This window comes from Rutidosis leptorrhynchoides, chromosome 9 (genome assembly GCF_046630445.1).
Source record: "Rutidosis leptorrhynchoides isolate AG116_Rl617_1_P2 chromosome 9, CSIRO_AGI_Rlap_v1, whole genome shotgun sequence".
In the NCBI taxonomy this organism is placed as follows: domain Eukaryota; kingdom Viridiplantae; phylum Streptophyta; class Magnoliopsida; order Asterales; family Asteraceae; genus Rutidosis; species Rutidosis leptorrhynchoides.
In genome coordinates, this window is record NC_092341.1 from 35,607,772 (window position 1) to 35,679,860 (window position 72,089).

The 72,089-nt window shown below is 36.6% G+C and overlaps 4 protein-coding genes across 4 annotated transcripts; 1 reads left to right on the forward strand and 3 right to left on the reverse strand.

Moving 5' to 3' along the window:
- Positions 1-20,175: 20,175 nt before the first annotated feature.
- LOC139867939 (F-box/kelch-repeat protein At3g06240-like) lies at positions 20,176-21,210 on the forward strand. The gene has a single exon (XM_071856282.1). It carries the CDS (start codon positions 20,176-20,178, stop codon positions 21,208-21,210), a length of 1,035 nt encoding a protein of 344 aa, XP_071712383.1.
- Positions 21,211-29,128: 7,918 nt separating this feature from the next.
- LOC139867940 (F-box/LRR-repeat protein At3g03360-like) lies at positions 29,129-33,137 on the reverse strand. The gene is made up of 4 exons (XM_071856283.1): positions 33,111-33,137; positions 29,358-30,903; positions 29,254-29,264; positions 29,129-29,149 (listed from the first exon to the last, which is right to left on the reverse strand). Exons 1-4 carry the CDS (start codon positions 33,135-33,137, stop codon positions 29,129-29,131), a joined length of 1,605 nt encoding a protein of 534 aa, XP_071712384.1.
- Positions 33,138-40,245: 7,108 nt separating this feature from the next.
- Positions 40,246-41,820, reverse strand: LOC139867942 (putative F-box/LRR-repeat protein At5g02930). The gene is made up of 2 exons (XM_071856284.1): positions 41,633-41,820; positions 40,246-40,735 (listed from the first exon to the last, which is right to left on the reverse strand). Exons 1-2 carry the CDS (start codon positions 41,818-41,820, stop codon positions 40,246-40,248), a joined length of 678 nt encoding a protein of 225 aa, XP_071712385.1.
- Positions 41,821-58,695: 16,875 nt separating this feature from the next.
- LOC139867943 (F-box/LRR-repeat protein At3g03360-like) lies at positions 58,696-61,974 on the reverse strand. Its single transcript, XM_071856285.1, has 4 exons — positions 61,831-61,974; positions 58,929-60,474; positions 58,825-58,835; positions 58,696-58,716 (listed from the first exon to the last, which is right to left on the reverse strand). The coding sequence occupies exons 1-4, from the start codon at positions 61,972-61,974 to the stop codon at positions 58,696-58,698; spliced, it is 1,722 nt and encodes a 573-aa protein (XP_071712386.1).
- Between the last annotated feature and the right edge of the window lie 10,115 nt (positions 61,975-72,089).

The following is a 72,089-nucleotide window of genomic DNA, read 5'->3' on the forward strand; positions in this document are numbered from 1 at the left end:
CGATTTAAAGGGTCCTGGCTACCTGCTACATCTTTTGGCTATTCGAAACGTGAGCAAAATCAGAGAAAGTGTTGTTTATAGGATACGGATACGATGTCGAAGTTCAGTCCAATGAGGTTTGATGTTGAGAAATTTGATGGGAGGATCAATTTTGGCTTATGGCGGGTTCAAGTCAAGGATGTGTTGATTCAGTCTGGTTTACACAAGGCTTTGAAGGGTAAACCCACCCTTGTTCCCGGCAGTGATTCTAGCAAGAAGTTCGACGAAGAAGAATGGGATGATATGGATTTGAGGGCGGCAAGTGCGATTCGTTTGTGTCTTGCAAAGAACGTGCTTGCAAATGTGCACGGGTTATCAACGGCAAATGAGCTTTGGGTTAAACTAGAGCAGTTGTACCAGGGCAAGGGCATCTCAAATCGGTTGTGTCTTAAAGAACAATTTCATACTCTGCGTATGGATGGGGGTTCAAATATTTCAGATCATCTAAGTATTCTTAACGGTATTGTTTCAGAACTGGAGGCTATTGGAGTTAAAACGGATGATGAAGATAAAGCTTTGAGGTTGATATTATCTTTATCATCGTCTTATGAACACATGAAACCTATTTTGATGTATGGGAAGAAAACTCTGAAGTTTGAAGACGTTACTAGCAAGCTCCTATCCGAGGAGAAAAGACTGGAAGGTAACGGGGTCTCGTCATCAGGAGATACGATAGTGTTGTGTTCGGATAGGCAGAAGAGAAACTCTAGAAAGAATCTGACATGCTGGAAGTGCGGGAAGACTGGGCATGTAAGGGTTAATTGTCCCGGTGGAGCTAATCCGGCAAATGGCTCCAAAGACGCTAACATTGTCTCCGTTGTTACGGAGAGTGACGAATTCCTCTGAAGTCACGTCATCCTCATGGTGTGTCCGCGCCACCGTGGAAAGGGATGTTCGTTAGCGGTTCCACAATTACACATGGGCATTGGTTTGGCGTTGATGCAGGCTGTGTGGTGGAAACTGATGTTGTAGCTGATGGGACTTTCGGGAAAGCCAAACAGGGAAGTTGCACCATAAAGTTTCAGCTGGTTGTTCAACAACATGTGCCGAGGTGAAATGCTTGGAAAGTGATATTCTAAGTGCTATACTCTTAATGGTGGAGTATGATAATTCTTGTTAAGAGTTATGATTGTCAGTGATGACAATGATTGTCGGTTTAGACAATGTTCGATGAAGATGCAAGTTTTGTCTCTTGGGAGATAATGTCAACGGCATGAAGATGAGGATCTTGAAGTTGTCGTCGAGGAAGCGTCTACATCGGTTATCCTTGCAATGTGGAAGCATGGTTATCTTCTTCTATCCAAAAGGTGGAGATTTGTTGGTTTATTTTGGCTAGTAGAAGATATGTTTATCCCACATTGGTGGGAGGAAGATGTGAGGGGTGAGTGACTTGGTTATATAAGAGGGGCTAAGTCGTCATTCCAAATTGCACCAATCAATACACTTTAAGTATTTGATTATTTCTTTCTTTCTTACCCTTTTTGAGAGTTGTATTAGTTAAATATTTTGGAGAGTGTAGTTGGCTTAAGAGAGTCGTCTATATCATTGTAACAATTTGTGATATAATGTATTTCTCTCTTTGGGGGCCGGTGGTTTTTCTCCTGTTTTGGAGTTTTCACGTTAAATCTTGTGTTGTGTATTGTTCTTATTTCTTTACTATTATTGTTGGGCTGGGTGGTGGGAATTAGTGAGGCCGTAATTTCCCAACATAGAATGCTGGATACTGCAACAGCAACAATAAAACTAGAATTATACTAAAATTATTAAAAATAAATAATAAATGGAGATGGTAGCTTCTATAGGGAACACCAAGTTAGTTTGAAGTTACCACAATAGTAGTCGAGAGAAGCTATTCCGTCAGGTGAACTTATCCATATACTTGTTAGTGTTATCCATTTTCCATCAACACGATTTTGTATTTCCACATTTTTGAGGCCTAGCCCGTACCCCTTTCTGAATCTCAGTCCCATCATCTCCCTTGCAATTAGCTTCAAAGGTCCCCTGATTCCTGGATGAGTCATCATTAAGTAATTGGGACGCATAATACAAAAAAGTGCCTCGAGAAATAGTCGTGGGCTTTCCCATAAGCCTTTATGTGAATAAGTTTCAAACGTTATTCGTTCAACATTCATAGCCGGAATTTGGATCTGTCTCCTCATATCCTCTATTCCATAGTTGAACGGCAATATAGAAACAGAATTACAAGCACTTATTTTAATTTTAAACTTGTTTGATAATTTGAGTAATTCCCTTGTCTTAAGAAAGAACGATTGATCTATTTGATTGAATAACTCCAATGTTAGCTCAATTTGGCCGGAAGCGGTAGATGGAAACAAGAGACCAGGCATTGAATTGCCTTTGTAATGGATCTTATCTAATTTTGGGGCATAAACTTTTATGTCGATTTTCATGGCATAATGCAACGGATATATGTTCAGTCTCTTCAAAGAAATGGATGTAATATCCAACACATTCGGCTTGCAAGAGCTAATGATAAGGCTCAAACTGTCAAGAAAAGGGAACTTTGATATAATGTTGGAATATGCATCATCAATGATTTCAACATTTACGACTAATTCTCTCACACTTTCTAACGAATCCGATAGAAGGTTATTCCTATCGGGCAATAACGTGAGCTTAAATATGTGAAGACATGGGACATCATAAATTTCTGGAGTAGAATCTCGTTTTCCTCGGGTAATTTCCAGTTCACGAAGATAATGGAGGTTTTTTACCTTGATTTTGCTCAACCCTTCACATTTTGAAAGGTTAATCTTTTTAAGTAAGATACAAGTAGACAATAACTTAGCAAGTGTCTCGTCACTTAACGTTACATCGATCAACTCTAATACTCGTAAGTTGACACACTTTATAACCACATTATTTCTCATAAAAAGGGAATGCCAAAATAAGAAATGGGGGTCAGCTTTTACACTAACAGTATCTAAGTTTTCACCCAAGAATAGCTCATCTGGCAAGGTAAAGCTCTTTTAGACTGCTTCTAGAAGCTACTGCATGAATCCATTTATTAACAAAAGGAAGTGATTCCTGGTTTATGATTCGGAAGTGAAGATCAAAACTCGTGATTGATATGTTGTGCATGCGATACCTTTGTAAAGTGTGGTTGATCAAATCGATGTACGTTTTTAGTTGTTGTTTGCTTAAAAGCTTTTTTGGTGGATGAAACCTAAGGGTAGTGGTGGTAGACCAAGCGTGTAGCCATGACTTTGACATCACACACATACGAGCAGCTTCTTTGACGGGCAACAACGTCTGAATACGGTGGATCAAATCCACCGGAATATCTTCTAACTGTGGTCCGTGGATTCTCTCCACTTCCTTCATCTGCTGAAGAAAAATAAAAAAAATCAGTAGCTAATTCAAAGCAGCAGATTTCTTGTTAAGCAAAAAATAAATAAAAGCGATATCTAAGACTTATTCCTAATAAAAATAGTAACCCTAGAATCAAATACAAATTGATGCTAAAAAATTAGTTGTTTCAGCAGCCAAACTAGGACGTTAAATTTTGGGTTTATAATTTAAACACCTTACCTCACAGTTTTAAGGGATTTACCTTAAAATCAATACACCAATTATAGAGTCTGCAACGTCGTTAGTCGTTACTCCTGTTAAACCCTAGTTCTGTCGAATTTGTTATAGAGATTAGATCGTGGTTTTTTTCTCGAGAAAATATATTATTTAAATAGTTCCCTTGTTATCACTTTATTTGTTCATTTCGTCCCTTCCATTTTATAAGTAACTGAACAATTAGTCCCAACCACATCCTTAACCCGAAGGAATGTTAGCTGTTCATCAAGTTGCACTCACGTGAATAGCAAGTGCTTATAACCCTTTAATATCTGTACTTGATCTTCCTTTTTAAATTGCAATCGACGATTCCTTTTGTCAACCTTACCCTAGAATTACAGTTCAGAACCCTAAACACCATTCTCTCATTCTCTCTTGATGTTTTCTCACTCCTCACTCTGTCTCTCATTCTCTCTCCTTAGTCAGTGATAATTTATAATTGCCATTTTAAATGATAAAAAATTTCTATGTGTTAAATTTAAGAAAAATTATAAAAAAAGTGATGGAAATGGACACAAATGTCAAAATTCAAAGTCTTGAAATCCAAGTATCCAACTAAACTACTTCCTTCATTTCAATTATATTGTCCATTATTTCTTTCGGGCTATCGCAACTTCAAATTAATTGTTCACTTTTATAAATAGATAAGAGTTATAAGGTAAGTTCTTTTATCGTCTTACTTATGCATATAAAACAAACATGTTTGTAAAAAATAAGGATAAAACCGTGAAGTAAACAAAAAGCAAATTTATAACAATAACTTTTCTAAAACTTTTCTAAAACTGCAGGGAAAGGCTACCGAAATACGTTTGAGACTGTAGAGGCAGCAGCCATTAATATTGCCTATGATGACGCCACTCTCTAAGATTCAAAGGTAGCAAAGTGTTGAAATATTAATGTTTTTCTAGATTAATCTAGAATTTACTAATATTTACTAGTATTAGATATTTACTAGTAATAGATATTCAGAAATGTATTAACTAGAAGTTGGTAGAAGATACATATAGTGGATATTTGAAGAAGATATTATCTAAGAACTAGTTAGAAGGTTAGTTAGTAAAAAATTAGAAATTGCTAGATAGTTCTAGCCAACATATATGATGCCTATAAATAGGCTTGTGATGTTGTGAAATGAGATGTACAAAAAAAAAAAAAACAACACAATTCAATAGCAATAAAGAATCACTTCTTTCTAAACAACAAGTCTTCAACATTTATAAAAATCCCCTCATAACATAAACATCCATCACTATAAATATCTAAATTAAAACTAATAACTTAATCTAAATACACTACAATTCTAACAAGTGGTATCAAGAGCCGTATTGGGCGTTTGTTCGAGTACACCATGACTACCGTTGGTGCATATAATATTCCTATCCCCGTCTTTGATGGCGACAACTATGACTTTTGGAGTATCCGAATGAAGACATATTTCCAAGCACAAAGCTTGTGGGATATGTTTGAAGTCGGGTTTACAACTCCAAAAGACGTCAAAACTCTGTCCGCGGAAGAACAAGAAAAATACAACAAAAATGTTGTAAGAAATGTTGCCGCTCTAGGCTATATTCAACAAGCCTTGACACCGTCTATCTTTCCACGAATCATGGGAGCTACAACAGCCAAAGAGGCATGGAAAATCCTTCAAGAAGAATTTCAAGGAAATGTCAAGGTAAGAGCTGTCAAACTACTAACTCTGAGAAGGGATTTTAAAAATTTAAATATGAAGGAAACTGAGACCGTTAAAGACTACTATTCTAGAATTAAAGAAATAGTAAATCAAATGAGAGCCTATGGAGATAATATAACTGATAAAAGGATCGTAGAAAAAATACTCATCAGCATGACAGAAAAATTCGATCATGTCATTACCGCTATTGAAGAGTCAAAAGACATCGAGACTCTGTCAGTAACGGAATTAGTTGGCTCTTTAGAAGCATACGAGGCTAGACTGAGTCGACGCAGTGAAAACTCACTTGAAAGTGCGTTTCAGTCTAAACTCAAAATAAGGTCTCAAAAATCTAATAATGGGGGGAAAAGAAATCTTGAAGAAAATTCTAGAAGAGGAGATAAACCCAGAACCGGGTTCGATCAGAGAAGAAAAAGCTACCCTCCATGTGGTATCTGCAAAAAGACAAACCACTTGGAGAAAGAATGAATTCACAAAGGAAAGCCACAATGCAATAACTGTAAATGCAATAACTGCAAAAGATTTGGGCATCTAGAAAAAGATTGCCGTTTAAAACAAAACCATCGAGCCAACTTCACAGAAGAAAGTGCGGAGATACCGGAGAACAAAAATCAGCTATTCTATGCTTGCCATGTCGCAAATAAACAGAGGGATGATACTTGGTTGATCGACAGTGGGTGCAGCAACCACATGACAGGAGATGAGAAGCTATTTCATAGTATCAACACGTCAGTAAAATCCCGCGTCAAACTAGGGAATGGAGAACTTGTTGATACCAAAGGCAAAGGTACTATTACTGTTCAAACTAATAACGTCACTCGATCTACTAATGACATTCTTCTAGTACCAAGCCTAGCAAGTAACTTGCTAAGTGTTGGCCAAATGATGGAGCATGGTTACTCTTTACTGTTCGGAGATAATTCATGCGTTATCCGTGACAAGAAAAATAACTACAAATTAATAGCCGAGGTTCCAATGGAGAATCATAAATTTTCGCTTCGTTGGTAGTATATCAGAGACACAGCCATGAAAGTCCAAGTCGAAGAATCATGGCTATGGCATCGAAGATTTGGCCACTTTAACTTTCACGCACTAAAAATCCTTCAACAAAAGAATATGATGAGAGACTTGCCGAACATAGAAGAGATCACTAACACGTGTGAAAGCTGTATGATGGGCAAGCAACATCGAAAACCTTTCCCTCGGGACAAAGCTTGGAGAGCGAAAGGTATACTAGAGCTGGTGCACACTGACGTATGTCGACCAATGAGGACCCCGTCTTTTAACCAAAACAGGTACTTCATCCTCTTCATCGATGATTATTCTAGAATGACGTGGGTGTATTTCATGCGTGAAAAATCTGAAGTATTTACGATATTCAAGAAGTTTAAGAACTTCGTCGAAAAGAGTAGTGACCATTATATAAAAACACTAAGGAGTGATAGAGGAAAAGAATATACCTCTACACAGTTTAATAAATTCTGTGAAGATGAAGGACTTAAACGCCAACTCACTGTTGGTTTGTAACGACCCGACTTCGTTATACCGAAATACGACCCAAAAATTTTTTTTTGTTCAATACATCTGGACGGCGTCCAGCCCTTTGGGACGGCGTCCCAATGAACTGCCAGGTTCTGATCCCGGGTTCCAATTTACACAAGCAAAAATTCCGCTTCCCGACACTTTTAAACGTAACCCTTTTTACAGCATGTCAATATAGATTAAACTAAGAGATTTCCACAATAAAATTGAGTTTTACAACTTCGGGCCCACATCGGCCGTTTTACGAGTTTCGTTCAAAATACAAGTTTCGACCGTGCGAGTTTAATTTCCAAACTACACTAGAGCATGGTGTTTGGGGTTAAACTACCCACATCTTGGCCAAACTTCAAAAGCTAATCATCACAAATGCGCCCCTATCAAAACAAAGCGGGAGGCCACTAATCCAACCGAACACCCTTACCCTTGTCCACGCCGGAACCTAAAAAGAGTAAACAACGAGAGGGTAAGCTAAAGCTTAGTGAATGCAATAATTATACATATACATATATAATATACCTACTTGCATACACTTACATACACCGTATAATCGCTAGCAATAACAATTAGCATACAAACTCCGAGTATAAGCTAGTAACCTCCAAATACCGCAACTAGCGTAATCAATAGCATATTCACCGAAATAATATATTATGCTATACAACGACACATACACAAACTATATGGTTAACCATACACTCGTCATGGTGCTACCGGCTCCGTGGTTCACACCATACGTAATGCTATGACGCTACCGGCTCCGTGGTTCACGTCACTACGCATTCGAGTCATACTCTTTTATAGTGCTACCGGCTCCGTGGTTCACACTTCGTTGTTACCGGCTCCGTGGTTCACACCTCATTTTATAGTGCTACCGGCTCCGTGGTTCACACTTAGATGCTACCGGCTCCGTGGTTCACATCTCAACACATGTACCATGATGCTACCGGCTCCGTGGTTCACATCATAGTACACTCGCACACACTATGGCACTCCCAGCTCTGTGGGTCATACCATAGCATACAAATAAATACACCATATACATACATGTATAATTACTCCACTCACCTTATCGGTTTGGTGACGATTTTATACGTCCACAAGCTTCAAAGCAAGGTACCTAATATAATAAGTACTCAATTAACACACAAGCTAGTTGGACTTAATACCAACAACCCACACATGTGCATTTAATGACTTAATGCATTAAACCACCCATTTACTCCAAAACCATCCATTTAAGGTCAAGACCATCACGAACCACTAAAAGCTAGTGATTAAGGTTCAACAACCCTAACTATTACACAATTAGGTTATTTCACACCCATCTTTCCCAACTAGGTCAATTATTACCCATTTGACCATTTTAAGGTCAACACACCCATTTCGGGTCATCCACAAACCCATATAACACCCATTTACTTAATAACTAGGTGTGCTACTAATTAACTAACCAATTATGACTCCTAAGTCCATTTATCATTTCAAAACCCTAGGTTAGTCATCCTTAGGTCCTCATAACTCAATCTTACCCGAAAACCCCCAAAACACAGACAATCGGGTTTTATGTTCATCAACAACCCAAACCCTAACCCTTATCACTAGACAAGTAAAGAAATTAGGTTTAGGACTTACCACAACAATCACTACGTAGCTAGTGACTAGATGAACAACTTTAAAACTCAAGCTTAAACTTGAAACGAGCTTCTTCCTCCTTGGATTGAGCTTTCTCTCACAAGAATCTCTCTCTCTCTCTCTCTCTCTCTCTCTCTCTCTAACTTAAAGTGGAAGATAATAAGGTGGGTGAAAATGGTGTAATGGCACCCACCAAACTGATCTTGGGACCTTTAATTCGTCCCTCATGTGAAATTACCAAAATACCCATTTCAAATATCTAAAAACAATACAGCTGGCCCGCCAGTTAATCTGGACGGCGTCCAGATTACTGGACGACGTCCAGCCCTTCACAACAGGACGGCGTCCCACACTTTTGGATGGCGTCCCAACCTTATGGGAGAACATGGTCTTACAACTCTCCCCTACTTGAACCGGATTGCGACCTCGCAATCCAAGCCGCATGACAAGCAGGAAGATACACCAAAACAAACTCTTCGGGCTCCCAAGTAAACTCGGAACCCTTACTACGACGCCATTGGACTTTAAAAGTCCTCACTTTTTGTTACGCAACATTTTAACTTTTTCCTCAAGAATTGCCATTGGCTCCTCAACATACTCTAATTTGTTGTTTAAGGAAATCTCGTCCAACGGTACCCACGCCGTGTCATCCGCAAGACACTTGCGGAGATGAGAAACATGAAATGTATTATGGATCCCCGCAAGCTCTTCGGGTAACTCCAAACGATACGCAACTTCACCAACTCGAGCTAAAATTTTAAATGGCCCAATAAACGGAGGAGCTAACTTTCCCCATTTTCGAAATCGAATGACACCTTTCCATGGCAAAACTTTAAGCATCACCATGTCACCTTCTTGAAACTCAATCGGTCACCTTCGTTTGTCGGCATACGCCTTTTGCCTATCTTGAGCCTTTTTCAAATGTGCTCGAATCGTATCAATCTTTCTATTCGTCTCTAAAACCAAATCGGTACTCCCGATTTCTCTTTGTCCCACTTCACCCCAACAAATCGGGGTTCGACATCTATGCCCGTAAAGCATCTCGTAAGGTGGCATCCCGATACTAGTATGATAACTATTATTGTACGAGAATTCCACCAACGGTAAGTGCTCATCCCAGCTACACCGAAATCAATAATACACGCCCGCAACATATCCTCCAAAGTTTGATTCGTACGTTCGGTTTGACCGTCCGTTTGAGGATGATACGCCGTGCTCAATTTCAATTGTGTACCCATATCTTCATGAAACTTTTCCCAAAACCGAGATGTGAAACGAGTATCCCGATCCGAAATAATAGATATAGGAACCCCGTGTCTCAATATCACCTCCTTGATAAACAACTTAGCCAAGGTCTCCGACGATATTGCTTCCCAAATGGGAAGAAACAAAGCACTTTTCGTCAATCGATCAACTACTACCCAAATCGAGTCAAATTGGGTTCTCGCCGTCTTTGGTAACTTTGTGATGAAATCCATGGTAATGTGCTTCCATTTCCATTTCAGAATTTCTAACGGTTGTTGTGACGATCGCTCCAAATCCATATGGACGAACACGTCATTCATCGATTTCATTGCGAGGTATTTGACCTCTATATGATACGTTTTGTAAACATTGCATTCTTTTTAAAAGGCACACCATAAATGAATATTTAAATCAAAGGTTTTCGACATCTGATGATTTCTACATATAGACAATCACCGTAAATAATAGTTTACAATAGTACTTCCATTGACAATGCAGTCAAAATAAGATACATGGTGATGATTTGGTGAATGCAACATTTCCTTAATAAATATGCCATGTAAGACTCCATGTACATAGCTTGTCTAACATATAAGCAAACAGCGAAAGACTTCTAGGAACCTGAGAATAAACATGCTAACAAGTGTCAACACAAAGGTTGGTGAGTTCATAGTTTTAGTGTTTCGCATAATCTGTATATAAAGGTGGATCACAAGATTTCAGTTGTTTCATCCAAAAACGTTTATCAAAATATTCTACAAGATTGAGCACCCTGGTAACTAAACTTAACGTATATATAATTTGTACCCTTTGTATAATCATCTTAATAATACACGCAAACCAACGTGTACGCTTCTCAAATAGCATACGTCCGTTAAAAGGCTAGCGCTCTAGCTCGGACGGGGATATCAAGCCCTATGGATCCATATACTACTACTCGCGCCCACCAGTTCTTATAACTGGCAGTTACTAGTTACCAAAGCTAAGGGATTTTCGGTTCAAACTCAGTGTAGAATTTAGTATGTACTTGTATCCATTGCGTTTAAAATAAAGTGCATGTATTCTCAGTCCAAAAATATAGATTGCAAAACCAATTAAAAAGGGAGCAAATGAAACTCACCTTAGCCACATATAAAGTCGTTCACCAAAATGTGATCGAAACTCGAATTACCAAATAATCATAGATCTCAACCTAGAGAACATATGTTGGTCAATAATTGTTTATCAAGCTAGGTCAGGTCATAGTGTATCACAATCCTAATTCTCGAGATCGACATACAATAGTTATCAAAAGTTATTTCAAAAAGTCAATCTGACTCCATACAATAGTTGAATGATCATGGCAATCGAATCATTTTAATATTTCACATAGTTTTTCAATTCTTGTAAAATTAAACTATAGTTTTTATAAGGCTTTAAAATATGATAAAACAATCAGTTTTGACAATTGTTCAACAAAACGAGACGTGCCTTATATAAGATTTCAGTTACTCGGCTGGTAATATTTAAAAATCCATTTTATCAATCTCGTAAACAAGTTGTTTAAATCTTAATTGCAGATTCAAAAGCAATTTCAATTAACGTCAATCATAATTCAGTTGATCATATCTCTTAATCCGTTCATCGAAACTATTCGATATCTAAATGAAAAGTTATTGATTTTTCGCCAGCTTTTCAAAAACATGTATATCATATACCTTTTACCAGTAATATATGTATTTAATTCGTGATTCATTATAACTGTTTAACGACGAAATTTAGCATACAAGCATGTATAAATATATATACTCGAGCACTGGACATGGATACACAATTAATATATAAAAGATAAAATATGAGTGCTTACGTATCAATATTGAGATTCAATATTGTAGGAAAGTACGTAAACGTAACGGAGATGATAAACACTAGGTTTGACTTTACAAGCATAATCCAAAAATCATACCCATAACCTCCATAGCTATAACCCATAATTTTCTTAGCTCTATCCCGCTCAAAAAACCATTTTGAAAGTGACACGCTCATGACCTCGTCGTAGTATTTTATGTATAATACTACGAATAATAATAATAATACTAATACTAATATTAGTAAGATTAATAATAATCTTTAATTTAATAATATTAGTAAATAAATAAAATAAATAAAATAAATAATACGGAGTAATATCTATAGATAGATAGATAAGAAACAAATGAATCAGAAATCAGAAAACAGACCGAGTTTAAATAGATGTGGCCTGTCTAGACTTCCCATGTGATCGCATGGGTCTGAGGCACAATGTGAAATGTCCCGTTCTTATTGATTAAAAACGTTCCATATTAATTGATTTCGTTGCGAGGTTTTGACCTCTATATGATACGTTTTTCAAAGACTGCATTCATTTTTAAAACAAACCATAACCTTTATTTCATAGATAAAGGTTTTAAAAAGCTTTACGTAGATTATCAAATAATGATAATCTAAAATATCCTGTTTACACACGACCATTACATAATGGTTTACAATACAAATATGTTACAACAAAATAAGTTTCTTGAATGCAGTTTTTACACAATATCATACAAGCATGGACTCCAAATCTTGTCCTTATTTAAGTATGCGACAGCGGAAGCTCTTAATAATCACCTGAGAATAAACATGCTTAAAACGTCAACAAAAATGTTGGTGAGTTATAGGTTTAACCTATATATATCAAATCATAATAATAGACCACAAGATTTCATATTTCAATACACATCCCATACATAGAGATAAAAATCATTCATATGGTGAACACCTGGTAACCGACATTAACAAGATGCATATATAAGAATATCCCCATCATTCCGGGACACCCTTCGGATATGATATAAATTTCGAAGTACTAAAGCATCCAGTACTTTGGAAGGGGTTTGTTAGGCCCAATAGATCTATCTTTAGGGTTCGCGTCAATTAGGGTGTCTGTTCCCTAATTCTTAGATTACCAGACATAATAAAAAGGGGCATATTCGATTTCGATAATTCAACCATAGAATGTAGTTTCACGTACTTGTGTCTATTTTGTAAATCATTTATAAAACCTGCATGTATTCTCATCCCAAAAATATTAGATTTTGAAAGTGGGACTATAACTCACTTTCACATATTTTTACTTCGTCGGGAAGTAAGACTTGGCCACTGGTTGATTCACGAACCTATAACAATATATACATATATATCAAAGTATGTTCAAAATATATTTACAACACTTTTAATATATTTTGATGTTTTAAGTTTATTAAGTCAGCTGTCCTCGTTAGTAACCTACAACTAGTTGTCCACAGTTAGATGTACAGAAATAAATCGATAAATATTATCTTGAATCAATCCACGACCCAGTGTATACGTATCTCAGTATTGATCACAACTCAAACTATATATATTTTGGAATCAACCTCAATCCTGTATAGCTAACTCCAATATTCACATATAGAGTGTCTATGGTTGTTCCGAAATATATATAGATGTGTTGACATGATAGGTCGAAACATTGTATACATGTCTATGGTATCTCAAGATTAAATAATATACAATACAAGTTGATTAAGTTATGGTTGGAATAGATTTGTTACCAATTTTCACGTAGCTAAAATGAGAAAAATTATCCAATCTTGTTTTACCCATAACTTTTTCATTTTAAATCCGTTTTGAGTGAATCAAATTGCTATAGTTTCATATTGAACTCTATTTTATGAATCTAAACAGAAAAAGTATAGGTTTATAGTCGGAAAAATAAGTTACAAGTCGTTTTCGTAAAAGTAGTCATTTCAGTCGAAAGAACGACGTCTAGATGACCATTTTAGAAAACATACTTCCACTTTGAGTTTAACCATAATTTTTGGATATAGTTTCATGTTCATAATAAAAATCATTTTCCCAGAATAACAACTTTTAAATCAAAGTTTATCATAGTTTTTAATTAACTAACCCAAAATAGCCCGCGGTGTTACTACGACGGCGTAAATCCGGTTTTACGGTGTTTTTCGTGTTTTCAGGTTTTAAATCATTAAGTTAGCATATCATATAGATATAGAACATGTGTTTAGTTGATTTTAAAAGTCAAGTTAGAAGGATTAACTTTTGTTTGCGAACAAGTTTAGAATTAACTAAACTATGTTCTAGTGATTACAAGTTTAAACCTTCGAATAAGATAGCTTTATATGTATGAATCGAATGATGTTATGAACATCATTATTATCTTAAGTTCCTTGGATAAACCTACTGGAAAAGAGAAAAATGGATCTAGCTTCAACGGATCCTTGGATGGCTCGAAGTTCTTGAAGCAGAATCATGACACGAAAACAAGTTCAAGTAAGATCATCACTTGAAATAAGATTGTTATAGTTATAGAAATTGAACCAAAGTTTGAATATGATTATTACCTTGTATTAGAATGATAACCTACTGTAAGAAACAAAGATTTTTTGAGGTTGGATGATCACCTTACAAGATTGGAAGTGAGCTAGCAAACTTGAAAGTATTCTTGATTTTATGTAACTAGAACTTGTAGAATTTATGAAGAACACTTAGAACTTGAAGATAGAACTTGAGAGAGATAATTAGATGAAGAAAATTGAAGAATGAAAGTGTTTGTAGGTGTTTTTGGTCGTTGGTGTATGGATTAGATATAAAGGATATGTAATTTTGTTTTCATGTAAATAAGTCATGAATGATTACTCATATTTTTGTAATTTTATGAGATATTTCATGCTAGTTGCCAAATGATGGTTCCCACATGTGTTAGGTAACTCACATGGGCTGCTAAGAGCTGATCATTGGAGTGTATATACCAATAGTACATACATCTAAAAGCTGTGTATTGTACGAGTACGAATACGGGAGTCAAGCAGTAACGGTTGGGAGCTCCCTTACAAACTTCACTACGCCATAACACCATCACACACTTGCCCACAAAAACACTCAATGAGTCGGTCAAAAAGGCTAACATGGAATCGTATGTAGAAACGCCGCTCTAAAGTATCCCTCATATCAAACATTTTGAATCAGTCAAAACGAATCCGTCATCGTTCCAATTAAATCTGTTTTAAATCCTTATCTTACAATGAAGATATCATGTAATGTCATACTATTGGAATACTCAATATTTTTTATGTGGCGATTTGCAGACTTAGGGTTTCCTATTTATCAAAAACTGGGGCTTCACTACTTATCTAAATAGTTTTAATATTTTATATTTAGCTGGGTATTGTTAAAAGATTATACAAGCTATTTAATTAGTTTACTCATTTGGTGTTTTCTAATATTGAGATATGATATTTAATTAGTTTACTCATTTGGTGTTTTCTAATATTGAGATATGATATGATATATGATATATTCATGGAGCGTTAGAGTAATACATAGGGCTTGTTTACTTTTGACTTTTTGAGGATTAATGGTTTGAGAATATTATTCGGTAAGCACATGACCTTGTTTACTTTTGACTTAATTTTTTAACTTATCTTACCCCACAGCTGTCTGAATAATGTAGAAAAGGGGTGTTGTCCCCATGTAGCTACTTCATTTCCACATCTATCCTTCTTTCTCTCTGCTAATTTTTCTATGCACAAAAGATCTACTAAAAACCCTATTGCAATCGAAGCTCCTAACTGTAATTTTTCCACTAATTCTCCATCAAACACCAATCTCACATCTCCACTCAAAGGTCAGGTTCTTTTTTCGAAAAATTTTTGATTTGGGGTTTTTTTTGTTAGAGCATTTGATGTGGGTGTAATGAGATTTTCTAGGTTTTATATTTGGGGTTTTCAAATCGAAGGTGAATCTCTAGTCCCTAGCATGATAAGATATGAAGATAAGAAGGATATTACAAAAGCTAAAGATAAGAAAAATAGGAAATTGATGCATACGAGTAGATAAGCGTATGTACAAATCGATATATACGAGATTAAAAGTGAAGATATTTGTATCTATATTTGTGTTTATATGTAGAAAATGGATTGTATATGAATACCTGAGAACATGTACACATCGAATAATTAATATATTGCGTTTGTAATTGTGTTTTTTATTTTATTCAAGTTAGATATGTTTTCATGTTTATGAAGAACAAAAAGTGATAATTAGTTAACCATTCACTATTTATTTGGTCCATGTATGTATCAGGAGTAACATATACGGAGTAATTTATTTATTTATATTCATTGTAAGGTTAAAATTGTCATTTTGTCATTCAGACTATTGATTCAGCATAAAAAGTAAACAGCTATATAATTTCTCTACTTACTCCATATGACTAATTGTTATCCATTCTGCCGTACATATCCATACAGGACTTAATGAAAATAAAAGTAAACAGACCCTAAATCTTGTTGTCAATATGTATGTATACAGCTTCTAAAATTTTTAACAGAGGATAATTTAATTTAATGAGATAAATAATACTATTAGTTAAATTATCAATACTGTTTTTTTACAGCTTCTAAAATCTTATAATGTACACTAGGTTAAGACTAAATAATCGTTGTTCTATTATTCAGAAAGTAGATCGTGTTAGAGTATGGAGACATTTATACAAAACGAGAAAGACAAAACTATTGCGTCTTGTATTGTGATAATCAAAGTGCGGTTCATCTTGGGAAGAATCCGGTGTTTCATAGTCGAACGAAACACATCAAGATAAGGTATCATTTTATTCGACAACATATAAATGATGGTACTTTATTCTTGGAGAAAATCCTTGGTACGAAGAATCCTGCCGATATGTTTACTAAGGTGGTTACAACGGAGAAATTGAGGTTTTGCATTACCTCAATTGGTCTTCTCATGAATTGATGAGAGAAGACCCCAACTAGAGATGTGAATGGTGTTACAAGTTTAACAAGTAGTATTGAAGACCTTTTATCGAAAGTCTACTCATCAGAAGTATGTGTTGAGCGTGCGTGTCCCAAATGGTATTTGGCGGTAATCGAAGGTGGTTTAATGTTCTTGGTTAATTCATTGATATGATTGGAGTTTTGTTCAAAGTCTCCAAGTGGGAGATTTGTTAGAGTATGGAGACATTTATACAAAACGAGAAAAAAAAAAATGTTTCAATACTTGCACGGATTTTGCAGATTTCGGTGCGCGTGAAACAGAGAAAAACAGATCAAAAACAGAGCAAGTTGATTGTGCGCGGTGATGGTGCGCGGCGCGCTCCCTGCGCGCACTAGAGAAGTTTTGATCAGAAGGCTTGCTCGAAGTTTGGGAGTGTGCACGGCGAGCACGTGGGAGTGTGCACGGCGCGCACGATGTCTGGCAGCAAGTGGGCAACTTGCACACATGGGATCCGATCTTGATTGATTCTCCTTTCACTTTAGGTGCTTAGTGGGTTGCTTTGCACCACTAATTGTGGCTGTGATCATGTCATTAGTGGGTGTAAAGCATGGCTAGTTGGTTTATCTTTCATGATTACTAGCACACTTGAAGATCAAGTTGTAGTTTGGTTGGTTTCTTGTTTGCTCTATATATAGAGCTCATTCATAGTCATTGTAACACACCACTCTCAAATATTCAGTAAATAAACGATCTCTAGTTGGTCCGTGGACTAAAGCAATCACAACGATTGCATATAACCACGTTATATCTTGTGTCGATTTACTTTTTCGTATTTATATTCTTTCGTTCATTAAGTGGGTGAGTGATCTTGAAGAATCACTTGCGTTGTTTGGGTCCTAATATCCTAACATAATATCCTAACAGATCGTCATATGGTATTGCCACTCTACGTTTCGATTGATTTTAGTAATCTGAGAGATTAGTAACTTACGGATGAATTAAACATTTGCTTTAGGGTTTATCAGTACGCCAACAAAATCAATATTCAGTAATCTCAGAGGCGAAGAAACCAAAATCGATATTTCAATTACGAATCAATTGGAGTCACTCTAAGGTTTGATGGAATACGCTATCTGAAGATCGATTTTGCAATCCTTGATTTTTACAACATTGGACATTGTACACTATACAAGAAGGTATATAAATAGTTATATAATTATACATTTACGTGATTATTGTTATTTAGAGTTTTCCTTCATGTGGTTAATTCTTGCCGATCATCAATTTGTATCCGTATGTATTATATGCTATCTGATGATTATTGTTATGTAATTATACGTTGGAGTCATCGTTGTGATTATTGTTATCAGATGATTTGCTATCTTCTTAGTCATACAAGCGTCAAATCATCAATTTGTATGATAATTGGAAGATAACGACCATTAAAAATCCATATGTGCTTCTTCTCTGTTTTCTACATACAAAAAATTCCACAAGTTTCCTAATTTTATAATCGGAAAATAAAAGTTATTTGATGATTACTTTTGAGAAATGGGTATGAATAGCCCATTGACATCAATAGTATTTGAGTAATGTCCTCCCTTTCACATTGAATTGAACGAGTCATTGAGTTGTTGAGTTAGTCATGTGACTGATTATTAGCTACTGATTTCATGGTCTACAGTTCTAGAATTTTGAAATGTGGTTTTTATAGGATTGAAACTCCTCATTACTTAAGTCTGTTGTCGACTTCAAGTCAAGATCTTTACTACATCATGCTTTATTGTGTGCTTCCCCAATATATATTGGATTATATTAATTCATTTTTTCAGTTTAATTAACTAGTAAAAGTGCTTAATTTGCAGGTTGATTAAAAAATATAGGTGATTGATTTGAGGGATTATGCTTTAGTATTTTCCAGATATGATGTTCGTAGAGAAGGTATTTTTTTTCCAACTTTAATCTTTCATCAGGTTGCTTTTGTTTGGTCATGATGGATGAGGTTAAATGTTTGGTAATAGTAACTTGTATATGATGTTAGTTCTCCAGTAAATGTGCAACCATAAAATTTCTTTGGAAATTACTCTGTGTCTCAATCTTCCTCTGATTGTTTTCAAGAAGTTTCTAAATTTGGTTTTTTTTTTTTTTTTGCCTCAAAAACATAAAAATTATGTTTCTAAAATAATGAAGTCCCAATGATTTCATTATTGATAGGGCTTAATGAAATGATACTATAGACACATCTGACATGGTCCTTCATTTACACTTGCATGAAAGTTTTGCATATTGAATCTACTAGACTACTATACGTGAAGAAGTCAAGAAAGTAATATGGGTGGGTCATGCACTTCAACTAATGAAACAAAATGGTTTTTTTTTTTTCGAAAAGCAAGAAAATGATTAAATAATAAAAAAAACTAGCCAGAAGCTAGCAAATACAACGATAAACAATCGACACGACTAACATCAACCCATAACACTAAACAAGGGCCACGAAACAAAACGACACTTCCAACAACAAAAAAAACACACCATACAACCAACGAAGACAAACTCAAAAATTAGATATTGCATCCGTTTCTTTGAATTGACTGATTGTATATTTGGCTTTTGGCGTCCAAATCAACATAAAAGTATATGCTCCAAAATTAGACAACATCCATTACAAAGGCAATTTAGTCCCTGCTCTATTGTTTCCATCAATCGCTCCCAGCCAAATTGAACTAACATTGGAGTTATTCAATCACATTGGTCAATCATTCTTTCTTAAGATAAGGGAAGTACTCAATTTGTCAAAAACGTTTAAGGTTAAAATAATTGATGATAATTCTGTTTTTATAGTTCCATTCGACTATGAAATAGAGGATATGAGAAGAAGGATCCAAGTTCCGGCTATGAATGTTGAACGACTAATGTTTATAAGTTATTCCGATAAAGGCTTGTGGAAGAGCCCGCGACTACTTCTTGAGGCATTTTTTTGTATTATGCATCCCAATTACTTAACAGTGAGTCATCCGGGAATCAGGGGACCCCTTAAGCTAATTGCAAGGGAGATTATGGGACTGAAATTCAGAAAGTGGTACGGGCCGGACCTCAAAAATGTTGAAATACAAAATCGCATTGATGGAAAATGGATAACCGTCACATAACGGATTAGCTTGTCTCGACTACTATTGTGGTGAATTCAAACTAACTTGGTCTTCTCTATAGAAGCTACCATGCATCTCCAGTTCTTTTTTAATTTTTATAATTTTTAGCATTGTTGTTACTGTTGCATAGTATCCAGCATTCTATAGAAGTTAAATTTTTTTTTTTCTTTTTCTTTTTGTACTTTCTACTTATTAATATTCATATTCATATTTATATTTATATTTATTATTGAGTGATCGTGAAGAAATACCTATTCATTCTCAGATCCTATTATATGTGCTACTTCCTATAAATTCAGATCCGAAATTTGAGTAGAAGGTTTCAGTTTCTCATGTGTACGTTTATATATTCGTTAATTAATTATATATATATATATATATATATATATATATATATATATATATATATATATATATATATATATATATATATATATATATATCCTTCCGTGTTTCATATATAGCTAGCTAGCTAGCTGGATACAAACTAACAAAATGCACGATGACATTCTTAATAATATTCTTGCTCGACTTCCCGGTAAGTCTTTACTTCGGTTTAGATGCGTATCACAACATTGGAATCGTTTAATTTCAGATCCTTCTTTTATGGAATCGAGATCACGTCGAATGATTCTTCTCAAACACCCAACGCCTTTTGTCGTTATAGACGAAAAGGAAGCTCCTTCCCTAAAGAAAATTCCTTCTCCTTTTGAAGAAATTATTAGTGAGTATACAAGAGTCTCTATTGTTGGAACGCTCAAAGGCATAGTCATTTTAGTTGTTACTGATTTGTGCTTCCATTGTCATATGTATTTATACAATCCGTTAACCCGTGCATCCAAGTTACTAGATGTTATGGATCCACCCTCTTCAAAATTTAGACCTTTCTATACTTTTGGATTTGGATATGGTGCAACGACAAACGACTTGAAGATTTTTAGATTTGGAGATCTTGACGATCCCTCGTGGATTACTTGTGATGTCTTTGATATTAAAAGTAGTTCGTGGCGGGGCACTTCACCAAAGTACCGGCTCAAGAGAAATACTCACTTATGGGGTGAGGGTATATTTCTAAATGACTGTTTATATTGGTTTATTTCTGTTATCGATTTTGGGATCTTAGCTCTCGATATTAAGGAGATGGTGTTTTCGAATATAAATTTACCTAGTGGGAAAGATGCTACTAAGTTGTACTATTCATGTGCAGATGATGATGATCAGTATGTTGGCGTAATTTTGGGTTCACTAAATGGATGCCTTTGCATGATAGACAAGAAGACGGATATTGGATTCGAGTTGTGGATGATGAAAGAAGAACAAGGAGTCAAGATTAATAATCCATGGTCGAAAGCACATACCTTTACATTCGGTTTGGAATATAACTACTATTTCGACAATTTCCACCCTATGTGTATTTTGGCTAATGGAAAAATTCTTTTGACTGATGGCTCAAACCAGTTATCTTTGATAAGTCAAATGATTCATTTGAAAGAGTATCAAATACTCTCACAAATCATAACGATTCGATAAGATTGGTCGTGATTATAGAATTCATGAGATTACGCTCAGTTGAGTATGTAGAAAGCTTGCTTTCACCATTAGATCTTTTTGCTGTTTAACATCTCTACATTCTCTTTGAGAGTAGTTGCAGATTTTGTTTTCAATTAATTGGCAATTTCGTAGTTCGTATATATATTCTTCGATCTAGAGATTTAAATATGAATTCATGTTCATATTTAGGCTGATATATAAGTATTATCTTACTAAAAAAATTGATGACAATAACAATGAATAATGAATAATGAATAATGAATAATGAATGGAGGATTGGATTTTAAAGATGAATAGTATTATTTAGGGTTTTGGGTTTATGGACTAAACCTAAAACACTAAACTCTAAACTATAAACTATAAGCCCTAAACTATAAGTCCTAAACTATAATTCGAGCTAAATTTTGAAAAAAAAAAACACTTCACATAAGATGAAAAAAAAAACGATGAGAAAAAATTCTAATTAAAACATTAATTGTTATCATTTATTTCTTCGAGCTAAAATCTTTATAAAAAAAATAAAATTTATCTCCCCCCATTTCCCCCCAAAAAAAGTGATTCCCTTATATATATATATATATATATATATATATATATATATATATATATATATATATATATATATATATATATATATATATATATATATATATATATAGTTTCTATTAACATTCTAAAAATGATGATGGCATTATTAGGCTAACTCATTTGTTATGAAAAAATTAAAAGAAAAAGAAAAAAATTTAAGACCTTAAGGTAATGTCATTAATCTAATAATGACTAATTAAATTAAATCTACTTATTTATTTATTTCATGTTTTTAGGGAAAAAAATTCACTCTCATTAGTTATTAATTATTATTATTATTATAATATTATTCAAATTCAAATTTGGGTTCTCTTTATGAGATTAATCACGTTATATATGTATACGAAATACACGTCTCAATAAAAGGTTCTAATTTAAGCTTTTATGACAAGAAAAATAGTAATTGTGATAAAAATTGGAAGTTGATGGTGAGAGAATAAATGTACTTCATTTATTCCGATAAAGTTAAGTACTTCAATGTGTTTGAAAAAAACAACGAGAGGTTTCTTAGTCGGAATCCGTCGGGTCATTAAACTAAATGACTTTAGCATTTAAATTCACTTAATACCTAAAATATACCATTAAACTGTTTAGTTTAAACAAATCCGTGATTCCACTGGTCCTTTTACTAGTGTATATATATATATATATATATATATATATATATATATATATATATATATATATATATATATATATATATATAATCAAGAGGGAAACACTTTTTTGGGGGAAGTGGGGGGAAATAATTTTTTTTTTCGTTTTAAAAAAAAAAAATTCAGGCATCAAGATCACATGAAAATATGAACATTTAAAAAAGACACTTTGTGATGAATGTTATTATTTTGGCGGTACAACGCTCGAAGAAAAAAAATGAAAACATTCAATGCATTGAATGTTTTGATTCTAAGTATTTTTAAGGGGTTATAAATTAGGGTTTAGAAATTAAGGGGTTAAAAATTAGGGTTTAGCTATTATGGTTTAGAAATTAGGGTTTTGGGTTTATAAATTAGGATTTAGGGTTTAGATTGAATATATTTTAACACGAACGGTTTAGGGTTTATGGTTTAGGGTTTAAGGTTTTGGGTTTAGGGACTAAACCCAAAACACTAAACTCTAAACCCTAAACTCTAAATCTTGCTAAATTTCGAAAAAAACACTTCACATAAAATGAAAACAAAACGATGCAAATAAACCCAGAATCAAAACATTCAATGTATTGAATGTTTTTATTTTTTTCTTCGAGCGTTTTACCGCCAAAATAATAATATTCGTCACAAAGTGTCTTTTTAAAATGTTCATATTTTTACTTAATTTTGATGTCTGAAAAAAAAAATTCGAAAAAAACCAAAATTTAAAAAAAAAAAATTACTTCCCCCCACTTCCCCCTAAAAAAAGTGCTCTCATCTTGATTATGACCATATATATATATATATATATATATATATATATATATATATATATATATATATATATATATATATATATATATATATATATATTACAAATCCAACTACTTAATGTTATAAATTGAAACCGAATTTGGTTGAGTAGACTGGTTTAACCGGTCGGTGATCTAATAAAACCGTAAACCAAACTGGGTTTCACGGTTTGGTGATTTCGAAATTGGCGACTGGACCGTCAATATTCAAAATTGGACCGAACTAATAAAATCAATACGATTCGGCCAGTTTTTACGGTTTGACGATTTTATGAACACGTCTACGGAGAATATTAGAATTATAATATTAAAATTAAATTGAGATGTGGGATATAAAATGGGAGGTGATTCTCACACACCATTTTTTCATCTATGTATATATTTTACTCATAAACTTACAATTATACCCTTAGATTAATATAGGAAGTTAAATTTATATTATTATTATTATAAGTATAATTTAAGGTATAATATGTACTTAAATTGTGTGTGATGATCACCCTATAAAATTAAACTAATGTGCGTTTGTCTCTTAGGGTTTTATTTTAGATCCAAACAAACTTGAAATGGCAGCTCGTGTTCTCTTCACTGCAAACCGAAGTCTAATTTCCCGTATCTCAACCACCATCACACCTTCCTCCATCCTCCCACTCATCCCTGTCGCCGCCAGTTTACATCAGGCAGCACCTGTTGTCAACAACATTCGTGTTTTACAGTACCAGAACGGATCTTTGGTAATGTCCGCGGACTCTACAAGGACAGCTTATTTTTAAATTTCGAAATGGTTATTTTTTGTACAAGAGTATTGTGTGTGTATGTGCGTGTCTTTTTTGGTGTGTATGTTTATGTGCATATTGGGCTGTTTTTCAAGTTTCTTGTAAATTTTAGTGAGATGTTACTATGTGATTGATTTTTGTTTCGGTTATTAGTTATGATGAAGCAAGAATGAAAATCTATTCAGTCTCGACTAGAGGTTATTATGCTTTTGGAGCACGCATGTCTTCAGATGACTCTCTCAAGCTACAAGGTAATTAGCTAAATGTTTTTCTTTCGAATTTGGTTGTTTGAAATTTTAGATAATCATATTTTGTTTTTCTCTATTGTTTTTTGTTAGCAATACCTAGTGTTCGCCGGGTGCTACCGGATTCATATGTGGACGTAGAGAACAAAGACTATGGAGGTACCACTTACCGTTTTTTATTTTATTAGCCCTTTTTGTGAGGTTTTGTCTGAAGCGTACACTTACAAACGGTTAAATGTATTTATATGCAATAGATATATACTAGTGATTGTATGTTCCTAACCATCTCCATTTAGCTGAGTGGTTACCGTTTTTCTGGGTGTCCGTGAGCTCTCGAGTTCGAGTCTCATTTAGAAATTTCATAATGCAACTTGCTTTGTAGTTGGTTATGGAGTCCTCCGGAGGTAAGCATGGCCTATGGCAGAGTTCATCGGGAGCTTCCGGAGGGTCTACACTCATAGCCTGTTCTATGGTAGTTTTTCGCTGGAACATCCTTAACACGTGGAACGGATATGATCGGGTGGTGGGAACTCCTCCCAATCAGTGACTCCAATCTCGTTTTAAAAACAAAAGTGATTGCATGTTGCTTTCTATATTGTGGGTATAATGATTAATTAAGAAGACTCATTGTTTGTGTGTTGTATGGGGCAGGGGAACCATTTATTGATGGGAAGGCTGTTCCTTATGATGCTAAGTACCATGAGGAGTTTGATAGAAATAATGCTATCGCTCGAGCCAAGACGATGAATAGGAACAGATCTTTGGTAATGTCCTCGCACTCTATCCGGTCGAAACCTTCACCAAAGAAAAAGATTTGGCTTGATGGCTGTGATTTTGAACATTGGCTTGTTGTCGTTAAAAAACCTGAAGGTTCACCTACTCGAGATGAAATTATTGATTCGTTTATCAATACTTTAGCAAAAGTTGTTGGAAGGTAGTATTATTTTCGGGTTTAATTATATTTGGTTCAGTAATTATGACATTAATTTTTTTTTTTTTTTTTTTTTTTTTTTTTTTTTTTTTTTTTATGTATTGTACGTTTCATTTAATTTTATGTGAGTAAGAAATCTGTTAATTAGTGTAAAGCTGAAATTTTGGAATGTGATTATTGTTGAATAATACTTTCTTCGGTCTGAAGATGATTTTATGCAGTATATTAAAGGTCAGCTTATTTTTAAGCTTCCAAAAGACTAAGTTTTGTGATTTTATTAATTAGTTATGATGAAGCAACGATGAAAATCTATTCAGTTTTGACTAGAGGTCGTTATTATGGTTTTGGAGCAAGTGTGTCTTCAGATGACTCTCTCAAGCTACGAGGTAATTAGCTACAGATATTTTTCTTTCGAATTTGGTTGTTTGAAATTTAGATAATCATATCTTGTTTTTCTCTATTGCTTTTTGTTAGGGATACCTGGTGTTCTTCGGGTGCTACCTGATTCATATATGGACGTAGAGAACAAAGACTATGGAGGTACCACTTGCTGTTTATTTTTTTTTATTAGCTCTTTTTGTGATGTTTTGTGTGAAGTGTACAGTTACAAGTAGGGTTGCAAACGAGCCGAGCCGAGCCGAGCTCGAGCTCGGCTCGTTTGGAATTCACAGAGCTCAAGCTCGGCTCGGTTCGAGCCTAATATCTTAAGTTGGAGCTCGTCTCGTTTGATCGTTTGATATTATAGAAGCTCGAGCTCGGCTCGAATTCAACTAGTTTATTACGTAATGTTTTTTATTAATAGTTTTTTTATTTAATTATATTACATATATGTTTTTGTATATTTTTTATAAGATTTAATATTAGTATTTTAACTATATAAAAATTATAACAATTATTATGAATTTATCTTATACATTATATACTATATTTTATTACTATAAAAATAGTAATTTTGTGTGTATATATAAAAAACTCGTTTAGGCTCGCGAGCCAGCTCGAGATATGAAACTCGAGCTCGCACTAGTTTACTGATCGAGCTTCAAAATATGTTCAAGCTCGGGCTCGAGCTCGAGCTCGTTTAGGCTCAGCTCGAATCGAGTTTTTAACTAGTCGAGTTCGGGTAGCTCGAGAGTAGTTTGGCTCATTTATACCGCTAGTTAGAAGCTACAGAGTATTAATTAAATTCCTTTTTTTTAAGTGAATATATACTAGTGATTGTATGTTGCTTCTTATCTTAGTGGTATCATAATTAAATAAAAAGACTTTTTTTTTTGTGTTTCATGTGGCAGGGGAACCATTTATTAATGGGAAGGCTGCTCCTTATCATCCTAAGTACCATAAGCCAAGAAGATAAATACGAACTGATTTGAAGGAATACAACTGCTCAAGCCCCATGTCTGTTACCAAATGGACCAGCCATGAGTTAGCTCAGTTTTATAATAGCTGGTTTAGGCGGTTTATGCTTGTTAATAAAAAATGCTTCCGGTGACAATAGCTTAATGATTTAAATTAAAATAGATATATAGATACAAGTATGCTACAATGTTTTTGTCCACCAATTGTGATTAACTGCACTTGTGATGGACTTTTAAACTGAATATTGTAGAATGTATCCTGGTACACATTAGTTATCCAAATTTGACAGGTATATTTTCAGGTAATTGTTTGACGGAAAGCTTTTTGGGTAATTGCACGACTACCAAGATAAACTCGGTGGCTACATAAAATTTGGGAGAATATTGTATATACCCTTGTTAACCTACAAAATAACATACATACTCAACTAATATCATCAATACTCTTATTGAGAGTTATAAGGTAAGTTCTTTTATGGTCTTACTTATATGCATATAAAACAAACATGTTGGTAAAAAAAATAGGGATAAAACCGTAAGTAAACAAAAAGTACACTTTATAACAGTAACTTTTCAAAAACTATGTGTATTTTGACACATCTCAATTAATATATATATCAGTGTTGTAAAAAACCCGATTACTCCCCGGTTACTCATTTTTAAGGGCAATTTGTTCCGATTTTTCAAAATCCGTTTATTTTATCGGTCAACGTCGATTTATGGATCAAAACTCAATTTGGTAATCAAAGTCGGTCGAAGTCAACATTGGTCAACAATTTTACATGAATTTGATCTAGAATTTTAGAGTATTTGACCAAAATGAAAATTTTTAGACAATTTGTTAAAGTCTATGTTTATCTTTACAATTTTCTTCTATATTTACACATATAATTTTTGAAATTTAATATTTAAATGTATAAAGTACAATCCGATTAATTCACGATTAAACTCGAATTGCCGATTACTCCTTCCGAAGTTCCAGCAGATTAATTCCCGAATAGCGAATTTTGCAACCTTGTTGTCTGGAGTACAAGTTAAGATGGTAGTTTCCTATTTTATGATAACAAACCCCATGATGATTGTATGATGAACACAAGGCAAAAGACGAAGAGACACTACATAGGAGTAATGCAATGACCATGGGGAAAGGCTGCCGAAATACGTTTGAGACTGCAGAGGCAGCAGCCATATATTGCCTATATATGATGAAGCTGCTCTCTAAGATTCAAAGGTAGTAAAGCAAAACTCAAATTCCTTGAAAGGGTCTAACCAGTTAAGTATGAGTTAGGTTATTTTTAAAACCCGTCAACATCATCAACAACCCCCTAACTCACAATATATTGTGGGTGCAAATGAAATTAGTTATAATCTGAAATATTTTGCAATCTTCTTCGTCATCGTGTAGATAGATATATGCAAGGAAGTTATCTGGCTCTAGATCTATGCAATATTGGCAAGACTATTACACAAAAATTAAGGAATTTCATGGTATTGCGTACAATTAAGATGTAGTTTTCTTATAATCTTACCTACCACTTCCAAATATTCATCTTGTGTTTTTTTTTTCTCTCTACAACTACCATGTTGATCACTTCAAACAAAGTCATTAGTAAATATAAAGCAAACAATTAACTTTAGCAAACATATAGCGAACAATCAACTTTAGCAAATATATACATCAGTCTACCTTGTATTAAAGATCGACATGAAACAAATAACATCCTATTTTTGTTAAAAAAAAAATTGGTATATCTGGGTTTCCGACTCGCTTTTTGAGCCGATTAATCTCAGGGCGACTACCCACTTTGCAGGGGCCCCTGAGTCATCGCGGGTGAACTTGCGTGGCTACGAAGGGGATTAAATTTTTTTAGCTTCGTACATGGATTTGAACACCTGACCTCACCATCCCATGGTTAGTAACAACCCTTTTTTGCATAAAATGCACAGGTATTGACTCTAAATATTTCTTGCATGAATTGATCATATAAAAAACTAAGTAGAAGTTAAAGCATTGCATTTTATTTTGTTTTTGGTTTGAGTCTATTAACATTATACATGGCAAATGAGACCCTAAGTCTTAAAAGGAATCCATTGGATCCATTGTTTACCTATTGAATCAGTAGAAAAAAAAGGTCCCATTAAAACCTTTACAAAGCTGGTCCAATAGGTCCGTTGAGTGGGTCGAGTGGGTACAGTAGGTAAAACCAAAAATTTAAAACTCAAGCCAGAAAAAAGTAAATTATCATGTAAATAATTCTCTTTGGTTCAACAAAATTTCACTTTGAGGACTGGAAAGTATATTCTTTGCTGGGGTGATTGTAAAAAGATATATTATTTTGTTGATTGGAAAAACTGTGTCTCGACCCAACAAGACCTGACCCAACATCATTCACTCATGACCCAATACACCTTAATAGTTAAATTGTATTCTATAAAACTCTAATCTACATCAGTCATTCATTATGCAACTCTTCACTAATTAACATGATACAAAATATAGATCAAATCGATCATATTGATTGATATCCACATCACATAAAAATATGTTTCAGTAAGGGCTGTTAAGCTTCGGTGAAAACAGTCTAATCAATAAGTAGAAAGCACAAAAAAAAAAAAAAAAAAAAAAAAAAAAAAAAAAAAAAAACCAAAACCAAAACCATATTAACTAGTATAGAATGCTGGATACTGCAACAGCAACTATAAAACTAGAATTATACTAAAATTATTAAAAATAAATAATAAATGGAGATGGTAGCTTCTATAGGGAACACCAAGTTAGTTTGAAGTTACCACAATAGTAGTCGAGAGAAGCTATTCCGTAAGGTGAACTTATCCATATACTTGTTAGTGTTATCCATTTTCCATCAACACGATTTTGTATTTCCACATTTTTTAGGCCTAGCCCGTACCCCTTTCTGAATCTGAGTCCCATCATCTCCCTTGCAATTAGCTTCAAAGGTCCCCTGATTCCTGGATGAGTCATCGTTAAGTAATTGGGACGCATAATACAAAAAAGTTCCTCGAGAAATAGTCGTGGGCTCTCCCATAAGCCTTTATGTGAATCAGTTTCAAACGTTAGTCGTTCAACATTCATAGCCGGAATTTGGATCTGTCTTATCATATCCTCTATTTCATAGTTGAACGGCACTATAAAAACAGAATTACAAGCAATTATTTTAATTTTAAACTTGTTTGATAATTTGAGGAATTCCCTTGTCTTAAGAAAGAACGATTGATCTATTCGATTGAATAACTCCAATGTTAGCTCAATTTGGCCGGAAGCGGTAGATGGAAACAAGAGACCAGGCATTGAATTGCCTTTGTAATGGATCGTATCTAATTTTGGGGCATAAGCTTTTATGTCGATTTTCATGGCATAATGCAACGGATATATGTTCAGTCTCTTCAAAGAAATGGATGTAATATCCAACACATTCGGATTGCAAGAGCTAATGTTAAGGCTCAAACTGTCAAGAAAAGGGAACTTTGATATAATGTTGGAATATACATCATCCATGATTTCAACATTTAAGACTAATTCTCTCACACTTTCTAACGAATCCGATAGAAGGTTATTCCTATTGGGCAATAACGTGAGCTTAAATATGTGAAGACATGGGACATCATAAATTTCTGGAGTAGAATCTCGTTTTCCTCGGGTAATTTCTAGTTCACGAAGATAATGGAGGTTTTTTACCTTGATTCTGCTCAACCCTTGACATTTTGAAAGGTTAATCTTTTCAAGTAAGATACAAGTAGACAATAATTCAACAACTGTCTCATCACTTAACGTCACATCGATCAACTCTAATACTCGTAAGTTGACACACTTTATAACCAGATTGTTTCTCATAAAAAGGGAATGCCAAAATAAGAAATGGGGGTCAGCTTTTACACTAACAGTATCTAAGTTTTCACCCAAGAATAGCTCATCTGGCAAGGTAATAGATTCGAGAACAGATATTGTGAGGTAAAGCTCTTTTAGACTGCTTCTAGAAGCTACTGCATGAATCCATTTATTAACAAAAGGAAGTGATTCCTGGTTTATGATTCGGAAGTGAAGATCAAAACTCGTGATTGGTATGTTGTTCACGCGATACCTTTGTAAAGTGTGGTTGATCAAATCGATGTACGTTTTTAGTTGTTGTTTGCTTAAAAGCTTTTTTGGTGGATGAAACCTAAGGGTAGTAGTGGTAGACCAAGCGTGTAGCCATGACTTTAACATCACACACATACGAGCAGCTTCTTTAACGGGCAACAACGTCTGAATACGGTGGATCAAATCCACCGGAATATCTTCTAACTGTGGTCCGTGGATTCTCTCCACTTCCTTCATCTGCTGAAGAAAAATAAAAAAATTCAGTAGCTAATTCAAAGCAGCAGATTTCTTGTTAAGCAAAAACATAAATAAAAGCGATATCTAAGACTTATTCCTAATAAAAATAGTCACCCTAGAATCAAATACAAATTGATGTTAAAAAATTAGTTGTTTCAGCAGCGAAACTAACATGTTAAATTTTGGGTTCATTATTTAAACACCTTACCTCACAGTTTTAAAGGATTTACCTTAAAATCAGTACACCAATTATAGAGTCTGCAACGTCGGTTACTGATGTTAAAACCCTAGTTCTGTCAAATTTATTAGAGATCAGATCAGTTTTTTTTTTTCGAGAGAAAACATAGTATATAAATAGTTCCCTTGTTATCACTTTTTTGTTCATTTCGTCCCTTCCATTTTATAAGTAACTGAACAATTAGTACTTAATGTCATTATTTAGTCCCAACTACATCCTTAACCCGAACGAATGTTAGCTGTTCGTCAAGTTGCACTCACGTGAATAGTAAGTGCTTATAACCCTTTATTATCTGTACTTGATCTTCCTAAAAAGCAATGGACGATTCCTTTTGTCAACCTGATCATGCATATTTTAACCGTGGGGTTTAATATGTCTGCTCAATACATAAAGAGGGGTTTAAGGATCTTAGAACGTGGCTTTCCGGTCCGGCTACCGTGAATAACCCTGGCCGACATGATGATGTCGGCGGGGTGGCCAAGTGATTAAGTCCACCTCCGATAACGGTCGTCGATCAAGAGGCCCCAAATAAGCTCGTAGGTACTAGCTTACAAAAGACTAACCTGTTAACCTTGAAAAGATGCTGAATGATGCTGTTTTACGTAACGTGTATCGTATGTGATGGTTACGTAATGTGCCGTGTCCGGTGAATGATGATTAGGGTTTGTATTTATAGGCAAACCCTAATTCTAGAACCGTCCCAGATCATGATAATCTCATCCATAACTGACTCCCCCGAATCACGGATATAATTATGGAAAAGATATTTACTTGACAGCTAAGCAACCGCCGTACCGGAAACAAAGGCAATCGCACGCCGCATACCGCACACAAGAACACGCATACGCACAATAATGATTGCCCGCATACATATGTGGTGCGCCTGCGGGTTGCGGTATCATTACAGTTCAGAACCCTAAACACCATAATTGTGGTCCACTCATGCCTGCCCATTGCCCGACTCTCTCATTCTCTCTTGATGTTTTCTAACTCCTCTCTCTGTCTCTCATTCTCTCTCCTTAGTCAAGGATAATTTATAATTGCCATATAAAATGATATAAAATTTCTCTGTGTTAAATTTAAGAAAAATTATAAAAAAAAGTTATGGAAATGGACACAAATGTCAAAATTCAAAGTCTTGAAATCCAAGTATCCAACTAAACTACTTCGTTCATTTCAATTCTATTGTCATTTATTTCTTTCGGGCTATCGCAACTTCAAATTAATTGTTCACTTTTATATATAGATAAGAGTTATAAGGTAAGTTCTTTTATCGTCTTACTTATGCATATAAAACAAACATGTTTGTAAAAAATAAGGATAAAACCGTAAAATAAACAAAAAGCAAACTTATAACAATAACTTTTCTAAAATTTTTCTAAAACTGCGGGTATTTTGACACATCTCAAGTAATGTATATCAGTGTTGTAAAAAACCCAATTACTCCCCGATTACTCATTTTTATTTTTAAGGGCAATCTGTCCTGGTTTTCCAAAATCCGTTTAATTAATCGGTCAACGTCGATTGATGGATCAAAATTGAATTTGGTAATCAAAGTCGGTTAAAGTCAAAATTGGTCAACATTTTAACATTAATTTAAACTAGAATTTAGAGTATTTGAACAAAATGAACAATCGTAGGCAATTATGTTAAAGTTTATGTTTATCTTTACGGTTTTCTTCTATATTTACACATATAATTTTTGAAATTTTAATATTTAACTGTATAAAGTACAATCCGAATATTTCACGATTAATCCCCGAATTGCCGATTACTCCTTCCAAAGTTCCGACATTAATTCCCGAATAGCGAATTTTGCAACCTTGCTGTATATTACAAGTTAAGATGGTAGTTTCGTATTGTATGATAACAAACCCCAATAATGATTGTATGACGAACACAAGGCAAAAGACGAAGAGACACTACATAGGAGTAATGCAATGACCATGGGGAAAGGCTGCCGAAATACGTTTGAGACTGCAGAGGCAGCAGCCATTACTATTGCCTATGATGAAGCCACTCTCTAAGATTCAAAGGTAGCAAAGAAAAACTCAAATTCGTTGAAAGGGTCTAACCAATTAAGTATGAGTTAGGTTATTTTTAAAACCCGTCAACATCATCGACAACCCCCTAACTCACAGTATAGTGTGGGTATAAATGAAATGAGTTATAATCTGAAATATTTTGCAATCTTCTTCGTCATCGTGTAGATATATGCAAGGAAGTTATCTGGCTCTAGATCTATGCAATATTGGCAAGACTATTACATAAAAATTACAAGGAATTTCATGGTATTGCGTACAATTAAGATGTAGTTTCTTATAATTCTTACCTACCAGTTTGGAATATTCATCTTGTGTTTTTTTCCCTCTCTGTAACTACCATGTTGATCAGTTCAAACAAAGTCATTAGTACATATAAGGCAAACAATCAACTTTAGAAAATATATAGCGAACATACAACTTTAGCAAATATATACATCTACCATGTATTAAAGATCGACATGAAACAAATAACCTCCTATTTTTGTTATAAAAAAAAATGGTATATCTGGATTTTCCGACTCGCTTTTCCAGCCAAATTTTTTTTTGCATAAAATGCACAGGTATTGACTCGAAATTATTCGTCCACAAATTGATCACATAAGAAACTTGTTGGAAACTAAACTTGATTTGGGCTATTTGTTTTGGATATGGGCTTGCAAGTATACAAGTATATGGATCAAGATTGTAGTCCAATATCTAGAAACTTCATATAATGTGTAGTAGTCAATGTGTGTAGAATAATCATGTAAAAATATCTAAGTCTAGAAAATACTTAGAAAATATCTAGATATTAGTTGATGAAGAGTTCTAGACTACTCCATTGAGTAGTATAAATAGAGTGCTTCACCCATCATTTGTAATAAAGCAAATCAAGTAATAAACAAAGCTTTCAATATCCATCAAACATCTAAATCATCAATCCTCTCTTCCACAAATAATATACATAACCTCCTATTTCCAACAAATTGGTATCAAGAGCTTGGTTCGACAAGATGATGGCCAACAATGTCATCACGTTTCCTCGCCTCACAAAGGATAATTATGATCGATGGAGCATCCAAATGAAGACGTTCCTAGGTGGACAAGACCTATGGGAGATTGTGGAGGAAGGCTATGAGGAACCTACAGAAAAAAGTTCTCTCAGCAAGGAGAAAAAGTTATTGAAGACCAATGATCAAAAGGCTCTTTCCATCATCCAACAAAGTGTAGATGATGGAGCTTTTGAGAAAATTGCAAGTGCAACCACCGCCAAGAAACCATGGGAGATCTTGGAGAATTCTCACAAGGGAGTTGATAAGGTGAAAAAGGTTCGACTACAAACACTACGAGGTGAGTTCGAATCCTTAAATAAGAAAGACTCAGAATCAATTTCTGATTATTTTACAAGAGTCTTGGCGGTTGTCAATCAATTAAAAAGGAATGGTGAAACTCTAAGTGATGTAAGAGTCATTGAGAAGATTCTTAGATCATTAGATTCAAAATTTGACTATATAGTCGTAGCCATTGAAGAATCTAAAGATCTAGAATCAATGATTATCGATGAACTCATGGGTTCACTACAAGCCCATGAAGAGAGGTTTAATAAGAAAAGTAAAGAGCCTTTGGAGAAAGCTTTACAAGCAAAACTCTCTTTCAAGGAAGAGAACAGTGAAAAGACTCATCAAACGAGTCAACGAGGTCGTGGTCAAGTACGTGGCAGAGGACGAGGGCAAGGATATATCAAACGTGGAGGTTATAGTTCTTACAAAAATGAAGAAAGAAGTCAAGATTTTCACTCGACAAGAGGTCACGGGAGAGGCTACAGAAGTAGTAGGCCAAGGTATGACAATTCTCAAACCAAATGCTATAATTGTCATAAATTTGGCCACTATGCTTCGGAATGCGAGAAGTCAAACAATTACGTGCAAGAAAGAGCAAATTTTGCACAAGAAGATACTGAAGCTGTGGAAAACACTTTGTTACTAGCATGCAAAGGTGAAGATAATGGAGAATCAAATTTGTGGTATCTCGACACGGGTGCAAGCAACCATATGTGCGGTGACAAAAACATGTTTGTGGAGTTAGACGAGGTAATTAGTGGAAATATCGCCTTCGGAGATTCCTCTAAAGTTCCGGTTAAAGGCAAAGGTAAGATTCTCATCCGCTTGAAAAATGGAAGGCATCAATTTATCTCTAACGTGTATTATATGCCCAATATGAAGACGAATATACTGAGTATTGGATAACTCTTAGAGAAAGGCTATGATATTCACATGATAAATCGTACCCTTTCTTTAAGAGACAAAAAAAGAGGTTTGATTGCTAAGGTGCTAATGTCAACGAATAGGATGTTCATGCTAAATATTCAACATGACATTCCAAGATGTTTAAAAGCATGTTTCAAAGATAATTCTTGGCTTTGGCACAAGAGATACGGGCATTTAAATTTTGGAGGCTTAAAATTATTATCAAGTAAAGGAATGGTGAAGGGTTTGCCTCCAATTAATCATCCAGATCAAATATGTGAGGGATGCCTTCTAGGAAAGCACTTCCAAAACAGTTTTCCAACAGAAGCTTCTAGTAGAGCGAAGAAACCTCTAGAACTTATTCAAACGGATGTGTGTGGACCCATAAGCCCACCGTCTTTTGGTAAAAATAGATATTTTCTTCTATTCATTGATGATTTTAGTCAAAAGACATGGGTCTATTTTCTAAAAGAGAAGTCAGAAGCTTTTGGAATGTTCAAGAAGTTTAAAACATTTGTGGAGAATCAAAATGGTCTCACCATAAAGGCGATGAGATCCGATCGTGGAGGAGAGTTCACATCCAAGGAATTTAAGGAATTTTGCGACAATAATGGGTTACGACGTCCTCTAACTCTTCCGTATTCACCTCAATAAAATGGTGTTGTGTAAAGAAAAAATAGGACCATTCTTGATATGGACGGAGTATGTTAAAGAGCAAAAGGATGCCTAAGGAATTTTGAGCTGAGGCAGTAGACTGTGTGATCTATCTTACAAATCACTCGCCCACTAGAAGCGTCAAGAACAAAATGCCCATTGAAGCTTGGAGTGGAAGGAAGCCCGACATCGCACACCTTCGAGTGTTCGGAAGTGTGGCATATGCTCATGTGCCAGATCAGAAGAGGACGAAGCTCGATGATAAAAGTGAGAAACTCATATTCGTGGGCTATGACTCAAGTTCTAAGGGTTACAAGTTATACAATCCCAAGACCGGTAAAGTAATCTCAAGTCGAGATGTGGTGTTCGACGAAGAAGCAACATGGGATTGGAATGTTCCCGAAGAGGAGAACTACGACTTTCTCCCTTATCCATTCGAAAGTACTGAAAGGAACGAAGAATATCTAGAAGTTCAAGAACCTTCTAGTACACCATCTCCGCACTCTCCACATACTCCAACCACTACACCTAATGAAGTGACACCAACATCAGGAGGAGAATCAAGTAGGCAAACTTCACACAAGGAGCATTAGGGAGTTGTACGAGGTAACCCAGCCTATGGAGGATCTATCATTGTTCTGCCTTCTTGCAGATTGTGAGCCAATAAGTTATGAAGACGCAGCAAAAAGCCAAAAGTGGAAACGTGCTATGGACGAAGAGATTCAAGCAATCGAGAAGAATAATACGTGGGATCTTGCCACACTACCAACGAGACATAAGGCTATTGGTGTAAAATGGGTGTACAAGGCCAAGAAGAATTCCAAAGGTGAAGTTGAAAGATATAAGGCAAGGTTGGTGGCGAAGGGATATAGTCAACGAGCCGGCATAGACTATGACGAGGTATTTTCTCCCGTCGCTCGTCTAGAAACTATAAGATTAATAATCTCACTTGCGGCTCAGCATAAATGGAAGATTTATCAAATGGATGTCAAATCCGCATTCCTTAATGGCCACTTAGAAGAAGAAGTCTATATAGAACAACCTTTGGGATACATCGTGAAAGGCCAAGAGAATAAGGTGCTGAAATTGAAAAGGGCCTTATATGGGTTGAAGCAAGCACCTCGAGCATGGAATAGCAGGATAGACAAGTATTTCCAAGAGAATGGCTTTACAAAATGCCCACATGAGCATGCTCTCTACACCAAAGTTAGCAATGATGGAGATGTTATGATTGTGTGCCTATACGTGGATGACTTGTATTCACCGGTAGTAATCCCAAAATGTTCGAGGAGTTCAAGAAAGCAATGGTTCGGGAGTTCGAGATGATCGACATTGGACTTATGGCTTACTATCTTGGGATCGAGGTAAAACAAAAGAAAGAAGGAATATTCATATCCCAAGAAGGTTATGCAAATGAGGTGCTCAAGAAGTTTAAGATGAATGAATGCAAGTCAATGAACACACCGGTGGATTGCAATCTCAAATTGTCAAAAGATGATGAAGGATACTTGGTGGACCCAACACAATACAAGAGTTTGGTTGGAAGTCTGAGGTACCTAACCTGCACGAGGCCAGATATTCTCTACGGAGTTGGACTAGTAAGTCGATACTTGGAAGCACCTACAATAAATCACTTGAAGGCGGCCAAGAGGATACTTCGCTACATCAAAAGTACGATTGACTATGGCCTGTTTTATTCACCTTCTGATCACTTCAAGCTAGTTGGATACAGTGATAGTGATTGAGCTAGAGACATAGATGATCGTAAGAGTACGAGTGGTTTCGTGTTCTATATGGGAGATACGGCGTTCACATGGAGCTCGAAGAAGCAACCCATTGTGACTCTGTCAACGTGTGAAGCCGATTTTGTAGCAGCAACATCGTGCACCTGTCATGCAATATGGCTCAGGAAGTTACTAAATGAGCTTAAGTTTTTCCAAAAGAAAGCTACGGAGATATATGTGGATAACAAGTCTGCGATTGCTCTAGCAAAGAATCCAGTCTTCCATGATCGAAGCAAGCACATCGATACGAAATACCATTTCATCAGGGAGTGTGTTACAAATAAAGAGGTGCAGATAAAGTACACGAAGTCATTTGACCAAGTTGCTGATATTTTCACAAAGCCTCTAAAACGCGAGACTTTTAAGAGATTACGGAATATGCTCGGAGTGAAGAAATCAAGTTTAAGGGGGGCTGTTGGAAACTAAACTTGATTTGGGCTATTTGTTTTGGATATGGGCTTGCAAGTATACAAGTATATAGATCAAGATTGTAGTCCAATATCTAGAAACTTCATGTAATGTGTAGTAGTCAATGTGTGTAGAATAATCATGTAAAAATATCTAAGTCTAGAAAATACTTAGGAAATATCTAGATATTAGTTGATGAAGAGTTCTAGACTACTCCATTGAGTAGTATAAATAGAGGGCTTCACCCCTCATTTGTAATAAAGCAAACTAAGTAATAAACAAAGCTTTCAATATCAATCAAACATCTAAATCATCAATCCTCTTTTCCACAAATAATATACATAACCTCCTATTTCCAACAAAACTTATGTAGAACCGAGCATTGCATTTTTTGTTTTTGGTTTGAGTTTATTAACACTATACGTGGCAAATGAGACCCAAAGTTTTAAAAGGAATCCATTGGATCCATTGTTTAACCTATTGGGTCAGTAGAAAAAAATGGGTCTCAGTAAAACTTTTACAAAGGCGGTCCAATGAGTCCATTGAGTGGGTCGAGTTGGTACAGTAGGCAAAACTAAAAATTCAAAACTCATGCCTATGTTCATCTATATTTGTGTTATACAGTAAAGATTGAGCAACAATATTTGGAGAAAAGGCCGATTATTACTCATTGCTTATATAAAAATCAATCCTAATGCAAATCTGATGTACTCATACATCATACAGTAGAACTTGATACAATGTTTGGACAAAAAGTAAATTATCAAGTAGATAATTCTCTTAGGTTCAACAAAATTTCACTTTGAAAACTGGAAAATATATTCTTTGCTAGGGTGATTGTAAAAAGATAGATTATTTTGTTGATTGAAAAAACTGTGTCTCGACCCAACAAGACCTGACCCAACATCATTCAATCATGAACCAATACACCGTAATAGTGGGAATTGTATTCTATAAAACTCGATCTACTCTACACCAATCATTCATAATACAACTCTTCACTAGTTAACATGATACAAAATATAGATCAAAGTGATCATATTAATTGATATCCACATCAGATAAACATATTTTTCATAGTTAGATCTGTTAAGCTTCTGTTGAAACAGTGTGATTAATAAGTAGAAAGTGCAAAAAAACCATATCAACTTGTATAGAATGTTGGATGCTGAAACAGTAATAATAATGCTAAAATTATGAAAAATGAAAAAGAATTGTAGATGGTAGCTAGCTTCTATAGAGAAGACCAAGTTAGTTTGAATTCACCACTATAGGAGTCAAGACAAGCTAATCCATCACGTGAACTTATCGATGAACTTAAGAGGGTTATCCATTTTCCATCAACACGATTTTGTATTTCAACTTTTTTAAGGTTGCGCCGGTATTTCTTTCTGGTTTTCAGCTCCATCAACCCCCTTGCAATTAGCTTAAAGGGTTCCCTGATTCCCAGATGACTCACCATTAAGTAATTGGGGCGCATAACAGAAAAAAGTGCCTCGAGAAGTATTCGTGGACTCTCCCACAACCCCTTATCCAGATAACTTTCAAACAATAGTCGTTCAACATTCATAGCCGGAGTTTGGAAGCTTCTTCTCACATCATCCATGTCATTGTTGATTGGCACTATAAAAACAGAAGTAGAAGCAGATATGTTGATTTTAAATTTGGTTGGTAGATTGAGTACTTCCCTTGTCTTAAAAAGGAATGACCGATCAATTGGTTTGTTTAACTCCAATGTTAGCTCAATTTGGCTGGGAGAGATGGATGAAAACAAGAGGCCAGGCACAGATTTACCTTTGTAATGGAAATTATCTAATTTTGGAGCATAAACTTTTATATCGATTTGCTTGTCACAACACAGATATACAGTCTTCAAAGAAACGGATGTTATATCTACTGTATTCAGCTTGCAAGAGTAAATGTGAAGGCTCAAACTGTCAAGAAACGGGAACTTTGATATAATGTAGGAATATGCATCATCCATGATTTCACCCGTTAAGACTAATTCTCTCACACTTTCTAACTGATATAAAGTTATTCCTATCGCACAATAACGTGTGCTTAAATATGTGAAGACTTGGGACATCATAAATTTCTGAAGTGAGATCTCCTGTTCCTGGAGTTATTTCTAGCTCAGGAAGATAACATAGGTTTTTCACCTTGATTCTGCTCAACCCTTTACAATTTGAAAGGTTAATCTTCTCAAGTAAGATACAAGTAGACAATAAGTTAACAAGTGTCTCATCACTTAACGTCACCTTGATCAACTCTAATACTCGTAAGTTGACACACTTTATAACCAGATTGTTGCTCATCAAAAGAGAATGATAGAGAAAGAAATAGGGGTCAGCTTTTACACTAATTGTTTCTAGGTTTTCACCCAAGAATATCTCATATGGCAACGCAATAGATTCGAGAACAGATATTGTGAGGTAAAGCTCTTTTAGACTACTTCCAGAAGCTACTGTATGGATCCATCTATATATCTATATCTATATATACTATATAAAAGAGAGATTTAATTAGCTTACATGTCATTAGCTCCTTAAATATTGCATATTAAGCCAAGTGTAATTTCCACATGTCACAATTATTCATATACCCCTTTATCAACCTTTAAAATCACATATTTACCCAAGTAAATAACATAATACTCATATATACCCAATTTAAATACTAAAACTAACATATGTATTCATTTAATTTAAAAAATTCACTAAAGCCAATTTTACACAATTTAATTCATATTTCATTTCTACTCCTATATTCTACTACGATCATCAGAAAAACTACAGATATTTGTTCATACACACATGTCCTATTATTATAGTATATTCATACACACATTTGTTCATATAAAATCATAAGAAAAACTACCAAACAATTTTTAATACTAATTTTGAGGGAATGGTAACGTATTACTCTTATTAGTAAAATTATGTCATTACATGATTAGATTCAACCGATTTCTTAAATATGATAGAACTCGAACAATTTTTTGTTGTTGCAACTACACGCAATATGAAACATATATGTATTTTATAGTCCCATTTTACCAACGAAACATACTAACATACTAGAAATACGTCATTTTTTTAACAACTATGACGTATTGAAAATAGAGTACGGGCTCAAATTAACCACATTTAAGCTATTGGGTCGACATGTCCCCCTTAAACGCAACCACAAATATTGCTTGAAAATGTAGATAAAACGTCATAAAATTAAAATAAGTGACTTATTTAAAACGAATTTTGAGTAGTCGTGGCACGCACGGGCTCAAAACCTAGTTTATTAACAAAAGAAAGCAATTCCTGGTTTATAATTCTGAAGTGAAGATCAAAACTTGTGATTGGTACGTTGTGCAGGCTATACCTTTGTAGAGTGCAGTTGATCGATTCAGAATACGTTTTTAGTTGTTGTGTGCTTAAAAGCTTTAAGGGTGGGCGAAACCTCAAGTGGTTCTTAGGGATGGTAGACCAATCGTGTAGCCATGACTTTGACAACACGCACGTACGACCCGCTTCTTTTGCGGGCAAAAATGACTGGATACGGTTGATCATGTTAGAATATTAGGATCCAAACAACGCTAGTAATTCTACAAGATTAATAGCCGAGTAGTGATTATATCAAAATCACTCAAACCCACTTAATGAACGAAAGATAATAAATGCGAAAAATAAATCGACACAAGATATAACGTGGTTATATGCAATCGTTGTGATTGCTTTAGTCCACGGATCAACTAGAGATCATTTATTTACTGAATATTTGAGAGTGGTGTGTTACAATTGCATACAATGAGTTCAATTTATAGAATTAACAAACACAAGTGTATCAACTTGATCATCTTCATGGAATCATCATGGACAAGTTGTAAGGCTTTACACCCATGCTATGGCATGATCACAGCCATAAATGGTGGACAAAAGCAGCCAAGCATGCACCTAAAGTGCAAGTGGACTCAATCAAGAACGGATCTTTTGGTTGCAACTTGAGCAAGTGGCAGGCAGCAAGGGATGCGCCGCATCTGAAGGTGATGCGCCGCATCCCTTTAATTTCTACGACAGAAATTAAGAACATGCGCCGCATCTGAAGGAGATGCGCCGCATCTCTGCCCTTTGATGCGCCATATCAGCCCAATGCTCCGCATCCAAAACCTTCGAACTATTTTGCTCAATGAATGTGTCGCATCTGCCTTTGATGCGCCGCATCACTTCCCTTTTTCAGTTTTCTTGTTGTTTAAACGTCTCCATACTCTAACAAATCTCCCACTTGGAGACTTTGAACAAAACTCCAATCATATCAATGAATTAACCAAGAACATTAAACCACCTTCGATTACCGCCAAATACCATTTGGGACACGCACGCTCAACACATACTTCGGATGAGTAGACTTTCGATAAAAGGCCTTCAATACTACTTGTTAAACTTGTAACACCATTCGCATCTCTAGTTGGGGTCTTCTCTCATCAATTCATGAGAAGACCAATTGAGGTAATGCAAAACCTCAATTTCTCCGTTGTAACCACCTTAGTAAACATATCGGCAGGATTCTTCGTACCAAGGATTTTCTCCAAGAATAAAGTGCCATCATTTATATGTTGTCGAATAAAATGATATCTTATCTTGATGTGTTTCGTTCGACTATGAAACACCGGATTCTTTCCAAGATGAACCGCACTTTGATTATCACAATACAAGACGCAATAGTCTTGTCTTTTACCCAACTCGCCTAAGAAGTTCTTCAACCACACTAGCTCTTTAGAAGCTTCCGCAATAGCCATGTATTCGGCTTCGGTGGTTGACAAAGCAACACTCTTTTTCAATCGAGATAACCAACTAATCGCCGTCTTCCCCATTGTGAAAACATAACCCGTAGTGCTTTTCCCCGAATCATCACATCCACCCAAATTAGCATCCGCATAACCTCTAAGTATGAGATTGTTTTTGGAGAAACACAATCCCATATTAGAAGTACCTTTCAAATAACGAAGCAACCATTTGACCGCTTCCCAATGCTCTTTCCCCGGATTAGACATATAACGACTTACAACTCCCACTGCTTGAGCAATATCGGGTCTTGTACAAACCATGGCATACATAATACTACCCACGGCCGATGCATATGGAACCTTTCCCATATCCTTCTTGTCTCTTTTCATTTTTGGTGATTGACTTTTCGATAGTTTTAAGGTGCTTCCCAAAGGCATAGAACGAGCCTTTGAATCTTTCATGTTGAACCTCTCTACTGCTTTCTCAATATATTTAGATTGAGACAAGTATAGAGTACCCTTCACACGATCACGCACAATACTCATGCCAAGTATTTGCTTAGCACCACCAAGATCTTTCATCTCGAATTCTCGGGAAAGTGATCCCTTCAACTTGTTAATTTCAGACATGTAAGAACCTGCAAGCAACATGTCATCAACATACAACAATAAGATTATGTAAGAAGACTTGAATTTCTTCAAGTAGCAACAGTGATCCGCTTCACATCTTAAGAAACCAATCTTCTTCATAAACTCGTCAAACTTCAAGTACCATTGCCGAGGTGCTTGCTTCAATCCATACAAACTTTTCTTTAGCTTACAAACCCACTTCTCTTTACCCTTTACCTCAAAGCCCTCGGGTTGCCTCATGTAGATCTCTTCAACAAGATCACCATGCAAGAATGCAGTTTTTACATCTAGTTGCTCAAGATGTAAGTCTTTGGATGCAACAATAGAAAGTAACAAACGGATAGTAGTCATTTAAACTACCGGTGAAAATATCTCTTTGTAGTCAACCCCTTCCTTTTGTTGAAGGCCTTTGACTACCAAACGAGCCTTGTACCTTCTCTTGCCATCCAACTCATTCTTGATTCTATACACCCATTTGCTTTGCAATGCCCTTTTATCATGAGGTAACTTCACTAGTGACCAAGTCTTGTTCTTCTCAAGTGATCCCATCTCTTCTTTCATGGCAAGCTCCCATTGTATGGATTCTTTTGTCTTCCTTGCCTCAAAGTAACTTTCGGGTTCACCATTCTCGGAATATAGCAAGTAGTTTGCTGATGGAGAATACCTAGGATTAGGTTTGGGCACTCTAGTCGAGCGTCTTGGTATAGGAGTAACCGGAATGGTTGGACCGGTTTCATTTGTGTCCTCCTCATCACTAGAACTCGCACTATGTTCGGAATCATCATCGCTTTCCGAATCATCCCCATCATTAGCATTTTCCGACGCCTCACCGTCATTCGGAAATTCATTGTTTCCCAAACTCCCACTAGAACCTGCAAGATCATCAAAGTAACTTGACTCGGTTTAGGACTCCCCGTTTTCGGTTTTCCATAGATAAATCTTCATCAAAAGTAACATCTCGCGAACGAATTACTTTTCTAGCTTCGTTGTCCCAACAACGATAACCCATTTCATCCGACCCGTAGCGTATGAAAATACACTTCTTTGACTTAGCTTCAAGCTTGTCTTTATCCGCATCTTTGGTCTTCACATATGCATTACACCCAAAGATCCTAAGCTGACCATAACTCACCTTCTTGTCTTGCCATTCTTCCTCGGGAATTCGAAAACCCAACGGTGTTGAGGGTCCCCTATTTATCAAATAAGCCGCCGTGTTAACCGCATCCGCCCAAAACATCTTAGGCAAACCGGCATGTAGTCTCATACTCTTAGCCCTTTCATTTAACGTACGATTCATACGTTAGGCGACCCCATTGTGTTGCGGTGTCTCCGGTACAGTTTTCAACATTCTAATACCGAGCTTTGCACAATGGTCTTTAAACTCAAGACTACCATATTCTCCTCCATTATCCGACTTCAAGCACTTAACCTTCAAGTTAGTCTCATTTTCTACCATAGCTTTCCACTTCACAAAAGTATTAAACACATCGGATTTAGCTTTAAGAAAATAAACCCATACCTTTCGAGTGGAGTCGTCAATGAAGGTGACATAATAGCGAGAACCTCCATGTGATTCTACATTGGTTGGACCAAACACATCCGTATGAACGAGCTCCAATTTCTCTAACTTAGGTGTATTCCCTGATTTCCCAAAAGTCACCTTCTTTTGCTTCCCATAAACACATGGTTCGCAAAACCCAAGTTCTACCTTCTTCAAATCCGGAATTCTCCCACTCGAAACAAGCATCTTCATACCCTTCTCACTCATATGCCCGAGTCTTCGGTGCCATAGAGTTGATTCGGACTCAACATTAACCGTAGCAACCACCGTATCTTCATCTAACACTTCAACCATATAAATAGTTCCCCTTTTATGTCCACGCGCCACTACACAACTACCCTTAACCACCTTCCATTGGCGGTTTTCAAAAGTAAACGCGTTACCTTCATCATCTAATTGACCAACCGAAATAAGTTTCCTTTTCAATTTAGGAATGTGCCTTACGTTCTTCAAAGTCCAATTAGAACCAAGAGTAGTCTTCAAAACAACATCTCCAATGCCCTCTATGTTGAGTTGCTTGTTGTCCGCTAATCTCACCTTGCCTTGATATGAACGAAAATTCTTCATCATGCTTTTGACATGAGTAGCATGAAACGAAGCTCCCGAATCCAAAATCCAAGACTCCATAGAATTTTCAACACTACACAAAAGTGCATCATCACTTTCCCCTTTGGCCAAGTTTACACCTTTCGCGGAACCATTTTTGCAATTCCTTTGAAAGTGCCCTTTTTGATTGCAACCCCAACAAGTAACTTCACTTCTATCTTTCGATGAATTCCTCTTCTTAGACTTCTTCCTACCCTTCTTCTCACCGCGTTCAAATTTCCTACCCCGGTTGTCGGTACTTAACAAAGAACCGGACATTGATTCTCCCGAGTTTCTCCTACGAGTATCTTCACCAAGAATCAAATCCCTTATAACTTCAAACGCTAGCTTAGTAGTTCCCGTAGAGCTACTAACCGCGGTAACCGTACCCGACCAACTTTCTGGTAATGATGAAAGCAAGATAAGTGCTTTTAGTTCATCATCAAACTTAATCTCTACCGATTCAAGCCTTGAAACGATATTATTAAATTCATTGATATGATCCGTTACACTCGTACCTTCCTTCATCTTAGTATTAAACAATTGACGCATGAGAAATACCTTATTTGCAGCGGTAGGTTTCTCATACATGTTAGAGAGTGCTTTCAAGCAAGCAAACGTCGTCTTCTCATTCACAACGTTGTATGCAACGTTCTTAGTAAGTGAAAGACGAATAGCACCCAAAGCTTGACGATCCAAAAGCGTCCAATCGGCATCGTCCATGCTTTCGGGCTTGGTCTCTAACAAGGGTTGGTGTAGCTTCTTTTGATTCAAGTAACCTTCAATTTGCATCTTCCAAAAGCCAAAGTCTCTCCCATCGAATCGGTCGATTCTAAACTTCCCATCTTCCGTCATCGTTCCCTTAACAAAACCTTGTGCTCTAGATACCAGTTGTAAGGATATTAGGACCCAAACAACGCTAGTAATTCTACAAGATTACTAGCCGAGTAGTGATTCTATCAAGATCACTCAAACCCACTTAATGAACGAAAGATAATAAATGCGAAAAATAAATCGACACAAGATATAACGTGGTTATATGCAATCGTTGTGATTGCTTTAGTCCACGGACCAACTAGAGATCGTTTATTAACTGAATATTTAAGAGTGGTGTGTTACAATTGCATACAATGAGTTCAATTTATAGGAGAAGTAACAAACACAAGTGTATCAACTTGATCATCTTCATGGAATCATCATGGACAAGTTGTAAGGCTTTACACCCATGCTATGGCATGATCACAGCCATAAATGGTGGACAAAAGCAGCCAAGCATGCATCTAAAGTGCAAGTGGACTCAATCAAGAACGGATCTTTTGGTTGCAACTTGAGCAAGTGGCAGGCAGCAAGGGATGCGCCGCATCTGAAGGTGATGCGCCGCATCCCTTTAATTTCTACGACAGAAATTAAGAACCAGCAGCAGTGCGCATCTGAAGGAGATGCGCCGCATCTCTGCCCTTTGATGCGCCATATCAGCCCAATGCTCCGCATCCAAAACCTTCAAACTATTTTGCTCAATGAATGCCCCGCATCTGCCTATGATGCGCCGCATCACTTCCCTTTTTCAGTTTTCTTGTTGTTTAAACGTCTCCAGACTCCAACAGATCAACTCCACCGGAACATCTTCTATCTGTGTTCGGTGGATTCTCTCCACTTCCTCCATCTCTGGAAGAAAAATAGCAAATTCAGTCGCTAATTCAAGGCATCAAATTTCTTGTTACTTAATAAGAATAGTTAACCTAGAATCATATATGGTTTTTACAGTAATACAATACAAAGTGATGTTATAAAAATTAGTTGTTACCGCAGCCAAACTAACATGTTAATTTAGGTTCATTGTTTAACTAAACACATTGCCTCACACTTTTAGACGTTTTACCAAAAATCAATACACCAAATTGAAATTCTACAACGTGGTTAGTCATACTATTGTTCGGGATCCAGGATCGGATCAAAACGATCACAGGATAAAACGGTCACCAGGTCACGTACATCGATGTAAGGATACTCAAGATCAATGAAAATGTTGTTCGTTTACACATTTAAGTACAAATTCATTCATATAATAATTAACATATAAGCTAAATACAATACCTCTAGTCTTATACAAGTACAGTAACTTTGATTTCACGTTTTATCAGTAGTAGTCTTAACAAATAAAACCCTCATATATTTGCCATTAAAAAAATTAAAACTTTCTTTATCGACAAAAAATCAAATAATTAGCTCATATTGACTGCCTAACTTTAAACTTATGTTGAAATTTCCGGGAACTTTGCCTGTTTCGCTAGGGTGGCTTGGACGATTTATTCGTGTTCTTCGATACAAAATTTGAGCTGCGTCATTAGGAGTTGTATAAATATAAATATAGTTGCCTCATGCAGTAAAAAAGAAGGGCTAACCAAATAAAGGCTTTTATCGATATATTTCTTGATTGGGCCACAAACATATTCTCCAATAGTTGGGCTTTCCACCTGCTGAACAGGCTCTATATATATGGATTTGGATTATCGATATATTCTAAATGGGCCAAAAACATACTCTCCAATAGTTGGGCTTTCCACTTGGATTATTAAAATTTGTACTGTACAAGATTACGAGCTTATGATACATGTTTATAGTTTCTAGCCATAATTAAGCGGACAGTCCGTATAATTTATGCAGATTACGCGCTCAGTGCCTAATTTTATTGCATGGATAGTCCTCGTGGTTTGTCGTTCTTGCGCGTACAATCCTTGACACTAACGAGGGTCAAGAAATTTCGTTGAGTAACATGCGTTGCACATGAGGGTAAAACAAACATAGGTTAAGGAAATAGGTGGAATGTAATCTGATTGATTAAATGATATTTGTTTACTGATTACATTCCATTTGCATAATAATATTCATCATCATCATCATCATTTTATCCATATCAAGTTCATCACAAGCTATTTATAAACTTCAAATCTTGTGAACCGTGAATGTTTATAAACTTGAGATCTTGTGATCCGTGTTACGGTCAAGTTATTTAGGAACTTGAAAACTTGCGATCCGCGTTACTGACAAACTTTTTTTAAACTTGAAATCTTGTGAACCATGAAACTATCTATAAACTTGAGATCTTGTGATCCGTGATACTGTCAAGCTATTTAACTGATTTAAATTGTGAAACCTTGTGGTCCAAATATTTAATTTGTTTGTTTTTTTTTTTTTTTTTTTTTTTGAACAGCGATTGGGATCACCCGAGGGGGACTAAACCACCCGTTGCGATCATCTCCCATTTCGACTATGCCGATTAAGCGATAATAACGCCGACCCCATCGCTGCCGGGAGGAAACCTTGAAACCGATCCATGCGCACGGCCAAGTAACACCCCCTCCCCTTTACCCCCACAAACAATATAGGAAATGTGTCATGGGTGGATACTACATGACAGGGATAAAATTGTGTTTTTAATATGTAGCCAACGGGGTCGAACTCCTGACCTCCCCTAAAGGAGGCATGCCACCAACCGCTGGACCATGTTAACCTGCAGATATCCGATTAACTTATGAGGGGCGCAAATATGATCTTGTGATCCGTGATACTGTCACCTATGTTGTTTGATACAAACTTTAACGGCTCAATTTTGTCTATTACAAATTGCAAACAGCTGCAAATACGAATCTTCTTAAGTTTCTGCATATCAACTTTCGTGCTGCTGCATATACAAACTAAACAGCATATTCGTTCGTACCTCTCATATACAAATATACAAACTGAATGTAAAGTTGCTACATATTAAAAACAGCTGCTACATATTCATTCATGCCCCATTACCCCTTAACATTGGAATTGTATCATATTAATTGATTGGCCACACAACGTTACGTGAGTCAATCATGATGATACAACTCTTCATTAAATAACATGACACAAAATATAGATCGACTCATATTAATTGATGTATCCACATCACAACTAAAAAACTTCAGTTAAAACAATCTAATTAATAAGTAAAGGTTATAAACATAAAAAAGAATTGGAGATGGCAGGTAGCTTCTATAGAGAACACCAAGTTAGTTTGAAGTTACCGCAATAGTAGTTGAGACAATTAATTGGCAATTTCGTAGTTCGTATATATATTCTTCGATCTAGAGATTTAAATATGAATTCATGTTCATATTTAGGCTGATATATAAGTATTATCTTACTAAAAAAATTGATGACAATAACAATGAATAATGAATAATGAATAATGAATAATGAATGGAGGATTGGATTTTAAAGATGAATAATATTATTTAGGGTTTTGGGTTTATGGACTAAACCTAAAACACTAAACTCTAAACTATAAACTATAAGCCCTAAACTATAAGTCCTAAACTATAATTCGAGCTAAATTTTGAAAAAAAAAACACTTCACATAAGATGAAAAAAAAACGATGAGAAAAAATTCTAATTAAAACATTAATTGTTATCATTTATTTCTTCGACCGTAATATTCATTACAAAATATCTTTTTTAAATGTTTATATTTTCATGTAATCTTAATGTTTGAAAATCTTTATAAAAAAAATAAAATTTATCTCCCCCCATTTCCCCCCAAAAAAAGTGATTCCCTTATATATATATATACATATATACATACATACATACATATATATATATATATATATATATATATATATATATATATATATATATATATATATATATATATATATATATATATATATATATATATATATATATATATATATATAGTTTCTATTAAAATTCTAAAAATGATGATGGCATTATTAGGCTAACTCATTTGTTATGAAAAAATTAAAAGAAAAAGAAAAAAATTTAAGACCTTAAGGTAATGTCATTAATCTAATAATGACTAATTAAATTAAATCTACTTATTTATTTATTTCATGTTTTTAGGGAAAAAAATTCACTCTCATTAGTTATTAATTATTATTATTATTATAATATTATTCAAATTCAAATTTGGGTTCTCTTTATGAGATTAATCACGTTATATATGTATACGAAATACACGTCTCAATAAAAGGTTCTAATTTAAGCTTTTATGACAAGAAAAATAGTAATTGTGATAAAAATTGGAAGTTGATGGTGAGAGAATAAATGTACTTCATTTATTCCGATAAAGTTAAGTACTTCAATGTGTTTGAAAAAAACAACGAGAGGTTTCTTAGTCGGAATCCGTCGGGTCATTAAACTAAATGACTTTAGCATTTAAATTCACTTAATACCTAAAATATACCATTAAACTGTTTAGTTTAAACAAATCCGTGATTCCACTGGTCCTTTTACTAGTATATATATATATATATATATATATATATATATATATATATATATATATATATATATATATATATATATATAATCAAGAGGGAAACACTTTTTTGGGGGAAGTGGGGGGAAATAATTTTTTTTTTCGTTTTAAAAAAAAAAAATTTCAGGCATCAAGATCACATGAAAATATGAACATTTAAAAAAGACACTTTGTGATGAATGTTATTATTTTGGCGGTACAACGCTCGAAGAAAAAAATGAAAACATTCAATGCATTGAATGTTTTGATTCTAAATATTTTTAAGGGGTTATAAATTAGGGTTTAGAAATAAAGGGGTTAAAAATTAGGGTTTAGCTATTATGGTTTAGAAATTAGGGTTTTGGGTTTATAAATTAGGGTTTAGGGTTTAGATTGAATATTTTAACACGAACGGTTTAGAGTTTATGGTTTAGGGTTTAAGGTTTTGGGTTTAGGGACTAAACCCAAAACACTAAACTCTAAACCCTAAACTCTAAATCTTGCTAAATTTCGAAAAAAAACACTTCACATAAAATGAAAACAAAACGATGCAAATAAACCCAGAATCAAAGCATTCAATATATTGAATGTTTTTATTTTTTTCTTCGAGCGTTTTACCGCCAAAATAATAATATTCGTCATAAAGTGTCTTTTTAAAATGTTCATATTTTTACTTAATTTTGATGTCTGAAAAAAAAATTCGAAAAAAAACCAAAATTAAAAAAAAAAAAATTTACTTCCCCCCACTTCCCCCTAAAAAAAGTGCTCTCATCTTGATTATGACCATATATATATATATATATATATATATATATATATATATATATATATATATATATATATATATATATATATATATATATATATATATATATATATATATATATATATATATATATATCAAATCCAACTACTTAATGTTATAAATTGAAACCGAATTTGGTTGAGTAGACTGGTTTAACCGGTCGGTGATCTAATAAAACCGTAAACCAAACTGGGTTTCACGGTTTGGTGATTTCCAAATTGGCGACTGGACCGTCAATATTCAAAATTGGACCGAACTAATAAAATCAATACGATTCGGCCAGTTTTTACGGTTTGACGATTTTATGAACACGTCTACGGAGAATATTAGAATTATAATATTAAAATTAAATTGAGATGTGGGATATAAAATGGGAGGTGATTCTCACACACCATTTTTTCATCTATGTATATATTTTACTCATAAACTTACAATTATACCCTTAGATTAATATAGCAAGTTAAATTTATATTATTATTATTATAAGTATAATTTAAGGTATAATATGTACTTAAATTGTGTGTGATGATCACCCTATAAAATTAAACTAATGTGCGTTTGTCTCTTAGGGTTTTATTTTAGATCCAAACAAACTTGAAATGGCAGCTCGTCTTCTCTTCACTGCAAACCGAAGTCTAATTTCCCGTATCTCAACCACCATCACACCTTCCTCCATCCTCCCACTCATCCCTGTCGCCGCCAGTCTACATCAGGCAGCACCTGTTGTCAACAACATTCGTGTTTTACAGTACCAGAACGGATCTTTGGTAATGTCCGCGGAATCTACAAGGACAGCTTATTTTTAAATTTCGAAATGGTTATTTTTTGTACAAGAGTATTGTGTGTGTATGTGCGTGTCTTTTTTGGTGTGTATGTTTATGTGCATATTGGGCTGTTTTTCAAGTTTCTTGTAAATTTTAGTGAGATGTTACTATGTGATTGATTTTTGTTTCGGTTATTAGTTATGATGAAGCAAGAATGAAAATCTATTCAGTCTCGACTAGAGGTTATTATGCTTTTGGAGCACGCATGTCTTCAGATGACTCTCTCAAGCTACAAGGTAATTAGCTAAATGTTTTTCTTTCGAATTTGGTTGTTTGAAATTTTAGATAATCATATTTTTTTTTTCTCTATTGTTTTTTGTTAGCAATACCTAGTGTTCGCCGGGTGCTACCGGATTCATATGTGGACGTAGAGAACAAAGACTATGGAGGTACCACTCACCGTTTTTTATTTTATTAGCCCTTTTTGTGAGGTTTTGTCTGAAGCGTACACTTACAAACGGTTAAATGTATTTATATGCAATATATATATACTAGTGATTGTATGTTGCTAACCATCTCCATTTAGCTGAGTGGTTACCGTTTTTCTGGGTGTCCGTGAGCTCTCGAGTTCGAGTCTCATTTAGAAATTTCATAATGCAACTTGCTTTGTAGTTGGTTATGGAGTCCTCCGGAGGTAAGCATGGCCTATGGCAGAGTTCATCGGGAGCTTCCGGAGGGTCTACACTCATAGCCTGTTCTATGGTAGTTTTTCGCTGGAACATCCTTAACACGTGGAACGGATATGATCGGGTGGTGGGAACTCCTCCCAATCAGTGACTCCAATCTCGTTTTAAAAACAAAAGTGATTGCATGTTGCTTTCTATATTGTGGGTATAATGATTAATTAAGAAGACTCATTGTTTGTGTGTTGTATGGGGCAGGGGAACCATTTATTGATGGGAAGGCTGTTCCTTATGATGATAAGTACCATGAGGAGTTTGATAGAAATAATGCTATCGCTCGAGCCAAGACGATGAATAGGAACAGATCTTTGGTAATGTCCTCGCACTCTATCCGGTCGAAACCTTCACCAAAGAAAAAGATTTGGCTTGATGGCTGTGATTTTGAACATTGGCTTGTTGTCGTTAAAAAACCTGAAGGTTCACCTACTCGAGATGAAATTATTGATTCGTTTATCAATACTTTAGCAAAAGTTGTTGGAAGGTAGTATTATTTCCGGGTTTAATTATATTTGGTTCAGTAATTATGACATTAATTTTTTTTTTTTTTTTTTTTTTTTTTTTATTATGTATTGTACGTTTCATTTAATTTTATGTGAGTAAGAAATCTGTTAATTAGTGTAAAGCTGAAATTTTGGAATGTGATTATTGTTGAATAATACTTTCTTCGGTCTGAAGATGATTTTATGCAGTATATTAAAGGTCAGCTTATTTTTAAGCTTCCAAAAGACTAAGTTTTGTGATTTTATTAATTAGTTATGATGAAGCAACGATGAAAATCTATTCAGTTTTGACTAGAGGTCGTTATTATGGTTTTGGAGCAAGTGTGTCTTCAGATGACTCTCTCAAGCTACGAGGTAATTAGCTACAGATTTTTTTCTTTCGAATTTGGTTGTTTGAAATTTAGATAATCATATCTTGTTTTTCTCTATTGCTTTTTGTTAGGGATACCTGGTGTTCTTCGGGTGCTACCTGATTCATATATGGACGTAGAGAACAAAGACTATGGAGGTACCACTTGCTGTTTATTTTTTTTTATTAGCTCTTTTTGTGATGTTTTGTGTGAAGTGTACAGTTACAAGTAGGGTTGTAAACGAGTCGAGCTGAGCTCGAGCTCGGCTCGTTTGGAATTCACAGAGCTCAAGCTCGGCTCGGTTCGACCCTAATATCTTAAGTTGGAGCTCGTCTCGTTTGATCGTTTGATATTATAGAAGCTCGAGCTCGGCTCGAATTCAACTAGTTTATTACGTAATGTTTTTTATTGATCGTTTTTTTATTTAATTATATTACATATATGTTTTTGTATATTTTTTATAAGATTTAATATTAGTATTTTAACTATATAAAAATTATAACAATTATTATGAATTTATCTTATACATTATATACTATATATTATTACTATAAAAATACTAATTTTGTGTGTATATATAAAAAACTCGTTTAGGCTCGCGAGCCAGCTCGAGATATGAAACTCGAGCTCGCACTAGTTTACTAATCGAGCTTCAAAATATGTTCAAGCTCGGGCTCGAGCTCGAGCTCGTTTAGGCTCAGCTCGAATCGAGTTTTAAACTAGTCGAGTTCGGGTAGCTCGCGAGTAGTTTGGCTCATTTATACCCTAGTTAGAAGCTACAGAGTATTAATTAAATTCTTTTTTTTAAGTGAATATATACTAGTGATTGTATGTTGCTTCTTATCTTAGTGGTATCATAATTAACTAAAAAGACTTTTTTTTTTGTGTTTCATGTGGCAGGGGAACCATTTATTAATGGGAAGGCTGCTCCTTATCATCCTAAGTACCATAAGCCAAGAAGATAAATACGAACTGATTTGAAGGAATACAACATGCTCAAGCCCCATGTCTGTTACCAAATGGACCAGCCATGAGTTAGCTCAGTTTTATTTTTTTTTTAACGGCCAAGAATAATATAAAAAACCAAACAAACGATCCCTAGCAAGACGCTAAGGGAAGATTACAACGGCATAGAGAGCCATAAGTTCCAATATGAAACTAAATGACTCCTATGTTTAATCCAACGAAAAGTAAGTAATCTAATAACATCAAACAAACTACTAAGATTACAAAATGACTCGTTAAAAACAACACCGTTACGAAATCGCCATAAAGCCCATAACGAAGAACACATGATAGCCACGATCCGACTTTGACATGAAGTAGATAACCGAACCCCCTGTATCCAAACTATAAAAGAATCCCATGAAGTAAAACAAGGCATGTTACAATCTAACCAAACCCTGATTTTGTGCCAAAGATTTCTCGCCACCGAACAATCAAAAAATAAATGATCCCGGGTTTCGACCCCATTAGAACATAAAGGACATACAATAGAATTAATGTCTATACCTTTCGCGGATAGGTTCCAACGAACGGCAAGAGCATCAAGTCTAAAACGCCACAAAAAAACGTTAACTTTCCTAGGCAAGAACTTGAACCATGAAGTAGAAACGCCAGAATCTGAGAGCTTGCATCTATCTATAAAATCTCTCGCCACTTTAACCGTGTAAAAATCATCATTACTCAAAGTACACAACTAACGATCATCGCGGTCCGTAAGGAGGAAATCATTCAAACTACTACGAAGATCATTAACGAGATCGATATTTCTGCTACCAATCGATTTAAATTAGCTCAGTTTTATAATAGCTGGTTTAGGCGGTTTATGCTTGTTAATAAAAAATGCTTCCGGTGACAATAGCTTAATGATTTAAATTAAAATAGATATATAGATACAAGTATGCTACAATGTTTTTGTCCACCAATTGTGATTAACTGCACTTGTGATGGACTTTTAAACTGAATATTGTAGAATGTATCCTGGTACACATTAGTTATCCAAATTTGACAGGTATATTTTCAGGTAATTGTTTGACGGAAAGCTTTTTGGGTAATTGCACGACTACCAAGATAAACTCGGTGACTACATAAAATTTGGGAGAATATTGTATATACCCTTGTTAACCTACAAAATAACATATATACTCAACTAATATCATCAATACTCTTATTGAGAGTTATAAGGTAAGTTCTTTTATGGTCTTACTTATGCATATAAAACAAAAACATGTTCGTAAAAAAAAAAAAAAAGGGATAAAACCGTAAGTAAACAAAAAGTACACTTTATAACAGTAACTTTTCAAAAACTATGTGTATTTTGACACATCTCAAGTAATATATATCAGTGTTGTAAAAAACCCGATTACTCCCCGGTTACTCATTTTTAAGGGCAATTTGTTCCGATTTTTCAAAATCCGTTTATTTTATCGGTCAACGTTGATTTATGGATCAAAACTCAATTTGGTAATCAAAGTCGGTCGAAGTCAAAATTGGTCAACAATTTTACATGAATTTAATCTAGAATTTTAGAGTATTTGACCAAAATGAAAATTTTTAGACAATTTGTTAAAGTCTATGTTTATCTTTACAATTTTCTTCTATATTTACACATATAATTTTTGAAATTTAATATTTAAATGTATAAAGTACAATCCGATTAATTCACGATTAAACTCGAATTTCCGATTACTCCTTCCGAAGTTCCAGCAGATTAATTCCCGAATAGCGAATTTTGCAACCTTGTTGTCTGGAGTACAAGTTAAGATGGTAGTTTCCTATTTTATGATAACAAACCCCATGATGATTGTATGATGAACACAAGGCAAAAGACGAAGAGACACTACATAGGAGTAATGCAATGACCATGGGGAAAGGCTGCTGAAATACGTTTGAGACTGCACAGGCAGCAGCCATATATTGCCTATATATGATGAAGCTGCTCTCTAAGATTCAAAGGTAGTAAAGCAAAACTCAAATTCCTTGAAAGGGTCTAACCAGTTAAGTATGAGTTAGGTTATTTTTAAAACCCGTCAACATCATCAACAACCCCCTAACTCACAATATATTGTGGGTGCAAATGAAATTAGTTATAATCTGAAATATTTTGCAATCTTCTTCGTCATCGTGTAGATAGATATATGCAAGGAAGTTATATGGCTCTAGATCTATGCAATATTGGCAAGACTATTACACAAAAATTAAGGAATTTCATGGTATTGCGTACAATTAAGATGTAGTTTTCTTATAATCTTACCTACCACTTCCAAATATTCATCTTGTGTTTTTTTTTTCTCTCTACAACTACCATGTTGATCACTTCAAACAAAGTCATTAGTAAATATAAAGCAAACAATTAACTTTAGCAAACATATAGCGAACAATCAACTTTAGCAAATATATACATCAGTCTACCTTGTATTAAAGATCGACATGAAACAAATAACATCCTATTTTTGTTAAAAAAAAAAAATTGGTATATCTGGGTTTCCGACTCGCTTTTTGAGCCGATTAATCTCAGGGCGACTACCCACTTTGCAGGGGCCCCTGAGTCATCGCGGGTGAACTTGCGTGGCTACGAAGGGGATTAAATTTTTTTAGCTTCGTACATGGATTTGAACACCTGACCTCACCATCCCATGGTTAGTAACAACCCTTTTTTGCATAAAATGCACAGGTATTGACTCTAAATATTTCTTGCATGAATTGATCATATAAAAAACTAAGTAGAAGTTAAAGCATTGCATTTTATTTTGTTTTTGGTTTGAGTCTATTAACATTATACATGGCAAATGAGACCCTAAGTCTTAAAAGGAATCCATTGGATCCATTGTTTACCTATTGAATCAGTAGAAAAAAAAGGTCCCATTAAAACCTTTACAAAGCTGGTCCAACAGGTCCGTTGAGTGGGTCGAGTGGGTACAGTAGGAAAAACCAAAAATTTAAAACTCAAGCCTATGCTTAGCAGTATTTTGTCATACAGTAAAGATTGAGCAACAATTTTTGGACAAAAGGCCGAATGTTACTCATTGCTTATATGAAAATCAATCCTAGTGTAAATTTAATGTACTCATACAGTAGAACTTGATACAATGTTTGGACAAAAAGTAAATTATCATGTAAATAATTCTCTTTGGTTCAACAAAATTTCACTTTGAGGACTGGAAAGTATATTCTTTGCTGGGGTGATTGTAAAAAGATATATTATTTTGTTGATTGGAAAAACTGTGTCTCGACCCAACAAGACCTGACCCAACATCATTCACTCATGACCCAATACACCTTAATAGTTAAATTGTATTCTATAAAACTCTAATCTACATCAGTCATTCATTATGCAACTCTTCACTAATTAACATGATACAAAATATAGATCAAATCGATCATATTGATTGATATCCACATCACATAAAAATATGTTTCAGTAAGGGCTGTTAAGCTTCGGTGAAAACAGTCTAATCAATAAGTAGAAAGCACAAAAAAAAAAAAAAAAAAAAAAAAAAAAAAAAAAAAAAAAAAAACCAAAACCAAAACCATATTAACTAGTATAGAATGCTGGATACTGCAACAGCAACTATAAAACTAGAATTATACTAAAATTATTAAAAATAAATAATAAATGGAGATGGTAGCTTCTATAGGGAACACCAAGTTAGTTTGAAGTTACCACAATAGTAGTCGAGAGAAGCTATTCCGTAAGGTGAACTTATCCATATACTTGTTAGTGTTATCCATTTTCCATCAACACGATTTTGTATTTCCACATTTTTTAGGCCTAGCCCGTACCCCTTTCTGAATCTGAGTCCCATCATCTCCCTTGCAATTAGCTTCAAAGGTCCCCTGATTCCTGGATGAGTCATCGTTAAGTAATTGGGACGCATAATACAAAAAAGTTCCTCGAGAAATAGTCGTGGGCTCTCCCATAAGCCTTTATGTGAATCAGTTTCAAACGTTAGTCGTTCAACATTCATAGCCGGAATTTGGATCTGTCTTATCATATCCTCTATTTCATAGTTGAACGGCACTATAAAAACAGAATTACAAGCAATTATTTTAATTTTAAACTTGTTTGATAATTTGAGGAATTCCCTTGTCTTAAGAAAGAACGATTGATCTATTCGATTGAATAACTCCAATGTTAGCTCAATTTGGCCGGAAGCGGTAGATGGAAACAAGAGACCAGGCATTGAATTGCCTTTGTAATGGATCGTATCTAATTTTGGGGCATAAGCTTTTATGTCGATTTTCATGGCATAATGCAACGGATATATGTTCAGTCTCTTCAAAGAAATGGATGTAATATCCAACACATTCGGATTGCAAGAGCTAATGTTAAGGCTCAAACTGTCAAGAAAAGGGAACTTTGATATAATGTTGGAATATACATCATCCATGATTTCAACATTTAAGACTAATTCTCTCACACTTTCTAACGAATCCGATAGAAGGTTATTCCTATTGGGCAATAACGTGAGCTTAAATATGTGAAGACATGGGACATCATAAATTTCTGGAGTAGAATCTCGTTTTCCTCGGGTAATTTCTAGTTCACGAAGATAATGGAGGTTTTTTACCTTGATTCTGCTCAACCCTTGACATTTTGAAAGGTTAATCTTTTCAAGTAAGATACAAGTAGACAATAATTCAACAAGTGTCTCATCACTTAACGTCACATCGATCAACTCTAATACTCGTAAGTTGACACACTTTATAACCAGATTGTTTCTCATAAAAAGGGAATGCCAAAATAAGAAATGGGGGTCAGCTTTTACACTAACAGTATCTAAGTTTTCACCCAAGAATAGCTCATCTGGCAAGGTAATAGATTCGAGAACAGATATTGTGAGGTAAAGCTCTTTTAGACTGCTTCTAGAAGCTACTGCATGAATCCATTTATTAACAAAAGGAAGTGATTCCTGGTTTATGATTCGGAAGTGAAGATCAAAACTCGTGATTGGTATGTTGTTCACGCGATACCTTTGTAAAGTGTGGTTGATCAAATCGATGTACGTTTTTAGTTGTTGTTTGCTTAAAAGCTTTTTTGGTGGATGAAACCTAAGGGTAGTAGTGGTAGACCAAGCGTGTAGCCATGACTTTAACATCACACACATACGAGCAGCTTCTTTAACGGGCAACAACGTCTGAATACGGTGGATCAAATCCACCGGAATATCTTCTAACTGTGGTCCGTGGATTCTCTCCACTTCCTTCATCTGCTGAAGAAAAATAAAAAAATTCAGTAGCTAATTCAAAGCAGCAGATTTCTTGTTAAGCAAAAACATAAATAAAAGCGATATCTAAGACTTATTCCTAATAAAAATAGTCACCCTAGAATCAAATACAAATTGATGTTAAAAAATTAGTTGTTTCAGCAGCGAAACTAACATGTTAAATTTTGGGTTCATTATTTAAACACCTTACCTCACAGTTTTAAAGGATTCACCTTAAAATCAGTACACCAATTATAGAGTCTGCAACGTCGGTTACTGATGTTAAAACCCTAGTTCTGTCAAATTTATTAGAGATCAGATCAGTTTTTTTTTTTCGAGAGAAAACATAGTATATAAATAGTTCCCTTGTTATCACTTTTTTGTTCATTTCGTCCCTTCCATTTTATAAGTAACTGAACAATTAGTACTTAATGTCATTATTTAGTCCCAACTACATCCTTAACCCGAACGAATGTTAGCTGTTCGTCAAGTTGCACTCACGTGAATAGTAAGTGCTTATAACCCTTTATTATCTGTACTTGGTCTTCCTAAAAAGCAATGGACGATTCCTTTTGTCAACCTGATCATGCATATTTTAACCGTGGGGTTTAATATGCCTGCTCAATACATAAAGAGGGGTTTAAGGATCTTAGAACGTGGCTTTCCGGTCCGGCTACCGTGAATAACCCTGGCCGACATGATGATGTCGGCGGGGTGGCCAAGTGATTAAGTCCACCTCCGATAACGGTCGTCGATCAAGAGGCCCCAAATAAGCTCGTAGGTACTAGCTTACAAAAGACTAACCTGTTAACCTTGAAAAGATGCTGAATGATGCTGTTTTACGTAACATGTATCGTATGTGATGGTTACGTAATGTGCCGTGTCCGGTGAATGATGATTAGGGTTTGTATTTATAGGCAAACCCTAATTCTAGAACCGTCCCAGATCATGATAATCTCATCCATAACTGACTCCCCCGAATCACGGATATAATTATGGAAAAGATATTTACTTGACAGCTAAGCAACCGCCGTACCGGAAACAAAGGCAATCGCACGCCGCATACCGCACACAAGAACACGCATACGCACAATAATGATTGCCCGCATACATATGTGGTGCGCCTGCGGGTTGAGGTATCATTATGTCCCCCCAGTTTGATGTTATATGGCGCGAGGCGTATGATATCAAACTATTAAGCGAAAAAGAAAAAACAAGAAAACGGCTAGCCTTTAATATTCTACGTGCGTCTCGATGCCATAAATGCCTGTCACAATCGCAGAAGCCCATTCAGCTGACATGACATAAAGTGGCAGTGTGGCAGGCGCGTGCCAACCACGCGCATATATGTAATCATACCCAACTGGCATCCACGCACGTAAATAAAATGCTACCCGTCGATTGCGTTACACGTGTACAGCCATGATCACACCACTCCATCCCATGACCCTCAATCTTCCCTATAAATAGCCCATTTTGCAGCTCACTTCCACTTTCTTGCATCAAGCTTCCTCGTTACGCTGCCAATTTGAATTCCGATCAAAAATCAAACATTCCGGCCACCATTTAAAGGTTAGTATTCATCCGATTACTCCTAGAAAATGACTAAAGCTAACGAGACGTATGTAGATAGCGTAGAGTCTGTTATAGAGCAGAAGCACATAGATTACTTAGTGAAACAGTACCCCCCCCCCCCCTTAGCCAAGTACAATCCGGTGCCCCCTTTGTCCAATCAGCGAACCCACGAGCCACCGGAGAAAAAGGTGGCTATTTACGAACATGCTTTTAAGCATGGCAACTTTAGGGTTCCTCCCACCGATTTCTTTCTGGGCGTGCTAGATCACTTTAAGGTCGGATTAGGTCAGTTACATCCTTACGATATAGGAAAAATAGTCTTGTTCGAGATGTGGTGCGTTGCACTCAACAAAGTGCCCCTGGTGAAGGTGTTTTGCCATTTATACCGACTAGCCAACCACCACAAATCGTGGTTCACCTTCTTCGCTCGTCAAAACTTCACCAAGACCCCAAAATCGAATGAGGGAAATTGGAAAGAGACATTCTTTTTCATCGACCAAACTGTGGTGAGTGCAAACTTCCCGCAAACGCTGATATGGTTCGAGAAAGTGGAGAAGGATGTAAACAAGACCCCCACCCTGAATGACGATGAAAGGAAACTATTAGCGGAGTGTGCAAACGCACAGCTAGTGCATCGATCATATGGGAACGTGATGCTGCGGCTAGGGAAGATATCCGCACATTGGCCATGGGAGGATGTGCGCCCAGCCATAGTCGGACCGGATGGAAAGGGTAGGGATAGTATAATCACGTACTAATACTGTTTTTGTATGTATATTATCTAACGCATGCGCGTATCTTTGCATAAATGAGGATGAAGAAGGTGCTGACTGCGGAAGAGATTGCGGGAATCTCCTTCCTCAAGCAAGACGTGAACGTACAGCTAGAGCAGGAGAAAGCTAGCGAAAACGCGGAGCAATCGCCTGCGGCATCTGGCAACAAACGCAAAGCACCTGAGACCTCTGCGGCTCAGCAGAAGAAGAAGAAGATGACTCCCAAACAAAGGGAGGACATGCGGAACGATAACTTTGTTCCAATCGAGCCACGCTCCGCAGAACTACTTCCCCCCATTACTGGTAAGCGTCCATTCCTTGCGCGTTTACCACATACTAAAGTTCACATTATAACTATTTCCTGATATGCGGAGCATGTGGAGGAGACGCAGCCGTCCACCCCGCGGGTCAACCCAGATCTCCAAGCTACCGCCACATCAAAGGATAAGACAATACACGTGGATTCCGATTCCACACCAACTCCTCCGCAAGGTAGCTTCCGCCTTGCCAACCTTAGCCAACTCACGCAGTCTTCTGCGGAAAATGCCGCAGAGCAGTCTGCGTTCCTGTAGCAAATCTTTCCGGCCAAATTCCGCGAGCAACTGCCCGCTCTACCGTTTAACCAGGCGCACAATGCCTTCATTCAAAACGGCCTGGTATTTTTCGGTATGTTTGCGGATCAGGCCCGCCGCTCTTCCAGCATATACCAGCTAGCTTTGTGCAAAGAGGTAGAGCTGGGGCTATTGCAGGCGGGTGTATATCAGGTCAAGAAGGATAGGGATGCTGCTGAGGAGGTGCGCAAGGCGGTTGAGTCGACCGCGAATGTAACCAAAACTGCGCTGATTGAGGAAAGAAAAAAGAGCCGTGAGCTGGTTGGTGCGGTTGAGCAGGCGAAGGGGGATGCAGAACGTTTGCGGTCGGAGCTTGAAAAAGTGACGAGGGAAAGGGATGACGCGGTAACCAACTGCGAGCTGGCAGAGGCGGATCTAGCGAAGCTGCGCACTGCACTCCCTACCATTGCGCAAAAGGTGATGGACTCAGAGCCTGTGTCCGACAAGTTCAATTCCTACGTTGATGCGGTCAGGGACCATGAAATCAACAAGGCTGTGTAGGAGGTAATCCAAGCTTGTTGTCTAACACCGCCGTTCCCCGACATCGTTCAAAAGAAGCTAAAAGAGGGAACGGCTGTAGCGTTAATGGAAGCGGAAGAAGCCATCAAGTCCATCCCTATCCCCCTAATCAACGCATTTGCTGCAGACCCGAACATGTCGATCGATGGGTTTTTAAAGGAGGATTATTAGTTTGTGTTGGATTGCGCCGTAAGTCCTATGCTTAGGCAGGTACTTGTATTTTTGCATCCCTAAGTCCCGTGTTGGGCAGGCGTTACAAACAATTACCTTTGATGTAACAACTTAATTTGATGTATATATATTTCTTATATGCATGCGTAGTGTGTTTATTTGTTTATATATCGCGAATCAAAACAAAATGTGAACCGCATGCCCATGCGCATAGTTAACCAAAACTCATGCGTATGCGGATGGTACTGCGTAAAATAAACCAATACTTTAACAATTTATCCTTAACAATTTAGACTCAGAAGCCACTGCGTTCTTGCTTTGTCATGTACTAGAGGTGCACGGTAGCTGTATGGTAAGCAACGCAACTAAAAACAAGCCAATGTCTTTATGCTTAAGAGTTCCTCAAGCAAACCAATACGAGAGTAATTACGCACAAGCAAACCAATGCTTGTAATTTTTTAAGTCGACTTTGCAGCCATCTAGTCTGCGTGGCACTTGGCTAGGGGAAAACCAATTCCCTTTGCCTGCCGTTAGCGTCTAGCCTTGTAACCAAACAGGCTTCTGCCGCACGGGGGCTAGAGGACACCCCTTAAGTAGGCAGGAACCGCATACAAAAAAGATTTAAACAACAAAAGTATGCGCGAGTAAATATTTAATTGGCATTAATCACAATTACAACCGCGACACATCCAAACGGACGGAAATTACATAGAAAAAATAATGTGCTACAATAAACTGGAGTGATCAGGTCCACCTAGCTACATATAACATTTTTTTCAATAACGTCGCATTCCAAGTACGTTTCACAGGTTTTCCATCTAATGTCTCGAGATGGTACGCCCCGGTATTGTTTGCCTTCGCTACCCTGTATGGACCTTCCCAACGGGGGCCCAGTTTCCCAGTATCTTCGCATGACTTGCGTCGTTCTGACGCCAAACCAAGTCACCGCACTTGTAAGAGCGCGAACGCACACGCTGATTATAGTACTTTGCAATTTTTTGCTTGTTATTTGCTTCGTTGACAGCCGCAGAGAGTCTGCGCTCTTCCAGCAAATTAAGATTTTCCCGCAAAGCTTCAGAGTTATTTTGCTCATCAAAATTTTGTATGCGGAACATTGGTACCCCGATTTCTGCGGGTACAACAGCTTCCGATCCATAGACCAAACTGAACGGGGTCTTACCAGTGCTTGCTTTGGGTGTTGTTCAATGCGCCCATAAAACCTTCGGTAGTTCATCCACCCAACCAACGCGACCATGACCCAACCTAGATTTGATTCCAGCTACTATATCCCGGTTGGTGACTTCGCACTGGCCATTCGCCTGCGGATGCGCAACAGATGTAAAAGTTTGCTTAATATTAAGCTCCGCGCACCAGCTGCGAAAAGGGTCACCCGCGAACTGCGTACCGTTATCACTGACAATTTCGTTTGGTATACCAAATCGACAGACGATGTCTTCCCATACAAAATTTCGCACCCTTTTTCTGAGATTGCTGCCAGCGGTCTCGCTTCGACCCACTTTGTGAAATAGTCGATTGCAACAATCAAGAATTTGATGTTTCCTGCGTGTGCAGAATGTGCGTAAGGTACTGATGTGAGTAACATGTTTAGAAAATAAATGATAAAATTACCTCGGCCTTTTGGAAATGGTCCGACTATGTCGATTGCCCATTTGCAGAATGGCCACGGTGAGGAGACTGGTATCATTGGATGCGCAGGTGCTCTGCTAATAGGTGCATGTATTTGGCATGATTCACATTGCTTAACAATGCGCGCAGTATCCGCGTACATGGTGGGCCAATAATATCCTAGCCGCATTATTTTTGACACAATGGACATGTGCCCCGAATGGAGTGCGCATGCACCTTCATGCACCTCGCGTACAACTTCCTCTGCCTCTTTCGAGCCAATGCACCTTAAGTGCGGTCCCAAATAATTCTTTCGATATAGGACGTCACCCTCAAGGGCATACAGCGGTGCCTTAACGCGGACTTTCTTTGCATCAGCAGAATCCGCAGGAGATGTGCCATCCCGCAGAAAAGCCACGATGGGCGTCATCCATGTTGACCTTGATTCCTCAACTGGTGCCACTAAAGGCATCATAACAATGGATTTCGCACTGAGTTCTTCTATTAGAACTTTCTTCCCCATATGATCAAAAGCCAAGGCAGCCAGTTTGCTTAGCGCATCCGCTTTCTTATTTTGCCCCCGCATTACGTGGGAGATTTGAAAAGCTTCAAACTGGTCAGCGAGGTTGTGAACAAGTGATAGATATTGCTGCATGGCTATGTCATGTGCTTCGAAATCTCCCCTGACTTGACTGCATACTAGCTTTGAATCCACATAAGCGTGCAAAATTTTAACATTTAACTTATGCACAATGCGCATACCTGCTAACAGAGCCTCATACTCTGCTTCGTTGTTTGTAACAGCAAAATTAAACCGCAGTGCGTATGTATGCTCTTCGCCATCTGGGCCTGTTAAAATTATACCCGCACCTGCACCAGATGCGCTGCACGCACCATCGGTGTACAATTCCCATGGTGACAAAGTTGGTGCAGGTGGATCCTGATGTTCTGCTGACGCCTCGACATCCGCAGGTAATTCTGCTAGGTAATCAGCAAGTATTTGACCCTTAACCGCACTGCGCGAAGAAAAATTTATCTCATGTTCACCTAATTCAACTGCCCACTTAGCCATTCGGCCAGAAATCTCAGGCTTGTATAACACCTGAAAGAAAAATGATTGCGTTAGTCAATGCGGTAACCCCGGTCATTGCCGCAAAGTAGGTGTTTACCAACCTGTTTGATTGGTTGATCAGTTAGAACCACGATTGGATGTGCTTGAAAATATCAGCGCAAACGCCGCGCCGTATGGACCAGCGCATATACAAGCTTTTCGATTGGTGAGTAGTTTACTTCGCTTGATGTCAGTGTCTTGCTTACGAAGTAGACCGGCATTTGCGTCTGAGAAAAACCTCAATCGTTAAATTTCTGCGATATAAATAAAGCATGTAAATTAATGGATTACCTTTCCGCGATCCGCGATGAGGACTGAGCTGACAGCTTCCTTCGATGCCGCGAGGTACAGCGTTAGCGTTTCTCCTGATACTAGCGCAGTAAGTGTTGGTAATTCTGCAAGCACCTTTTTCATCTCCTGAAAGGCTGATTCTGCTTCCTGAGTCCATACGAAGTCTTTCTTCTTCAAACAATTTTTCAAAGTATTGAAGAATGGTAACTGTCGTTCTGCGGCTTTTGACAGAAACCGTGTGATAGCCGCAAGCTTCCCTGTTAGACTCTGCACATCTTTCTTTGTCTTCGGAGATGGCAAATTATCAATGGCTTCAATCTTTTTGGGATTGGCCTTGATACCCCGCGCTATCACCACATGACCTAAAAACTTGCCTTCCTCTTCCCCAAAACTACATTTAAGCGGGTTAAGCTTCATGTTGATCCTGCGCAGAGATGCAAACGTTTCCAGGATGTCCGCGAGCATGTCTTCTTCGGTGTTACTTTTAATTACCAAGTCGTCGATGTATGCTTCAAGATTTCTACCGATTTGGTGCTTGAATGCTGCGTCAATTACACGCTGATAGGTTGCGCCCGCATTCTTTAAACCGAAAGGCATCTTCGTGTAACAATAAATACCCTGTGGCGTATGAAAAGTAGTCTTGTCCTCATCTTCCGCAGCCATTAAGATTTGGTGATAACCCTTGTATGCGTCCAAAAAACACTTGTACCTAAATCTCGACAGTGATTCTACCTTCCAGTCTATCTCCGGGAGAGGATAGTTGTCCTTAGGACATGCCTTATTAATGTCTTTGAAATCAACGCACATTCGCCAGTTACCGTCAGCCTTTTTTACCAACACAGGATTTGCAACCCATGTCTGATAACGCACTTCCCGCAGAATGTTTGCTTTGACAAGGTTGTCCACCTCTGCGCACAACCAATCACTGCGGTCTAGAGCCATATGCCGCTTCTTTTACCTAACGGGTGTCAATGATGGATTAACGTTTAACTTATGTTCCGCAATATCCCGCGGAACCCCGGTCATGTCTGACTCGCGCCATGCGAAAATATCTGCGTTAGCTGACAATATTCCATGCAACTTGCCATTCGTTTCGGCTGACAAGCCTGCGCCGATTTTAATTCACTTATCTGGATGCAAGCGATTAGCTATTACTACACAGCTTGCAAGTTGCTCTTCTACGCTCGGAGCGCTTACAGACGCGACCGAGTCACACAACTCGGTTGCTTGATGTGACGCAACTATGGCGATGCCTCATACTGTGGGAAACTTAATCAAACCATGCACTACCGATGGTATGATGTTGAAACGCCGTATGAAGTTTCTCCCTAGCAGTGCGTTATATCGTGAAGTTGAACGAACCACATAAAAATCGACCAATTCATGCCTGATCATCTGCGGGTTCCTGTCATCCGCAAGCTCTATCATTAATTCTATCCGGCCTAGCGGCCACGAGTTTTCTACGGAAAACCCTGATAGCGTAATATCAGGCTGGCGTAACTGCGCTTTGACTTCTGCCAGAAGGAAACGATAACAATGCTCATACATAATATCGACACCACTGCCAGTGTCAACATGCATGCGCTTAATCTGGATTCCGCAATCAGGGATGCGACATTTGATGATAATGGGCTCATTAATAGAATCAATTGACATTACAGGAGGGAAAGTGATTGGGAGAAGCTCCCAATCCTGGTGATCATTGTACTTTCTCTGCTGGCTGATTTTCTTTGCGTCAACCATGTTAATGGTTAAGTCGGCATTTTTCGCTTTGTCAACTTTCTGCCACCTGAAAGTCTTAGACTTCGAAGCCTCTTCTGCGGCCTTTCCCTTATCCTTTTTAGGTGGTTTTAAATGATCCAATTTGCCCGCGCGAAGCGCTTCCAGAACCCGTTCCATCAAGTTTTTACACCGATTGGTATCGTGACCATAGTCATCATGAAATTCACAATACTTTATTTTGTCCCGCTTGCCAAATTCTGTAAGTGGAGTTGGAACCGCGAAGGTCGCGCATATTGGCTCCGTTGCCAAAATTTCCTTGGGCGTTTTGGACAAACTTTTGAGCAGCGCATAGTTCTCATTATTGATACCGCGCTGATTATTGTTTCGATAATTGCCACTGGACTTCCCCTTGTCACTCCTGATAGGACCGCCGCTGTGATATCGTCCGCGAGAGTTACTTCCGCGACTTTGATCACGCGATCGAACATCATCATCTTTTTTTCGTTTCGCGAGCTAGCGGTAGGAATATCGTTATCTTCGCCACTCCGCATATAATCATGGCATTCTTTAAGTGCTTCAGTATAAGTTGCTGGCACCGTATGGCATAAACGCTTAACCAGCGTCGGGCGACGCTCTGAATTTATACCATGTATGAGCCCTGAAATCTGCTGCTCTGGCTTAAGATCTGGTATGCGTAGGCACTCATTAGTATACCTTGTGAGAAATTCGCCCAAAGATTCCTTGGGCTTCTACACGATGTCATGGCATTCAATGTGAGTGCGCTTGCGTGGTCTCTGATTCTGATATTGCAGTAAAAACTTTGTCCGTAGATCCATAAACCCGGCAATACTACCCGCCGGCAACTTATTAAACCACTCACGAGCAATACCCTGTAGTGTCATAGGAAATATCTGACACGCAACCGGATCCACCCAGCCTTGAGTGCGCATTGCGCCTTCGAAACGCTGTAAAAAAATCATCTGGATCGGTCAGGCCATTGTAAGTACCCAACGTGCTAGGTATCTTTGGTGCTGATGGAAACGGGTATGCGGTTATATGCGGAGGAAACTTGTCAAAGGTAGTCGGTAGCTCGAAGGGTGGTTTAACAGGATCCCCTTTCAAGTTCGCAAAGAAATGCTTCATCATGTCCTGAACAAAATCAGGTTGTGAAAATAAGTGAACCATATCAGGAGGTGCGGCCTGCATGAATTGACTTGCAAGATTTGCCTGCCCTTGAACATTTTGCCAAGGTTGACCCTGCGTCTGCGGATATAACCAAGGCTGCTGCATTGGAAAAGAGGGATAACTTGAAGACGCAGAGTACACAGGTGGCTGTAAAGGAAGCGAAACATGTGGCGCAGATATCTGCGAAACTTGAGGATACACACTTAAAAGCCCAACTGTATGCGCTGTGCTTTGCTGCTGCGCTGTTATCAGCGCCCAATGAGAGTTTTCATCTGGGATGACACCAAACCCCCAACTATTAAGTAACGCCTGCGCATCCGCAGGAGTTAAAAATTGTGAAACTGGGCGCGGTGGTTGCCAAGGTTGCAACGGTGTAAATGACGAATTCTGCTGAATGCTCTGCGTATGCAGAGGTATTGAAACAGTGGTACTGTAAATAGGTACCTGGCCGCAGAAAACCACATGCGGCCCCGTTGTGCCACCGCTAGTGCCTGCAAAGATGACCCTTGGATCCACTGACGAAAAGTCCAGCCGCGTGGTTGTGACTGGTGAGTTTGCTCTTGGCGGTGTAACCCCGTCTGAATATATCGGCTTGTACCTCTGAAAGGGTTCGCCGGATATAGGTGGAGGGTACATCGTGTACCCCGCCTGAATAGCCGCCCCCGTAGTCATAACCGGTGTCTGTTGACTACCAGACGGTGCGTTCTGAACATCTGTTTGGGTATGTTCCGATGATTCCTCGGAAGTCATGATACTGTTAAAGAAAAAATTCAAAAATTTTGTAAATAACGAGTCATACAATTCAAAACCTTAAAAGAAAAAGCAATTAAACAGTCTTGAATTAATTCGACTCTCGATGAAAGCACCACTTGATCATGCATATTTTAACCGTGGGATTTAATATGCCTGCTCAATACATAAAGAGGGGTTTAAGGATCTTAGAACGTGGCTTTCCGGTCCGGCTACCGTGAATAACCCTGGCCGACATGATGATGTCGGCGGGGTGGCCAAGTGATTATGTCCACCTCCGATAACGGTCGTCGATCAAGAGGCCCCAAATAAGGTAGTAGGTACTAGCTTACAAAAGACTAACATGTTAACCTTGAAAAGATGCTGAATGATGCTGTTTTACGTAACGTGTATCGTATGTGATGGTTACGTAATGTGCCGTGTCCGGTGAATGATGATTAGGGTTTGTATTTATAGGCAAACCCTAATTCTAGAACCATCCCAGATCATGATAATCTCATCCATAACTGACTCCCCCGAATCACGAATATAATTATGGAAAAGATATTTACTTGACAGCTAAGCAACCGCCGTACCGGAAACAAAGGCAATCGCACGCCGCATACCGCACACAAGAACACGCATACGCACAATAATGATTGCCCGCATACATATGTGGTGCGCCTGCGGGTTGCGGTATCATTACAGTTCAGAACCCTAAACACCATAATTGTGGTCCACTCATGCCTGCCCATTGCCCGACTCTCTCATTCTCTCTTGATGTTTTCTAACTCCTCTCTCTGTCTCTCATTCTCTCTCCTTAGTCAAGGATAATTTATAATTGCCATATAAAATGATATAAAATTTCTCTGTGTTAAATTTAAGAAAAATTATAAAAAAAAGTTATGGAAATGGACACAAATGTCAAAATTCAAAGTCTTGAAATCCAAGTATCCAACTAAACTACTTCGTTCATTTCAATTCTATTGTCATTTATTTCTTTCGGGCTATCGCAACTTCAAATTAATTGTTCACTTTTATATATAGATAAGAGTTATAAGGTAAGTTCTTTTATCGTCTTACTTATGCATATAAAACAAACATGTTTGTAAAAAATAAGGATAAAACTGTAAAATAAACAAAAAGCAAACTTATAACAATAACTTTTCTAAAATTTTTCTAAAACTGCGGGTATTTTGACACATCTCAAGTAATGTATATCAGTGTTGTAAAAAACCCAATTACTCCCCGATTACTCATTTTTATTTTTAAGGGCAATCTGTCCTGGTTTTCCAAAATCCGTTT

Coding starts and splice junctions, on each gene's coding strand:
- LOC139867939 (XM_071856282.1), top strand. CDS start 20,176: ATGCACGATGACATTCTTAATAATATTCTTGCTCGACTTCCCGGTAAG.
- LOC139867940 (XM_071856283.1), bottom strand. CDS start 33,137: ATGGCTGCTGCCTCTGCAGTCTCAAAC. Junction 30,904..33,110: donor CTGCCTCTGCAGTCTCAAAC/GTATTTCGGCAG, acceptor TTTCTTCAGCAG/ATGAAGGAAGTGGAGAGAAT.
- LOC139867942 (XM_071856284.1), bottom strand. CDS start 41,820: ATGATCAACCGTATCCAGTCATTTTTGCCCGCAAAAGAAGCGGGTCGT. Junction 40,736..41,632: donor ATCAACTGCACTCTACAAAG/GTATAGCCTGCA, acceptor ATAGATATATAG/ATGGATCCATACAGTAGCTT.
- LOC139867943 (XM_071856285.1), bottom strand. CDS start 61,974: ATGCAAGAAAGTGGAAGTGAGCTGCAAAATGGGCTATTTATAGGGAAG. Junction 60,475..61,830: donor CGTGCGTGGATGCCAGTTGG/GTATGATTACAT, acceptor TTTCTTCAGCAG/ATGAAGGAAGTGGAGAGAAT.